Source organism: Lactuca sativa, chromosome 5, assembly GCF_002870075.4.
Source record: "Lactuca sativa cultivar Salinas chromosome 5, Lsat_Salinas_v11, whole genome shotgun sequence".
Taxonomy (NCBI): domain Eukaryota; kingdom Viridiplantae; phylum Streptophyta; class Magnoliopsida; order Asterales; family Asteraceae; genus Lactuca; species Lactuca sativa.
Window position 1 is genome coordinate 236,003,850 of NC_056627.2, and position 72,089 is coordinate 236,075,938.

The 72,089-nt window shown below is 37.6% G+C and overlaps 2 protein-coding genes and 1 long non-coding RNA gene across 4 annotated transcripts; all 3 read right to left on the minus strand.

Annotated features, from left to right (window-relative positions):
* Window positions 1-11,803: 11,803 nt before the first annotated feature.
* Window positions 11,804-14,534, minus strand: LOC111887209 (NADH-cytochrome b5 reductase-like protein). The gene is made up of 12 exons (XM_023883367.3): window positions 14,253-14,534; window positions 13,701-13,743; window positions 13,453-13,528; window positions 13,291-13,350; window positions 13,151-13,201; window positions 13,013-13,067; window positions 12,857-12,927; window positions 12,714-12,765; window positions 12,556-12,633; window positions 12,395-12,484; window positions 12,208-12,321; window positions 11,804-12,124 (listed from the first exon to the last, which is right to left on the minus strand). The coding sequence occupies exons 1-12, from the start codon at window positions 14,418-14,420 to the stop codon at window positions 11,999-12,001; spliced, it is 984 nt and encodes a 327-aa protein (XP_023739135.1). The 5' UTR covers window positions 14,421-14,534; the 3' UTR covers window positions 11,804-11,998.
* A 2,148-nt stretch (window positions 14,535-16,682) lies between these two features.
* LOC122198084 (uncharacterized) lies at window positions 16,683-18,032 on the minus strand. The gene is made up of 2 exons (XR_006191922.1): window positions 17,169-18,032; window positions 16,683-17,072 (listed from the first exon to the last, which is right to left on the minus strand). It is a non-coding gene; the product is annotated as an uncharacterized LOC122198084 (long non-coding RNA).
* Window positions 18,033-31,448: 13,416 nt separating this feature from the next.
* On the minus strand, window positions 31,449-34,577 carry LOC111887246 (pentatricopeptide repeat-containing protein At4g39530). Of its 2 annotated transcripts, XM_042902751.2 has the most exons (2): window positions 33,823-34,036; window positions 31,449-33,733 (listed from the first exon to the last, which is right to left on the minus strand). In XM_042902751.2, the coding sequence occupies exons 1-2, from the start codon at window positions 33,890-33,892 to the stop codon at window positions 31,761-31,763; spliced, it is 2,043 nt and encodes a 680-aa protein (XP_042758685.1). In that variant the 5' UTR covers window positions 33,893-34,036; the 3' UTR covers window positions 31,449-31,760. The 2 variants fall into 2 exon arrangements, with proteins under 2 accessions (XP_042758685.1, XP_023739179.1); XM_023883411.2 differs by having other exon boundaries at window positions 31,449-34,577.
* Between the last annotated feature and the right edge of the window lie 37,512 nt (window positions 34,578-72,089).

Below are 72,089 nucleotides of genomic sequence, written 5' to 3' on the forward strand. Positions count from 1 at the left end.
CCACGTTGTGGCCTCTCGCCGTGAATCACCAACTCTCCCCCACTAGGGGTCCTGATCCGCACTAGCTGCTATGCGTAATCTATCACCGCCCCATTAGGGCTCAACCAATCCATGCCTATAATCACCTTGTTCCCCCGTAACGGGATGGGAACCAAATCCACCAAATAGCACTCCTCAAATAACCTATGGACACAATCCATGAACACTATTGATGCTCGTACCGATCGATCATCGGCAATCTCTACCTCTAAAGGGCAATCCAACATGCCCGAAGACTCAGTAAACCTCTTGCTAAGCGCAAGGGAAACAAATGACCGGGTGGCACCCGAGTCAAACAACACCTAGACAGGAATATCGTTCACATGGAACGATCATAATGCATATATACAGAGCGCATATCAATATCATAACATCATAAAAAAGTAGAGGGAAAGAATCATACCCGTCACCACATCGGGTGCAGCGCGTGCCTCCTCTGCCGTTAGCTGAAACGCCCGGCTCCTCACCATTGGAGCCTCTGCCTTACCCTGTCGGCCATCTATAATCCGCATGGTAGCTGGAGCTGGCGCCTTAACTGGCGCTGATGTTGTTAACTGGGGGCAATTGGCCTTCTTGTGGCCCCTCCGGTTGCAGTGGAAACATAGAAACTCAGACGTCTGCATCATTGGTGCAGGGGCGGTACAATCTCAGCTGAATTGCCCTGACTTGCCGCACTTATAGCAGCTTGACGATCCCATCTTGCACGCTCCCTCGTGCGCCCTGCCGCATTTCTTACAGCAACCCCGCCCCTGTTGGCCTTTCAGCCCCGCATCCAATCCCTTGGGCTTCTTTCCTGAAGCCCCCATAACATGCCCCTCCTCCGCTTTCCTCTTCCGGATGTGCTTTAGATCTATCTCCCTCTCCCTTGCCCTGGCAATCATAGAGTCCAAAGTGGGGCAAGCTGAAAAACTGACATGCTCCCGAATATCAGCTCGGAGCATATCATGGTAGCGGGTCCTCCTCATATCCTCGTCACCCGCGTACTTGGGCACCAGCAACGCCCTCTCCCGGAACTTGGCGGTGATCTCCGCCACAGTCTCCGTCGTCTGCCTCATATCCAAGAACTCCCTGGCCAGCTGCTGAAGCTCGACAGCCGGCGCGAACTCTGCCCTGAACCTGGTCATGAAGTCCGACCAAGTCATAGCCTCGACAGCCGAGGCTCCCAACGAGTCCCCCACGGACTCCCACCAATCCCTAGCTCGATCTCGTAAACACCCTGCTGCGAACCTCACCTTCGACCCCTCAGGGCAGAAGCTAATCATCTATGCAGACTCAATGTCTGCAATCCATCGTCTGGCAGCTATGGGGTCCTTCGCCCCGTGAAAATCCGGCGCACCACTGCCCTGAAAGTCCTTGAAGGATAGCGTGCGAGATCCCGACTGGCCAGATGCCATGTCGCTCCTGAGTGCCCGGAGGCGATCCTCCATCAACTCCAATATCCCTTCCTTGATCGACCCGAAGATAATGGGGGTCGACTCAAGGATGCCTCTGGTGATCTCTGACGCGATGAACTCGCGTAGCCCCTCATCTACTGGCTCGGAACCTGATCCCGAACCCGATCCCTCTCCTGTACTGCCAACTGCTGGCCTCGAGTGTAGTACCACCATTCTGAAATACAAAAGAAATAACAACTGTTAGCGATACTGATACCTCTGGAGGGATCACACCTACTACAAGTTCCTTGGTCTTATCTTGGCCTTCCTCGATTCGGGTACGGATCCTCTGCTTTCAGTAGTACGGGCCCATACTACCTTCCACATCTATCCGTACCTTCTCTAAGGACTGCCTTGACTCCACCAGGCCCCTTTCACTACTGCTGATCTCTGCTACTCTTATCCTAGGCTTACCCTTGGAAACCTCTGACTCCACCTAGCCCAGTCCTCAGCTGCTGAAGGTCTCTTGGTGATGCCAATTATCTATTACCTTAATACAATCACATGTGACGAGGCAAGGATAATCCTTCGAGTAAGGGACTCATCCCTACAACGGTTAGGACTCAAACAAGAGCTACGCAATAGGGTCAAATTCAACACTCTGAGATTATTCAACCCTAATCACATGTGACCTTAACGTATTCACCAAACAACTAACTCCCATCACTCAATTCCCACATAGCACAAAGCAAACAGCATTTGGACAAAAAGGAAACAATCTCAAGCAACTTTATCCTCGTAGAGAAAAACTGAACTAGCATACAATGCTAAACTCGTACTATCAGGCATAACCTAAACAGGCTATCCTACTGCTGTCTACTCAGTTCTAGCATGCAACTTTTTATACACTGAAGCACATAAAGCAGGCACATAAGGCATCACTCCTAGATCCTTAGTCCTATTCTAGCATGTTGTTCTACTGAAACTGATAAACATAACATAAGCTTGTATGGGTACTTTGGGGAATACTTATTTGAGCTCGGCCGGTCGCGCACATCACACACTTTGTTCTTTCTTAAAACCCTTTACTTAGCCTTTTAGAAAACATTTTCTTTTTCCATAATCTTTTAATCCCTCGATTTGAGTTCAAACACCCCTGAAGGTGTGTCCGATTCCCTCAAACCAGGGCTCTGATACCAACTTGTAACGTCCCAAAAATACGAGCCAAAAAATTTCATTTTTTTTAAAACATGTGCTTAGCAAAACATTAGGAATAAAACGTTCAACGACCATATCATTTCACAAAAGATATTGCATGTCTGAACATTTTTATAAAACATAGAAGTGTCAGAGTACAAATCCCCAGGTGATATCATAAAGCGGAATATAAAGCATGTGTGTGATGTACCGCTACCGCGCCAGCTCCTTCCCCTTCGAAGAAGAGGTACCTGAAACCAAAACTGAAAACTGTAAGCACGAAGCTTAGTGAGTTCCCCCACTGTACCACATACCAAGTAATCACATAACAAACATATACTGTCGGGCATATATGGGTGCTCGACCTACCCCTTCGGTCCTCTCGACCGGATACTGACTAGCATATCTGGGTGCTGGTCTCCCCTTCGGTCCTTACGACCGGATACTGCCGGGCATATCTGGGTGCCCGACCTACCCCTTCGGTCCTTACGACCGGATATGCCAGGCATATCTGGGTGCCCGACCTACCCCTTCGGTCCTTACGACCGGACACTGGGGACTATTTCACCCCTACTACTACCATATAACACATAGCACATAATCATATCATACTAACACATAAACATGTTACAGATAGTAGCAACCTTAGATGAGTATCACAGAGACAATCATCTATCATACAACTCCTACCGGTGGGCCGGCATTGTGGCCGTAGACCCACCGCTACTGGAAGGTAACTCACCTCAAAGTAGCTGCTGATCTGCGCGGGAACTGACTGTCTGCTGATGTTGCTACCCCGGGAATCCTCTGGCTATAAATCCCACGAAACACTCAGTCAAATACTGCTAACCGACCCTAGGGTAAAATGACCATTTACCCCTAGTCAACCAAGAGTCAAAGTCCAAGTCAACTGCCAATTGACCTGACTCGCCGAGTTGGCTTGCCAACTCGCCGAGTCCCTGACCCTTAGTCTGACCGTAAGTCTGTCTCTACTCCTCGAGTTAGGCGTTGACTCGACGAGTTTTCCTTCTATACCCAAGGCCAATAATCCTTCATCCTACTTGCCGAGTTGTATGAACAACTCGCCGAGTTCATCTTCATCCGAAGAACACTCTAAGCTGTGACTCGCCGAGTTGTATGAACAACTCGCCGAGTTGTTCTTGAGGCAAGAAGATTGCCTTGAACTCGCCGAGTCATGGCATTGACTCGCCGAGTTACTTCACGAGTGAGACTAGCTTCCGACCCGCTGAGTCCTATCCCACGACTCGCCACTCCACCCCGCAAGCACAAAAAGGGGGAAAACTTGGGGACTCGCGACTCGACTCGTCGAGTCATATGAACGACTCGTCGAGTCGGTCACATGCAAATACTATACACGCGATTCTGCTTGAATCCAGCTCATGCTATTTATAGATCTGGGTTTCTAGGGCATGAATAACACGTAAAGTTTCCAACTTTACGTGTAAATATTCACCAATGAAGGTTTTAGGGCTCAAAATGCACCAAAAGAGTAGATCTAGGGCTTTCATGCAATATGGCTCCATAAAGGTAGTAGATCTAAGCTCCTGGAGCTCAGTCACACCTAGATCTAGAGGCTAACAACTTATTACAAACCATAAGGCACAATCAAGCTTGGGGAAAAACTCAAGAAGGACCTTCATGGAGCTAAAAGGGACTATAAGCATGAAAACAGAGGGAAATCGAGTTATACCTCAAGGAAAACACTGAGATAGCTCAAAGATGCCTGGCTTCCTCCTCTTCTTCTTGATCTACTCTCCTTCCCTCTCCAAATCTTCAAGAAAACACACCAAAATGCTTCAAACTCACAAGGAACAAGGCTTGAACGAAGTATAGAGCTCTGAGGGTGAAGGGGGCGAGCTTGGGGGCGGATAAGAGGGTTTAAATAGGGTGCAAACCCTTGAAATTTAGGGTTTCATCAGACAGCGGGGACTCGCCGAGTCGCCAACTTAAACGTGTTCCGGATCCCGTCTCTACTCGGCGAGTCAGACCTACAACTCGCCGAGTCCAAGGCTAAAAATGAAAAACACTAAGACAAATTTTACGTACCAGGAACCAGGTGCTACAGTTGTTCATGAACTCACCGAGTTGGGAGATGACTCGACGTGTTGGGGTTAACTGGGAGTTGACTTGGACTTTGACTCTGACCAGGATGTTGACTTCGACCACGGGTAAAATGGGCATTTTACCCTGAGAAGGATTATCAAATTTTGACTAAGTATTTTTGTGATTTTAATTGTCGGGAGTCGTTGAAGCAATTATCAGATATTCCTTACCGCGAGTTTTTGCAGACATTTTTGCGAGGTGAGTTTTCTCTTGTAGGAACGGGTCTAAGGCACCAATGTCGGCCTGTTTAAGCTAGTAGTAGTTTCAGATTACGGTCCGATGTCGGGCGTGGCCCGATGTAGATTTATATGTTTTTCCGGATCTCGATCCGATGTCGGGGTGGTGCCGAGGAATGCTTGTATGCTTGATGTCTTTGTGATTCTTGCATATATTTGTTATGTGTTAGGAGTACTGGACTTAGTCTGATGTCGGGGCAAGCACGAGGAATGTCTAGTTAGCATGTAGGATAGCATGTTTCCGGACTCCGGTCCGATGTCGGGGCGGTTCCCGAGGAATGTTAGTATGCTTTCGGATTTCGGTCCGATGTCGGGGTAAGCTTGAGGAATGTCTTGTTAGTAGGATATGATAGTATGTTTCCGGATCTCGGTCCGATGTCGGGTGGGACCCGAGGAAGGTTTTCATGTTAGTATATGTGATATGTTATATGTTAGTTGATATGTTATTATGTATGCCGAGATCTACTCGATGCCGAGCGGGGCTTGATGTCGGGCGGGGTCCTATGCGGAATAGGGTTCGATGCCAGGCGGGGCCCGATGCTGGGCGGGGTTCGATGTCGGGAAAGCCGATGACGAGCTAGACTCGATGTAGCAGGGGCGGGGCCTAAGATATGTTATATATTATGTGTATGGTATGTTGTAGTTTGGGGAGACTCACTAAGCTTCGTGCTTATGGTTTTCAGTTTTGGTTTCAGGTACTTCCACTAACAAGGGGAAGGGCTTGGGATGATTGCATGACACACACCACAGTTTCAGCCTGGGATGTTTAGACTGTGATATTTTCTCATATGATTTTGATATAGTATTTGACACAATGTTCTGAGATACATGATTTATGGTTTTCTTTATGATGATGGATGACTTATGGTTTTATTATGAATGATTTAAAAACGAAAATTTTGGACCGTATTTTTGGGATGTTTCACATTGTCAGATTGATGTGGTTATTCAAACAGAAATTTAATGCCGATGAGACTCTTTCTCGCTACAAGGCTTGTCCTGTAGCAAACGTCTGCATTCAATAACCAATAATTGATTGTGATGAGACTTTTAGTTTGGTTGTCAAACCGGCTACTATTTGCATAGTTCTTAGTCTCGCGGTCTTCAAACACCGACTCATTCACCAACCAGACATGAATAATGCGTTTCTTCACTGCCCTTTATAAATATGTAACAAATTAATTTTTGTAAAGGATAAATAAGGGGGGAAACGTCTAAATTCATAGTTTTAAACAAGGATAAAAATGTCAAAACAATTTTAAATTAAGTGGAAGAATCAACTTAAAAAGTGGAAATATCATGTCCCTAAAATAATACAATATAATACAATAGAATACTAGTCCTACTAATATACTGTTTTTTGTTTTTTATGGGTTTGGTATAAGAATAGAATGATTATATTATAAAACCTTTAAAAAGTTATATGTATTGATTCCAAACCAAATTATTATGCAACATTACAATATTGACCAAACTTAAGAAATAATCTTTGTGAATCTAATTCGGAAAACAAATTGGCATATAACATGGACCAAATCAACATATCGTCTATTATAAATTAAGTCGATTATTTCTGTTTTATAAACATATATTCAAAATATAGTTTGGAATACTTGCCTAAAAGGTAATTTACATTCTATTACACACAAGAATAAATACAACACGAGTATTAGCAAATACAATACATCAACAAATACATGAATATTCCACTGCATTTTGAAGGTGGGATAAAGTCTAGAGGGAAGGCTTTTTGTGAAGATTTCGATATATTGATACAATGATGAACCATGAACAAGGTAAATATCAATCTCAATATTGTTTTTGTTCGCTAATGTTGGACCATATTCTAAGAGAGATAAATAGCACTTATGTGGACACAATATATATAATGGTGGCTTTAAAAATCAAAGAAAGAAGCTCCCAAAGAAGATTTTGAAACTAACATATATGGGCAACAACACAAGTAGAGCTAGGGGTGCAAACGAGTCAAATTACTCGGGATCGGATCGATAAAAGCTCGACTCGAAACCGATTTTAAACGAGCCCGAGCCGAGCTCGAGCTTAATATTAAGCTCGTTTATTAAACGAGCTCGAGCTCGAGCCTATGTCACTAAGCTCGATTAGGCTCGCAAGCCTAAACGAGCCTTTATATAAAATAATTTATTATTATTTTTTTATATTAAAATAAAAACATATTTCGGGATTTGGGATTTAGAGTATTAGTAAACGAGCTTCTTAACGAGCTCGAGCCGAGCTTAAGCTTATTTAGGCGCGTCAGACAAAAAACGAGCCGAGCCCGAGCCTAAATCGAGCTTGTATAATTATTTACGAGCTCGAGCCGAGCTCAGTACAAGAAGCTCGAATCGAGCCGAGCTCGAGCTCGAGTCTCGCATAACTTAAACGAGTCCGAGCCGAGCCTGACCAGGCTCGGGCTCAACTCGGCTCGTTTGCACCCCTAAGTAGAGCAAGGAGCTAATTCGCAAGGTATGGTTAAGTGTGGGTAACATAGGCACCTAAATACATGTAAATGAGAGTATCGATGCTTAAAATTAATGAGACAAGTAAAATGTATGGTAGTTTGAATGGACATGGAGGGTAGGATGTTGAGTAGGTATGGAGATATATAAAGAGCCTCAATCAATATTATGAGGGCATGTGCGAAATAAGATAGTGCAAAAATATCATTAATTGGGTGATTTTCCATTTTGGTGGTGGAGGTATGGGGACATGAAAATTGAAATTGAATGCCATTTTTGTCAAATAGGTCTTGAAAGAGCTTACATCGAATTACCCCATCATCACATTAAAGGTTTTAATATAAAAATTGAACTGTTAGTGTTTGTGAACATATGAGCGGAAATGAAGATTTGGATGAAAAAAAATCTGATTTGTTAATGAGCGGATAAACCCATAAAAATGTGAACGATAATTATGGAAATAAGACATGCTATTTAATGCATGTCACCAAATGATATCAAATGATGCATTAACACTTCAAGTATAAATAGAACATAGAAAGTAGAAACCCAAAACACTTTTCCAATTTAGAACACGACAAATATAGTAGTATTTTTGAGTTTATTACAAGAAAGATAACCACTAGAAATTAGAAAATGTAAATTGTGATCGTGAGGATTTGACTAAAACGCTAATGCCATGCAAGTTGATTAGCATACACGAGAGAAACTTGCGAAGATTTGGTAAGTTGGATATAGATCCTAACAGCAATCACATCGGAGGAGGGTTTTGCAAGTCTAAAAATCATTAAAAAGAAAAACTAAATTCGATAGTACATTTATTATTATTATTATTATTATTATTATTATTATTATTATTATTTTGGAAATTGACAAACAAAGTTGTTTTTAGTAATGTTGGTGTGACAAGAATATTGTAAAGATGAAGCGGTCCATATAGGTTAGGCGGGGAGTCATGAACATAAATAAATAGGATTAACGATACATTACCAACCATGACATATGAAGTAGTATAATTGATAAATAAATAAAAAAAAAAAAACAACAACAACAACAACGCTATCTGGTATTAAGAATATCATAATGTGGATACAGATGAGAGGTCGCTCCGTGTCCATGTACCACTTAGCATCGAATTCCTGAACGGTAGTCGGTAGGGACTAAAAAGCTTGAGGAAGGGTTATGACTTGATCACATCATGTTGAAGGAAACTAAGAGAACGTAGGGTTCTCAAAACACAAAGTCAAGAAGTCTTTGAGGAGATAACATTGACCGAAATTTGATGTTGGCTGGCATAGGGAGTAGCCCATACTATTGGTGTTAGATTAGATCATGATAACCTTGACGGTCTTGCCAAAGTAGACCCATATAACTGATTAGGGTATGGGCTTGGTCTACACGGTGGTGTTATTGCACTCCGGTCGTAGGTGAGCCGCAACTAAGGATTCACTATGGAAGGACATGATTGTCATCCCCTAGAGGGGGATTGTTGTTACGATCATTGTTGTGAGTTTGCCAGTTATTGGAATTATTATTTTGTTGGTTAGAATTATAAGATGAAGGGTTAGATTGAGAGAGAGCACCAACTTAAAGTCAATGAAAAAACATGATGACAAGACCAAAAGAGATATTACTCTTCAAGAAGCGACATTGATCGTGCTTAGAGAAACAAGAGAAGCAGATCTTTGTGACATATTATGACGACAATGTTGTCAAAATAGAAGACCATTTGTCATACACGTCACTATGACCATTTCACTTGCCGCAACATCAAAGTTGGCAAATCAATCATCCGTAGTTTTCATACACAATATCTGGTAATCATGAGATCATCACTAAACATATTACTGAGGTTATCCCAAACATGAGTTGTAGACTAACATATGTTTAAGATAATATGAAGGAGTTGTTTCAAAATGGTACAATAAATCCATAACTTTGAGTGATGATGCCACTTAGGATCATTAACACGCTTAGGTTTTGAGGAACCATCAAGGTGACAGAGAACACCAAATCTCATGGGTCATAATCATCTAGATCTAAGGTCAAGGAGATAGAGAAATCTTGAATTTAGGAAAGGATATGAGAGAGAAGATAGAAGATAGAAGTCTCTGATGCAATGTAATTTAAAATAATTTCCTAAAAGTGATTTACATTCAATTACCCTTGAGAGATAATAAGGCTAATTTGACGCTCAGCTTATTTATTTATTTTAGGTTTTTTAGATTGTCATGTTTGAAAAACAAGTTATAAGTTGTTTTCTAAAAATTTAATCAAACTAGGTTTAAACAGATTAATAAAACTTCTTAAAATTCTTTTAAATATAACATTTAATAAATCTACATATGCACAATTAAATACTCTATTAGTCTATTTATTAAATATTTCTATATTTTTTCAAAAGGAAGGTTGTAGTTAAATTTAGCATATGTTGTATTAGTTTATCTCAAATAATCCCTAATTGAAACATTGTAAGATAAATAAGTGATATGAGAACCAAATCAACGAAAAACACACTTTCAAATGGGGCGCTGATTTTTCCACGTAAGAATTTGATTAATCCACTTAAATTAAGAGTCTAAAAACAATTATACCCCTATTTTGATATTGAGTGAATTTTAATTTGTTTTGGCAGATACTTGGTTCTTCATAACTCATAAGCCTATTATACAAAAATAATATATTGACACTTTATATCCCAATCTTTTTTTATTGTATACTCATGTTTTATTGTTTAAACTCTTAATTTTTTATTTTGGTGCTGCTTCTTTCTTCGTAAGCGGATTATACTCAAATTAATATATTGACATTTTAAATCCTCCATCTTTTTTTTTAATTCTATGATCATCTTTTATTATTTACACCGTCATTTTTCCTTTTCCTTTTTTTAAAATGAACCTGAAAAAAAGTTTCGGAAAATTTCGAGATGCCCCTTAAAACTCTTTTAGTAGTTTAATTTATTTTTTTGGAAAATTTCGTTTTTTGTTGCGGTGATACACAGGGAAAAAAATTTGGGCTACCCTAAAATTTCGTTTTATGTTTTATGTTATTCATTTATTTTGATCATGTGTTCATCACTGTACATTACATATGAGTACGTACTTTAAATATTTGACATATGTTAGTTTGAATTTTTTATTGAACAATATTTTATTGTGATTTAAAATTGTTTTAGTTCGAACTTAAGTAATTTTAAATCACAATAAAATGTTGTGCAATAAAAAAAATTCAAACTAACACATATCAAATATTCAAAGTACTCATATGTAATGTACAGGACAGAGTCAGGATCAAAATAAATGGTTAGCACAAAACATAAAACAAAATTTTTGGGTAGCCCAAATTTTTTTCCGAAGAATCACCGTAACATAAAATGAAATTTTCCAAAAAAATATTAAACCACTGAAAATATTTGAAGGGGCATCTCGAAATTTTCCGAATTTTTTTCCGGGTTTGTTGTAAAAAAATGAAAAGGGAAAATGGCGGTGTAGACAATAAAAGATGATTAAAAAAAAAAAAAAAAAAAAAAGGATGAAGAATCTTAAATGTCAATATACTAATTTGGGTATAATCGCATATGAAGAAAGAGACAACAACAAAAAAAAATAATAAATAAAAGCTTAGATTATAAAAGATGAGTATAGAATAAAAAAAAGATGGGAGAAATAAAGTGTTAATATATTATTTTGGTATTATACGCTTATGAGTTATGAAGAAAGAAGCAGCCGCAGAAACAAATTAAAATCCACTAGATATCAAAAGAAGGGTATAAGTGTCAATAGACTCTTATTTTAAGTGGATTAATCAAATTCTTCTGTGGAAGAATCAGCACCCTTTCAAATGTATCAATAATCCCTTACAAATATTAAGATTCAAAAAAAATGTTGTAGATATCATACATACTTTTACTAACAATTAAATAATTTTATTAGATATGTTTGATGTCACATTTAACCTTGGTTTGAAGTGTTTAAGAATAGGTCGAAAATATCAAACAAAATACCAAACTTTAGTCAGAAAACTTAAGATGATTATGACTATATTTATCCTTCATAATTATATTCTAATATTCAAAGGAATTAGTCGATAATATGATTTTGAATATTGCCCAACAACACAATGATTACATATATACAAAGGAACTAGACAAAAATCATATCTAGATTTAGTTAATAATAGTCACCATGAAATTTGAAAAGTTTGTGATAATATTCCATAACATGATTTATAATACTAAATCATTCTTTAACATCTCTTTTATGTCATTTTACATTTATCAGCTAATTTTTACCAAACAATATTAGCAATATTCTGATTATCTTTGATTATAAGAACATATTCTTTTAAACAAAAACTGTTGAAAGTATATTTCTAAGTAATGTATATAAATAACAAGTTATTTAGTCCATTTCATTGTTGTTGCAACTTTGTTTTGCTATTATCCAATAATTCCCAATCTAACATAAAGGGAATCATTTCCACACAAAAAACAGCTAATTTATTCGTAATAAAAAAAAAAAAAAAAAAACTATAATTTAACTCACCAATGTTTTTAAAACTTGTAAACCATTCCTTCTGTGTATCCAAGTTCTTTGAGTACTCCACTCACCTCACCTTGTGACCAATCTTTGGCTTTGCCACCAGATACATGTTCCATCATTCCAGGTGGCCCACACACCTAAGTATAACAACGGAATGGAATCAGTCAAAGGAATTGGAATTGGAATTGGAATCAGTTAAAAAGAGAAAGATGTTTGTTACAAGTATAAGTGTGTCATCACTTGGAGAAGGTAAGCCTTTTGAGGCCATGTCTTTTGATATGTAACCTGTGCCTCCAACCCAATACTTTGATGGATTATCAACAGTATAAAATACCTACATTTTCAAAAACATTTTATTTTATATCTCAAAATAATAATAAATCATAAATTGTGTTATATTAATTTACCTTCAAATTAGGGTGGCTGGAAGCAAGCATGTCAAGTTTCTTTTTTAGCAGAATGTCATCTGGTGATACATTCGCATAAATCAACGAAACCTGAAAATTGTTTTTTTTTTAATACATTTATCAAATATACACGATAAAAAATAAATAAATAAAAACCTTACTTTGGTGTTATCATCAGGATTCTTAAGAATGGCTTCAATAACCTGAAGCATTGGAGTGATTCCTGATCCACCTGCAATCTGTAAGAAATACGAATTAGAGAAAAATAAAATAAATAAATAAAAAAAGAATATTGTTTCTTTAACTTTCCTTAACTCACCATGCCAATGTGTTTCTTCATATTGGGAGTGTATCTGATCTTCTCAATGGGACTGAAAGAGATACATTTTGTTAGTCATAAGTACATACAAAATTCACCGAGGGTATAATAGTAATTTAACCGACTAATGCTTGATTACCCACCCTTTGACTTCAACCACATCACCCGGATTTAGTTTTGAAAAGTACTGGCTCATTTTCCCTTCAGGATAAATCTGAAGAAAAAAAAAATTGTAAAATAATAAATAAGTATCAAAATATTTTAGTTTTTTCAAGAATCAAAAATTTAGTTTTTCATACCTTAATCATCAAATCAAAGTAACCTTTAGAATCAGGATCTGATATGGGGGTGTATCTGGAAATAAACATTCATGAAAATTGATAACTAAGCATGCATAAAAAGTAAAAACTATCTCTAAATACAACATATTAACTTACGGGCGAACAACATATTTTGTTTTTCCTTCAGCATCTTCTCCTAATGGAGCCCTATTAAAAAAAAAAAAAAGATTATATGAATGAGGTGGCATATAGCTAAAATTAAAAATTTGATTCCATAAGGGTAGTCATAAACTTGCCTTGTAATAAGGCATGATGCAACATCGAGTCCCAAATGGAGATTTGGATCAAAAGAAAACCTGAAATTAATGTGGATAAAAAGTTTACTCCACAAATCTACTTCCAAGAATATATTGATAAAAGAAAATAAAGAATTGGGATTATGAAGAATTGAAGATAACCTGTATAGCTGTGTATTGTGGCTGACTTTAGCTTTCTCTTGCAGTTTAAACTTTATCCATTTGTCAGGATGAAGAGCTGAAATACACAAAACCATCATTATTACTTTCAAGGTGTATTGGAAAGAAACTTATCTGTGTTGACCCAAAGTAAACATTTCTTGATTAATTTCATGGTTTGAATATCATGAATTGTTTCAGAAAGGAAATATCATGACAAGGTGAGAGAAAAGCTGAAACAAGAAACCTACCAGTTTTAGGACCTGTTTCTTCATTGATTTGATCTAGATGGGCCTGTTAATGGAAAAAAAAAAAACATATAATTCATCAGTGATCGTTATATTGGATGACCCAAGCAAACAATCAAATAATCAACTCCTAACTAGCAAACACACAACCCCGATTAACAGAATCCTGTTATCTCAAATCAAACAAAATGCTGAAAATCACAATTTCAGATTCTAATGATTCAGCTTATCAAATGCACAAATCAGAAGTACTTATCATTCAGTTTCCTATTGTATTTAAATCAGAAGTACAAGACAGATGAAGAAAACTACCAAATTGAAGATCTAAGCAAACAATCAAATAATCAGTAGTCACGAACTAGTAGGAACAAAAACCTAATAAACAAAAAATCTTAACGTCTCAACTCACATAAAATGCTGAAAACCAAATTTTCAGATACTAACGCTGCAGCTTGCCGAATGTACATATCACATTCTCCACACAACGACATAGACAGATATAAAACGTTTTGTGTTGTATTTAAACTGGAAGTACAAAAAGATGGAGAAAACTACCAAATTTGGCTCAGAAAAGTAGTAGAAATACGAGATTCCACCAGAGACGGCAGCGATTGCTCCAACTGGAAATCGGAAATGCGTTGAATTTGATTGCGATTGCCCTCGGAAAGCATGTGAAAATGCGATCGGCGTTGCTTTGCTTAATCTCCTGAAGAATGTCGACATCTTGAATCGAAGAGAGGACTGAGATTTTGAGGGTTTTGGTTAACGTTGCACTCCGACTTTCAGGGTATTGGGAAGAATGTTAGAATGATCCTCTGCAATGCGGTACACTGTAAGTTTCATAGATCCACTATACCATCCTCCATTGTATGGAATATATCCTAAAGACAAAATTGCAAGTTTGGTCCCTGTGGTATGTCAAAAATTGGATGTATAGTCCAAAAAGTTTTGGGGTTGCACTGGTGGTCAAAAAGGTTTGATTTGTTGTGAAATTGGTCCAAAGGCTTAACAGACGTTTGTGCTGTCTGTTTGTGTGAGGGTATTTCTGTCCAAAAAGATTGATCTTGTAAAGTATTTGTCAAATAAGGGTAACTTTTGAATAAATTAAATTCAAGTTTGATTCCACTTTGACTTTTGACTGGTCAAAATAGGAACCCGATTAGAAGGGGTCAAGGGATTTTTTTTTGTTCGTCGTTTGATTGATTGTCAAGGGGAATGCAAAGGAAACGAATACAGAACACGAAGGGAAGAAGGCATAATCGATTTGGAGGAAGAGGATATTGGAACGGGAATGAACCGAAGATAGTCAAGAAGAAGGCAATCGATGCTTGTAGAATTCGTCTTGTGAATCGATTTTATTTGGTTTGTACAAACATAAAATCGATTATGATAAAGTTGCCGGTAATTGATTCAATTGTAAAGTCAAAATGAAAGTCAACATTTGTGTTCGTTGAAATTTTGAGTTTGATTAAAGAACCAAAATTGTTTTAAGTCGATTTCGAGTTTGATTGGCTTGAATCGACACTATCTTAATTTGAGTTTGATGTTCGATTTTGATGTGTATTCTCGGTCTCTAATGCTCAATGTTTAATGGATGAATAACTTCATACGAGTTTTTCATATGATTTAGAAATTTGATTTTGAAGGCTAATAATCAGTTGAATTCGAAAGTTGAGTATCGACGGATGCTTGGGTATGTTAATAGAGAAGGCTGATGTTTGAAGTTTGATGACGATTTTGGAATCAATCGATGGTTTGTTTACTGATTATATCAATATCGACGTGTTAATTTTGGTCGATGTTGGTATGTTGATCGATTTGGCTGGGATTAGATGTTGGAATCAATAATTGTGATTTTGATGTCGTTGGTGGATGATTGAAAACGAAATAGGTTTATTGGAGTATCGATGATCGATAGTTGGGTACGACATGAGACTAACGAATCGATGGTTAGTTAGATTGAAGAACTGTTAACGAAGACTTTGATAAAATGGCTAATAGATTGAGAACGAAGTGTGAATGGCTTTACAGTCAATAGTTGAAATCGATTGTAATTAATGTCGATTTTGGGAAGGATGTGTTAGGTTGATCATATTTCAAAGATTGGGTGGAATTATTGAAATTGAAGGCTGAGTTTTAGGGCTTAATAGATAAAGAAGGTTTGGGAAGTCGATTGAGAATTGAAGGTTTGAAGCAAAGTTGAAATCCATGTATAGAAAGCGAAGTCTGTGTAGTTGAAGTCGACTGTGTTGGGATTTGATTTCAATGTTTCGAAGGGAAGAATGATGATTTTGGCAGTCGATTAAGAGTGAAGGAATCGTTGGTGTCAAAAGGCGAAGGTTTGGTTATTTGATTTCGGAGGTTTTGATAACGAATGTTTTAATAACAAAGAGTTTGAAGTAGATGTGTGAATTGACAAAAATACCCTCACACGAACGGAGGGCACAAACGGATGTTAAGCTTTTGGACCAATTCCATAACAAATCAAACCTTTTGGACCACTGGTGCAACCCCAAAACTTTTTGGACCAAACATCCAATTTTTGACATACCACAGGGACCAAACTTGCAATTTTGTCTATCCTAAAACTCAAAAAAAAAAAAAAAAAAAAAAAAAAAAAAAAAAAAAAAAACTATAAGTTCGGTATGAGAAAAAAACAACAATAATGTTTTATGTCATTTAATGAGTTTTTGACACTATCGCCTCGTTCCCAAGTTTATCAAAATTAATCATTTTTTTATTTCCTTCCAAATCCTCCCAAATCGGAAGGAAAGATAAGAGGGAAAGTGATACTTCCATTTCTCTCCACTTCCTTCCTTTAATGAAATTCGGGAACACCAATTTTTTTTCATTTTCTTCTCATTTCCACCCATTTCCTTTCCTTTCTCTCGTTAAGTTCAACTCGGGAACGGGGTGTATAGCACAACAAAATTTGACGAATTTACACATTTAGTCACTCATTAATTTTTTATGCATAATAGATCCTTAAAGTATCAATTGACCTGTTAAATAAGGAAACATCCAAGATAATTCTGGTTTCACCGGTCACACTTAGTCCATGTGGCTTTTTACTATTTTTTACAAAATAAAAAATCCAAACTTTACCTACCACTTTTTTTTCCATTCTCTCTCTCTCTCTCTCTCTCTCTCAACGTAGAAACCTCAAGCATATCTCTTTTTCCCTCAACTGTATTCTACCACCGTTCCATGGCAAAAGTCGCGCCATCGTTACTCACCGCCTCCCATCGACGTGAAACCTCTTTACTATAAAAGCCATAAAAGAAGATGGGAAGACTGTATATGCATTCTTAACTTAGCCGCCTTCTCCGAATCCATCTGACTTCTTGTTAATTAAACCATCATTCATAACTACTCCTACACCCAATTATCGTTTTTTTTTTTTAAATTTAATTTACCTAGACCATCTTGTTGTTGAGCAAATTGAGAAAAACATTATCTAATAAGACGGACCTGTACTCATCTCTGCCTTCGGATACTAGTGGGTCTATTGTCTCTTTTATCTGACCAAGAAGACACTGTTGGGTAGAGCTTAAAATCTGTAAATGCAAAAAAAATCGATACAAACCAAAATACAATTAGAAATCACACGTAAACTCCTGATCCTACTCTACCCGCAGATACACAAGCAAATACACAGAGCAACCCATGATTAACAGTGCTTTGTAATTGTGGCTTCCAAAACCTTCGCTCTATCCGGTCGATTCACTTCTAAACTCTCCCCAACCCTAAAATAGGCATCCACATCTCACCCCACTGTCTCCTTACTCGCTGTTGATACATCTGATCTACCCTCTCTTTATCTGATGGCTTCCAAGCTGAGCTCGTCGTCGATTGCGTTGGCTTTTGTCACCTTTACAGTGAGCTCATAAACGCTGCATGTATTGAATCAGAGTGCGATTACTTTGAGTTTTCAGGTGAGCCGGAGTTCTTGGAGAAGATGAAAGTTGTTTAACATGAGAAGGCGGTGGGGAAAGGTAGTTTAGTGATCTAGACTTGTGGTTTGATTCGATTCAGGCATAACCATAGTTGATGTTCAATTCCAGGCAGTAGGCGAAGGCGGTGGTTCCCATTTAGGTGAAGCCTAACTCTTGAATTGGAAGAACAAAAGCTAAAGGGTATTGAATGCAAAAGGACTTAGTCAATGTTTGTTGTTTGACTAATACCAAATTTACGTGGACTTAAAAGATATAAAGAAATTTAATTTATAGTGCCACATCATAAAATTAACCGGTTCTACCTGTATCAGGTTAAATAATGGTGTAATCGATATGTAAAATTTAACTTTAATGGTCTATTGTGCACAAAAAATACATGAGTGACTAAATGTATAAATTCTTCAAACTTTATTGTGCTACAGTGCTAAAACCTCATTTAATTAACAAAGGAATAAACAATAAAAAATGGTTAATGGTTGATCGGTAGAAACTAAGGATGAACATGAGTCGGTTTGGACCGGTTTTTTGTTAAAACCAAACCAACCCATAGAAATTCGGTTTTCTGGTTTTTAAACTCATATATGTTCGTTTTTTCGGTTTTCCGGGTTGGGTTTACGGGATTTAGGTTTTAAACCGTGGGTTTATAGCTCCTTTTTTTTTTTTTTTTAAATTTAGTTTTTGTGTTCAAACCAGTGAAAGTGCGTTGCAATAAATAATATTGTATCTACTTTAAATATACTAAAATAAAGAGTACGAATTCTAGTATTCTAAAAACAAAAGATTTCAAAAGATCAAAGTTTAACACCGTTAACAGTTTGTTGAAAATAAACATAAAGTAATAAATGGATAAAAGTTAAAGTCTAAAACTAAAAGTTTAAAACAAAATAAATAATATATATGTGGGTCGGTTTGGTTTTTATGGACGGTTTTATACGTCAAAACCGAACCAAACCGTTATTTTTTCGATTTTTGTAAAATTCAAACATAAATCGTCGGTTATTGCTTTGGTTTCGGTTTTTCGATTTCGCTTATGTTGGTTTTTTTCGATTTTTCGGTTCGATTTTTGCTCATCCCTAGTAGAAACTGAGGTGCTGTTTTTTTCTTAAAAAACCACTTATGACAATTTATTGGTGCGTCGTGCAACACTTAGCTCTTCACAACTATTTGTTTTTCAAAAGACTCATGACTTAAAAACTGTTGCACGTGTGTTGCGTGCGCAACACTTAACACTCTGTGTCAAACATCTTCAAACATTACTTTAACTTATTGCAGCAACTTGTAGAGGTAAAAAAACAAACAAACTTTTTATTACATGTTATAGCCGTCTTCTGCTACAGAGGGTTGCAGAAGTGGTTTGCAGACTTCATGCATTTTCGCTTCGATAAAACAAACGACACCTGAATGATTAGTGCTCGCATGAATGATTCATATGCCTAAATATTCAATGATGTTTGGTAAGGTTGTTAAATTGATCCGTGAGAATTTTTTTTTTTACTATTTTTTTAATACTAATAAGAACAACTTCAAAAAACAAAAGATCTAACATATCTAATAAAAACTCCACACACATTACAAAATACATTGAAATTCAAAGTTACAAAGCATATTATCACTTTTGATACACCAAAAGAATTAACAAGTTCGATTATAATTTATTTCCCCAAAATTATTTTGATGATGAACTAGAAAAGGAAAACAACACTTAGAAACCGAAAATAAATAAATGAGCAACAAATATACAAAAGAACTACATTCAAAGTGAAAATGCTAATTACCCATCAACATACATATATTACATAAAATAATAAAATAAATAAAGATAAAGAAACTCTAATGGTCCATCAACTAACATACCTCTATAGTCTCCATCATTTTGACCTTTACCAACATGAATCCTAATAACCCAACGAGAGATGGAAGGATTTTAGAGGGTTGAAGGGTTACAATGAGAATAAATGATATGTGGTTTATTTTGTATCTAATTGTTTTTGGACAAAAAAAATGGGTTTATTGTTGGTTTGAACTTTTGTGGCAAAATTAAGACTATCTTAGTAATGAAAGATTTTGGTTTTATGTTGGATGGATTTGGAAGGTCACCATAGGAATAAAGCTTTTGAAGTTGGGTTGGGTTTATCTAATGCTGCTAATGGGCTGAAGTTATTGGACGATGTGTTTTTGATGATGGGTCGTGAATTAAGGAAAGTTTTGAGGGGCTTGATTGCTGTTGATGGAATGAAGACTAGAGACGAAGGGTTAAAATTTATTGTTAAGATTTACCACATATATCAGCAACACACATTTTCTAATTAAGCCGGCCGAATGTGTGACAAAGTGGATAGGGATTTGATTGTTGTGAAAATCAAAATGCAATGTATTTATTTTGAGAGTAGCATTCAAGTGGACAAAAAAGACTTCAAAGTTGGTTCTATTTGATTTCACTCCAAGTCTTGGACTTGGGTTTGGATCCAGCAAGTGGATAGAAGAGGCTTCAAAGTTGGTTACATTTGGTTTCACTCAAAGGCTTGAAGCTCGCGGTTGGGAAAAGACTAAGAGGGGGTGTTTGGAACAGGAAAATAGAATTGTAGCGGAAAATGGAAATATAGAAAAATAGAATTAAGTTGGGGAAAAAGAATTGATTTCACTGCTTGATAGAACAAAAAGTGCACTAGATAAATACTTTTTGAGAATTATTTTTCTTGTTTGGTTGTATTAAAAATGGAATAGAAGTAAGTTTTTACCATGTTTATTTACTTTCAAACAACAATTTTTTTACAACAATGTATTATATGAACACCTTAATTTTGGTAATTTATATTTTTTATTTTAACATTACTTGTTACTAAATAGTTTATCTACAATCCATTGTTGTAAATGTGATCGTACCATCTACATATACACAAAATCACATTGAAATTTTAATTGTTGTTGCATTTCTAGAGATATAATTCAATTTGGCAGCCTCTTACTAAAATCTTGTTTTATCAAAAGAGATAATGACTTAAAAGGGTAATATATTTTTCGATTTGTACACATTTAGTCACTGAGTTTTTTTTCGTCCACATGTACCCCCTTCAACTTGTTAAACTGTACACATTTAGTCCTTATGACCGGATACCCCAGGTTAGCCGGTAAAAATGACTTAATAGGGTAATATATTTCTCACTTTGTACACATTTAGTCCTTAATATTTTTTTTTGTTGCAAAATAAGTCATTTTTGTTTTTGTATTAATTTAGTACTTATGGATGATTTCTTAAGGTTTTTCTCACGACATCTTATGTGGGATAACCATATGGTGGTGGGATAGGTTGAGGTGATCCTGATATATGTTGTAGGCCAAGATACCCGGTGTGGGTCGGCTATACGTTATAGGCATGGAGACTCGAGAATAGCGGTTGGGTTAAGGCGACATGCCAACAAACCCTAGGTATTCTGGCCTAATGACTGATTGGACATGTTGTATGTTGGCGTTCCAGTCCGATGACTGATTAAGCCAAGGTATTCCAATCTGATGAATGTGGGTCCGTTATGCATGATAATACGTTTGTTGTATCGTGTATTTTGGGGGAAACTTACTAAACTTTGTGTTTACCCAGTTGTTTATGTTTGCAGGTTCTATCGTTGGTCATGGGAAGGAGAATGCATGACTGTACACACTCATCAATAATATTGAGGATTTCATATTTCTTATATTATTCGGATTTTCGATAAATGTATTTTGGAATAAACTTTTTTCTTAATAATGGATTTATAATTAGAGAGTTTTGCCTTATTTAAAAATGAAAATTTTTTGTTGTGAAAACGAGACATTACACATAAACATCCACAGCCCCACACACTTTATCAATAATTGTCTCACGTAAGATGTCATGAGAAAAACCTAAAGAAAGCATTTATAAGTATTGAATGTGTACAAAAACAAAAATGACTTATTTTAAAACCAAAAAATATTAAGGACTAAATGTGTACAAAAATATTAAGGACTAAATGTGTACAAAATGAGAAATATATTACCCTATTAAGTCATTTTCCCGGCTAACCTAGAGTAACCGGTCATAAGGATTGAATGTGTACGGTTTAACAAGTTGAAGGAGTAAATGTGGACGAAAAAAAAAAACTCAGTGACCAAATGTTTACAAATCGAAAAATATATTACCCTTTTAAGTCATTATCCCTTATCAAAATCTATATCTCCCTATCCTAATTCTTAATAAAAGAATAGGTTTATTCTTTATTTGTCATATGTCGCCCTATTAAACCTCATAATTAATGGCATGTCGTTTGTCAACCTATTGATTTCCATTTCAAATTTCAAATTTTAAATATCCCATTCTAATTACATTAAATTAATAACATTAAAATTAAAATTAAAATAAAATTAATACAAATTATAAGTTAATATAGTTTCATGTATTTATTTAAATCAATGATTATAATTTTATATAACTAAAAAATATCTCTTAATTTATAGTTTATTTAAAAGATTTGATTAATAATTGTGAGTTTTTACTATAAAAGTTTAGTAATTGTGGTTCCCACATGTTATAAACTAGTATGTATATATTGTAATAAATACACAAAATCAAAAGATGTATTAAGAAAAAAATAATGATCCATAAGATTTCTCCGCTTAAGCCACATGTTAAAGATTGGCTTAGTCATTTACATTGACCATCCTATATGTTGATAAATCATCTTTGAAGTATGGATGCAAATTTGGTCCAGAAAACTGAACCAAACCGAAACCTGAACCGAACCGAAGCAAATTAGGCCCGGATAAGCAATTCGATTCGGGTTTCGAGGATCTATAGTATGCTTATTCAGTTCTCGGGTTATTCGGTTCAGGTTACCCAAATAAGAGCTTATTCGATTCTAAATACTCGATTCGAATAAGATTACTCATCCCCTTTCTCTTATCAACATAAATCAAAATCAAGATTCACACTTTTGTCTTTGTCGTTCATAACAGAAATAAAACCCTACGCTCGTTCTCGTCGTTTCAGAATCGACCAATCATCTCAACTATTTCCAAACTCGAAATCACTTCTATCGATCCTTCCTCTTGTTTCAGACTTTCAAAAATTGACCCTTCCTATTGTCTCTAAAGATTCACGAATTCCTACTTTGTTTGGTAATGGAAAATTAGGCTCCAAATCAAGAAACTCAAGTAAAAAAATTAATTCTCATTATGTTAATCTAATATGTAAATGTTATTCTTTCAATATGTTATTGTGTTATATTAGCATTTGAATGTTTTACGTTGTATAAAAGTACATTGTTATTCTATTATTTGCATTATCTCCCTATTCTAATAAAATAATAGGTTTATCCTCTATTTGTCATGTGTCACCCTATTAGACCTCCTAATTAACATGTCACTTATCAACCTATTGATTTTCATTTCTAATTTCAAATTTTAAATATCCTACTCTAATTACATTAAATTAATAACATTATAATAAAAATTAAAATAAAACTAATACAAATTATAAGTTGATATAATTTCACGTATTTATTTAAATCAACGATTATAATTTTATATAACTAAAAAATATCTTTATTAATAGTTTATTTAAAACAATTGATTATTAATTGTGAGTTTTTACTATAAAAGTTTAATTATTTTTTATAATTGTGGTTCCCACGGGTTATAAACTAGTATGTATATATTGTAATAAATACACAAAATCAAAAGATGTATTAAGAAAAAATGATGATCCATAAGGTTTCTCCACTTAAGCTAAGTGTTAGAGATTGGCTTAGTTATTTACTATGACCATCCTATATGTTGATAAATCATCTTTGAAGTAGGGATGAGAATTTGTCCCGGAAAACCGAAACAAATCGAAATCCGAACCGAACCGAACCAAATTAGGCCCGAATAAGCCATTCGATTCGGGTTTCAGGTATATATATTATGCTTATTTGGTTCTCGGGTTACCCAAATAAGAGCTTATTCGATTCTAAATACTAGACCTGAATAAGATTCCCCGTCCCCTTTCTCTTATCGATAGAAATCAAAATCACGATTCACACTTTTGTCACCGTCGTTCATAACATAAAAAAACCCTACACTCGTTCTCTTTGTTTCAAAAGCGACAAATCTTCTCAACTATTTCCAAATAAATGACTAAACCAATCTTTAACACGTGGCTTAAGTGGAGAAATCTTATGAATCATCATTTTTTTCTCGATACATCTTTTGATTTTGTGTATTTGTTACTATATATACATACTAGTTTATAACCTATGGGAACAACGATTACAAAATTAATTAAACTTTTATAGTAAAAACTCACAATTATTAATCAGTTGTTTTCAGTCTCACCGTGAGACTCTTCATCGTTGACAAATGAAGAAGGAGAAGAGAAGGCAGCAGCAGCAAGCTTCGTCGACGGATGCTCAGCAATGGCGGCGACTCAGCGTCTTCGATGGTGACAATGGGTTGTCATGGTTTGCATCCTCAAGTTCGTCGGTGATGGATGAAACAGTGGCGGTCCTCAACAATGCGGCTTCCAGCTTCGTCGGCGGCGGCAGCAGTCGTTCGGTGGTTCACTGGAGTGCTACGGAAGCGACGCCAGAGGTGGGTGAGGGAAGGGTGACGACTGGAGGGAGGTTGGAGGGATAGTGGTGGCCGATACATGATATTAGGGTTAGGGTTAGGCTGCATGAGGGTTAGGAAGAATTTATATGAAGGCCAAATAGGGTGACGGGTTCACCCGTATCCATCCTCCAGCATATATACATATATTACACATTTAGTCCCCCTCCAAGAAAGCCTTTTCGTTTAAGTCCCAAAACTTACTCCTTTAGTCCCTGCCTTTTAAAATCTTTTCACAATAAGAACACAAAGTTACCAATCATACCCTGGCTTCTGAAAATCTTCACAATTAGGTCCGAATTTACCAAACAACCCCTCCCTCTACAAATTCTTTTCAATTTAAATCCAGATGATACCAAATAGTCCATGACTACTAAAATCCTTTGCTAAATAAATTCAGAAATTATACTTTAATCCTCGGAGATTCAAATCTTGTCATTTGGCTCCTCGAAACCAACAACCCACTAATTATTATTCGATCTTGGGCTATACTAGTACAAAATAATCATAATAATTACTTCCCTGGATTCCTGATTTATTATTTAATTACTCCATTCAAACGGGATGTTACATCTTCACAATGAATATACATGGATCATAACATAAACTTCACCATGCATCAATACATTACAACTGACATTGTTCACATCAAGTACATTGTTTAATCATTACATATCCATAATATAAATTGTTTGATAGTTTTTCCAAAAGCATAATACCCTAACATACTCGATGTTACTCCTCGACTTACCTATTACCTAAGAATACAAGTTATTTTGAAAAACGTCAACATATGAAATGTTGGTGAGTTCATAAGCATGGTTGTTTTGAAAATGTTTGTATAGTTTATAAAACCCAGAAAATCCGATATTTTCTGAAAAAGACAAATTGTTCATACCAAAGTGTGAAGATCCATCAGTTTACGCATGAATGATTTCAAAGCGTGTATAAATGAAAAGTTTTGCATTATAGTTATTGAAAAATACAAATGAATGACGTTGATTTCCTCGAAAAACTCGATGTTTTCCGATAAAGAAAAGTATAATTGTTTCAAATTGTTAAACCGTCACGACGAATGATTATGATTTTTCATTGATTACTCAGATAGTGTTAGATTTGTTTAATTGTGAGTCGTTATAACCATACATGATAATGACTAGTTCGTCTGTCTTGACATTCTAACGAACGTCGGAATTGATCTTAAGATTTTGTCACCCTAGACTGGTCGAGTCTAACTGTAGCGAACAACTGATGTGTGGGGGAGTCCCCCCCGTATAGATCTATACACAAACTCTCGCTCTCCTTCCAGGAGACTTTGATTATAACTACAGACTACAAACGACCCATAGAGGTGCCGTCCGCTATTACTCACTAAATCTAACATGGATTTGATTACCATTGATTAACGACTTGTATATGTTTACTGAATTGAAGGTAGGCCTAATAAACGAGGAGAAGAGGATTACAAGTTCCTACTAATCTCACGTATTATTTATGGCTATTGGGTATACGAAGGGCACGTTGGCCCATTTCGCATTTGATTTACTTGGACCTTACTAGCAATACTAATGGGCCACTAAGGCCCAATAGAACTTAAAAGCCATTGAGGGTCCCTTAAATATGGATTTGGGTCATAGAAGGCCCAAAAACATTTATTATTATCCTTTGGGCCCAAAAATCATGTAAATGGGTCACAAAGGCCCAACAAGCATGATTGGAACTTTCAAGCCCAAAGATTTGGATGTTTACTTGTTATAGGTATAGTATAATTGTTGGAAAAGTTTGATTGGGTAATTGTTAATTTCGCACCAGAACGAGGCCGGTCGGTTATTTATAATGATGTTAGAAATTATACGTATTTCCATCTTTCCATTTTCATGAATTGTAGTTTGGTAGTTTTATTTTAACTCAAATATCTTAAAAATAAAATAATTGACTAAAAAATATAGGTTTGAACCCTTTCATCCATTCTTTAGTAAAATTGACAATTTTAGTCCTTTATACAAAAAAAAAGACATTTTAAGCTCTTAAACCATTTTCTTGACACTTTTGACCCATAGACTTGTTCAAGTGATATTTTTAGCTCAAAACTTATTCTTTGGCAGTTTCAGCCCTTCCAGAAAAGCGTGCTTCGGTTAAAGCCCAAACTTTTTGCAACTTTTATAATTTTGGCCCAAAATCCAAAAAGTTTACAATTTTGGTCCTTGTTTGGAAAATACATCGTTTTAACCCCTGAATTTGTTTTATTCACCCATTTTACCCCCTGTTTTGAGAATTTTATCATTTCAACCCCTTGAAAGTTGTAATTTTCGCAAGTTTTGGCTCATTGGGCCGAAAAACCCAAAATTTGGCCCATTAAGCCATAAATTTCATTTCTATCATTTAAAAGAGTATGATATTCATAAAACACTTATTTTTACTGTTTGACTCTTTTAATCCTTGAGAAAACCATGAATAGCAATTTTCAACCAAACTTTTGTTTGTTTGACAATTTTAGCCCAAAAGTGAGTTTTATGTTGCAATATGTATACATTAATATTAGAGGGTAATTTTTCTTGACTTGTTTTAGTGCAATACATCTTAGATCATGTTTATCTTCCTATTAGAGCCATAGATCTCGAATTTCTATTCTTTTTGTTACATATTTACCACATAAACACATGAAATCACACATAACATACACATACACATAGATCTACACATTTTACTTGTATTCTCCCCCATAAAACATATGAAAACCAAAAATAAAGGGGTATGAACTCACCTTTTCTTGTGGATCTCGGTTTTAAAGAAGAAATGAAAGAAATTTGATGCTATTTTCGGCCCTAGCAAGCTTTCTTGGGTTGATTTCGAACTTAAGAAGCTTCTAAGGAGTAGATCATGAAAAACTTACTTAGAATGAGTGATCTAACATGAAAATGAAGTTATACAACTTAAGTGTGGTAGGACTTACCAAGAATTGATGATTTTTGATGATGAAACTCTTCTTGAAGATGTGCAAATTCTCGAAAATTAGAGAGGAAATGTAGAGTGTTCTTGTGAGTGTTTGAGAGAATTTGGAAGAGTGTGGGTGTGTGTGTGTGTGATGGTCTCAACCGAAATAAGAGGAGAGAGGGGAAGAGAGAGATGAGTGAATGGGAACATGAGATTGGTCTTGGATATATGTTGGACCATGCATGTTTATTTGGTGTATAATAGGAAGGTGGCACATAAAAGTCAACCCTTATTCTTTTTTTTTTCCTCTTGGTTCGAGAAAGAGAGAGAAGAGAGATGGAGTAGGTCTTTAATGCTTGGTTCCAATAATAGGAGGTCCATTTTGATGGTTTTTGGCCCATTGGTCCCTTAGAGGTGTTTACGGCCCAAATCTAGCATAAAGGAATGGATTTGAGTCCATTAAAGCTAATTGGATTTGTTGTGGCCCAATAAGGCCCATTAAAGATAAACTAGTCCATTTTAGGCTTATAAGGCCTAAAAGGTTAAGTTTCATGGACGTGGGTCCAATTAGAGCCCATATAAGAGTTCTAAGCCCAAATTAGTCAAATTGGGAGCTTATTGGTTCATTAGGCCCAATAAGAAAATCCTAGTCCATAATGGACTTAAACTGGGATTTCTAGGGTTTCCAATTCTTTGTTGACTATTTGAAGTGCTTGTATAGAGTGTTTGATGGAGATTTTGTTGTTATTGAATAAGCATCATACATGCTTCCACATTTTTGGTTCACAATTGTTATCATTATTGTTGTTTCAAAGCATCAAAATTCATAGTTGTGACAAAGCACTTAATAGCTTAAGTCCAAACGTCCAAATCACATATCTTGCTTAAGGAAAACATCTTAAATGATAAAGTCATCAACTTGATGCCTTTGCATGGCTCAACAAGGCCCAACACCCGCTTCTAACACTCTAACCTCATAATATGACCATCAACTCTTGCATGGTTGAGTTAAATCCATCAAGAAGCCATTTTTTATGAACAAGGGACCTCAACAACATCAAAATCTACTATCCTAAGCTTTTTGAATAACTTATATTCACATGAGTCAACCCAAGGGTCCAAAATTTGCCAAAAACTCTAATTAGCTTAGATCTAAACAAAGAATGATCAAGATTGAGACTTTATACCTTCTGGAAAATGATGAAGGTGAATAGATTCTGCATCCACAAGCTTCAAATCAACAAGGGATTCTCTAAAGGGTTCTTCTTTCTTCAAGATGCGGCAACACACGCACACACGACTCAATATTCTCTAAAAAATGATTATGGTTTCGTGGAAACTGCTTTGGGATGAAGGAGGATGATGATAGTAGAGGCCTTGAGGTTATAAAGTGCTTAAATAGGGTCCAAACCCTAAATTTTAGGGTTTGCCTCTGGCTCAAGTACGCCCAACATACCATAGGGAAAACCCCGTGTCCAAGATTCGCCAAGGTACGCCCAATGTACCTTGATTATGCCTAGCGTACCAGACCAATATGCAAAATAAATAAACACTTTAGAATTTAAGAAATTTACGTGAAAATTGGGCGTTACACTTACACATATACATATTTGCACATACATACACATATAAGTGCATATACATACATATATACGTGCATATACATACACATAAATACTACTACTACTACTACTACAAATCATAATAATAATAATAATAATAATAATAATAATAATAATAATAAGTTAATGTTTTATAGATAATAATAAAAGTAATTTTCTAAACTGATATTAAATAATACTAGTTTTTTTACTAAATAATACTAAATTGATACTAATAAAATTAATTTTATATTTTCTAAATTGATAGTAAATAACACTAGTTAAAGTAGTAATAAAATGATGTTTTTCACGGATTGCCAATGGGAAATTCTATACGTACCCTAAATTGTTTTGTGTACCCCCATGTAGGTGTAATAGTGTTTGTGTACCTCTTGATGTGACGATTTATGTGAGTGAAAGGAAGGGGATACATATAGTAGAAACCATTGCCAATATGTTAGGTAAATTAAAAAAAACAAATCCAATCATTAACGCGTTTGCATTTCACCTACCAATTTCCATCACAAATAGTTAATAATTTCCATCGGATTACAGAATAATATTCTTTTAGTTGCAAAATTATGTTTTTTTTTTTGGTTTTTTGTTTTTTTAATGGTTTTTGACATGAAAGTTCTTATGTTTGTCAAATGTTGTTGGTTTTGTCTATGTGACGATTTTTTATTCATTAATGCCCAAAGTTTGCCAATGTGTTTTTTCATTTTTCTGTTACGTGCAGTAATAACATGTTTCCAAGTTATCATCAAACTAATTTTGCAAAAAAAAAACCTTAGTTTACAAATATTTTATGATTTTATCTTAAATATTTTTTTCTTCATGTTAAACGTATTCATACATAAAAAACATATTTGTACATGAAAAAGAGTTTAACGAGACATCGTGTGAGTGTGTCTATATATATACATATATATATATATATATATATATATATATATATATATATATATATATATATATATATATATATATATATATATATATATATATATACACACACACACGTTATTTTAGGTATATAAATATACATTTGATGTTTTTTAAGACATATAAAGATATTTTCTTGAAATATTAATATATTTTTTAGAAGTATAGATACGTATTTTATGTAGATATAAGTATATTAATAAAAAACGTGAATTGTTTTTTTGGAAATATTAATATATGTTTTAGAGGTATAGATACGTATTTTTACGTAGGTAGAAGTATAGTATATCGGTTAAAAGTGTGTTTATATGAAAAAAATATAGTTATATCTCTAAAAGTCTAAGATAAACATATTTATAGTTCTATACATCTAAAAACATACAAATACATATTTATATTTCTATATAAGTATAAATACATATTTATGCTTCTAAAAAACATAAAAATACGTATCTATGCTTCTAAAACTATATCTATACTTCTAAAAACATAAAAAATACATATTTATACTTCTAAATAGGTACAAATACGTAATTATATTTCTAAGAAACATAAATACGTATTTTGAAGCATAAATATGTACTTTTATGTTTTCAAAAAACATAATTATATTTTTTTAGATGTATAAATACGTATTTATACTTCTTTAGAAAAATAAATATATTTTATTACGTTTTTAGAATATAGAAGTATATAAATATGTATTTTTACGTTTTTAGAAGTATATATATATATATATATATATATATATATATATATATATATATATATATATATATATATATATATGTAAAAATACATATTTATACTTCTAAAAAACGTAAGTATGTGATATTTATTAAACATTTTTTTCATGTATAAATAAGTTTTTATGTATGAACATGTATGCTATTAAAGCATACTTAGGGAAATAACATAAAATATTTGTGAATTTAAGGTTTTTTGCAAATTTGATTTTATGGTAACATGAAAACCTACTATTATAATTATAGATAACAAAAATAAAAATAAAAAAAACATTACAAATCTTAGACATTAACAAACAAGAAATTGTCAAATGGATAAAACCAACAATAATTTACAAATTTATGGACTTTCATGTCAAAAACCTATTTTTTATTGGTATTCGGTGGGTGATTTAAACAAAATTTTCTTGTGTTTCGTTAGGTATTTCCATTAATTTCTTTCTTGTAGTGTAAAGAATGTTTTTTTTGAAAGAGGTAGTGAAAAGAATGTTTTGCAAGATAAGTTGTCATTTTGTATAGAACGAGTCTTTATGTTAATTCAGAGCTTAAATATCATTTATATTAGACATTGTTCGAAATTCTTTACTTTAGTTGGTATAAACATGACTATTAGAGTTTGAGTCTTCTTTTCATGTAGAATCCCATATATATTGTTTGACAAAACCTTTTTATTATTTTGTATATAATTTATAGAGGTACGATTGTATCCGTAATAAGCTTTTGAAGTTTTGGCTATTTTCCACATTAGTTGATTTCAAGTTCATAACATTTCATACTTCGTTTTTGGACATTACAACATTTTACTAATTATAAGTCCAATCAACATTTTCAGGAAATTTGGTCCTATAAAATATGTTGCTACTCATTATTGTGGGAATGTGTTTCATAGATTTCGGCATTGTTATAAAATATGTTATTATTTTGGTTAAAGAAAATACCTACACGTGTATTATATGTTGTATATAATGAAAATTAACCCGAAGAAAGTTGCATTTGATACATTTTGACAGATTGACAATACATGGATGTAAATCAAATATACAACTATACAATTGTGCCCACATGGGGTCCAATCCTAGAATTCAAACTCCCAAACTGCAACTACTGAGACTTAAAATCTCGTTTGTTTCTCAAAAATGCCAACCCAAAACCAAATGGCTATACGATAGGGGCAAAAGGGTAAAACACCACCTCCAGGTGTCCCCACCAATACGACCCACGACCCACACGAGGTTATAAAACAAAATTCATGTCACTAGCTATTACTTCAATCAATTATAAAAATCATACAAGGGTTTGATGCGTTCTAACATGATCAATCAAACTATTAATCACCGAATAAATCAAATCCGCCTCACGATGCGATTTATCTCTCGCGATAAAAACACGAACTTCATTATTTATTTCAATCCAACTACATCCAACTTCTTTCACCACCCCATTTCCTTCCATTTTCTCTCTCACCTTCTTCACCTCACTCCACATACCCTTACTTGCAAGAATATTAGAAAGCAAAACATACGATCCACTCTCTTTCGGATCATTCAAAATCGCCATGTCACCCGCATATTTACCTAATTCGACATTTCCAACAACTCCACACGCGCTTAACAAACTCCTCCAAATCACCGCCGGAGGGCGTATCGGTAATTTCTCAATAAACTCTTTCGCTTCATACACCCTCCCGGCTCTCCCCAATAGCGACACCATACACGCGTAATGCTCCACCCCGGGTGAAATACCGAATTTACCCATTGTTGAGAAGTGATCGAACCCTTCTTTTACAAGGCCCATATGATCACAAGCCGAGAGAACAGCTATAAACGTGACATAATTCGGTTGGATTTTTTCATTTATCATTTTTTTAAATAATTTTAAAGATTCTTTCGCGTCCCCATGTTGTGCGTATGTTGATATCATTGAATTCCAACAAACAATGTCTTTGAAAAACGTGGAGTTGAAAAGATTTTGAGCGTCTTTTTTGCTTCCACATTTCGCATACATGTCCAACAATGCGTTTGTGACAAATGGGTCGAGGTTTAAACCCGTTTTCAAGATCTGGGTATGAAATTGGTGTCCATGGGAAAGGCTAACAAGGTTACTAGATGCTGTAATTAGTGCTACATATGTGAATTCATTTGGTTTTTGATATGTAAGTTGTAGTTCTTGATAAAGTTTTATTGCGTTTTCACTTTCTGATACATGGGTATACCCTGAAATCATAGCGTTCCATATTACAATATCTCTTTCAGGCATTCCATCAAACAGTTTGCGTGCATCAGATGTGAATGAACATTTTGAGTAAACATCTATCAGAGCACTACAAGCAAATACATCTAATGAGATACCGAATTTGATGATGAAGGAGTGAATTTGTTTACTAAGTTCTAAAGTGGTCAAAGAAGCTGAAACTCCAAGAAGACTAACAAAAGTCAACAAACTCGGGTCAATTGATTTGACTCTCATTTCATGGAAAAGATCCAACGCTTCATCAAGATTTTCATGTCTACAATACCCTTCAATCATCGCATTGTAACCAATCACTTTGTGGTGTTGGATCCCATTAAAGACTCTTCTCGCATCAATTAGACAATTGCATTTGGAATACATGTCGATTAAACTATTGTTCACAAATTCATCTTTTTCAAGATTTGTTTTGATAGTATAACAATGTATTTGTCTACCTGGATTTAGCGCTTCAAGTGAAGCACATGAAGTTAGAACACTAGTACATGCGAATCCATCTGGTTTCCAACCATTTTTAGTCATTTCAATGAACAAATTCATAGCTTCTTTATCAAATAAGTTCTGCATGTAGCCAGATATCATAGTGGTCCATGATATAACATTCTTGAACTCCATGTGATCAAAAATCTTTCTTCCTGTTTTCACTTCACCACATTTCACATAAAAATCAACAAGAGCATTGCTAACTGAAATATCCATGGATGCTTCTCTTCTCAACACAAAACCATGAATTTGTTTCCCTCCTTTGAAAAACCCAATAATGGAACATGCAGTTAAAGCACTAGAAAGAACATATCTATCTGGAACAACATTATTTTCCTTCATTTGGGTTAGTAATTGTAAAGAAACTTCACTCTTTCCTACTTTTGAATAACCAGCTATTATTGTAGTCCATGTTCTTGCGTTCTTAATTGGTAAATTATCAAATATCAATCTTGCATCTTCTATTTTGTTGATTTTGGAATAGAAATCAACAAGTGAAGTACCCACATAAACATCTTGATCAAGACCTGTTTTAACAACCAAACTATGCAGCTGAGAACCCTTAACCACATTTCCTAACTGAGTTGTAGCACTAATAACACTAGCTAATACGTACTCATTTGGGGTTTTGTTAGAGGATCTTTGGAACATGAGAAATATCGTCCAAGCTTCTTCACTGTATCCATGCTGTGTGTAAGAAGAAATCATCGAAGACCAGCTGCTTATGTCTCTCTCAGGCATTTCATCGAACAATGTCCGTGCATAGGTTAAGTTATTGCACTTTGAGTAGCTTTTGATCAATATGTTTGCAAGAAGCGTATCAGATTGAGACCCGGATACTATGATCTGTCCATGAAGTGATTTAAAGTAGGAATTTGGGTTATCAGTGGCGGAAGGTGACTGTAAAAGCTTAGCAAGTTCATGCTTTCGGCTTCTGCGGTTGATTATTTGAGATGTGAAGTTGGAGAATTTGTAAATTTTAGAAAATTGGGGATTCATAGTGGTATTATTGCATGATGGTGCATCGAAAAATAGCTACATATAAACTCTTACATGCTTTGATTGCTTTCTCATTCAATTCGAATGTGCATCTTCATCAGCTTTTTTACCATCTCCAACCCGCCCATTTTCTATCTCAATAAAAATCGACGTAAATAGTGATTTGTACATAATTTATTACTTACTTTTTATAAAAATAAATATATTTGAGAAAATAATAAGGGGACGTTTGATTTGTTTTTAACTGTGGCCAAAGTCCAATCTTCAATCCCCAATGCGCTTGTTTGTTTTGCCTTCTGTATCCTTGGACTCGGTCCAAATTAGAGACTCGGTCCTCAATTTTGTGTTGATTCGGTCCTCCAACAAAACCAAGCTGACTCAGTCTTTCTTTAACTTTCACTTATTTACCCTTCTGTAACGACCGAAAAATTCCAACTAATTTAAACTTTTCAAAAACAACCCGATTTCATTAAATTATTACAAAAATGTTTTCAATACAATTTATTTAGAGTATTCCCAGAATCACATCACAACATAAACATGAGGAGCGGTACGATCACGCCTTCGCCTTGCCACGGTCTCCTGAAGAACCTGAAAAACATTAAACCACAACTGTAAGCCCGAAAGCTTAGTGAGATATCCCTAAAATACCAACCACATATACCATACACGCATACCATGCCATATCATATCTGATCACAGAACAGCCATGCACTTCGGGTCTACTGTGTGACAGGTCCGCCGCACTGGCCAACAGTCCATCTGGTCCACCCTCTGAGTCTAGCCATATACATCGAGTCTGCAGTGTGATTGGTCCGCCCGCACCGGGCCTTCAATCCACCTGGTCAACACTCTGAGTCTACAGTATGACTGGTCCGCCCGCACCGGGCCTTCAGTCGGCCTGGTCCACTCTCCGAGCCTCGGTACGTCTGGTCCGCCCTCTGGGGCCTACAGCCTATCCGGACCGCTCGTTGGGCCTTCGGGACAACCGGTCCGCCCTGGATATCTTGGCCTACAGCACAAAGTAGGACCCGCCTCAACCCAACTCCAGTTCAAACAACCATGTGCACATAAACATACAATCATATAACAATTCATAGTCAACAAGCCGATCAAACGGAGCCTGCCTTAGCTCACGCAACTGCAACTCAATCTCTAACTCACGCCGCCTGGCGGCTTTCTGCAACTCCAACAAGGTATCACATGTTTGCGTAGACACAAACTGTCTAATGTCCCTCTTGAGCATGCTCAGATATCGAGACATTTGAGCCTGCTCCGAAGCGAACTCAGGGCAAAACATCGCCCTCTCAGTGAACATCCTGATGATCTCAGTCACCGACTCCGAATCCTGCTTCAGCTCAAGGAACTCCTGAGCCAATCGCTCCCTCTCCACTTACGGAACATAGCGAGTGCTGAACATCTCTCTGAACTGATCCCATGAAACCGCAGCCCTCTGCGCATCCGAATATGACCCCGTGGTCAATCTCCACCAATCCTTCGCCCCGAGCCTCAACAGGTTCAGAGCACACCTCACCCTCTGATCAGCAGGGCATGAACACGTGAAGAAACACCCCTCCACGTCCGATAACCATCTCATAGCAACAATCGGGTCTTGAACTCCATCAAAGGTGGGAGGCTTCGTATTATCGAAGTCCCGATACTGAAAACCCCGACCAGTTCCTCCCCCTGCCGCTGTAGCCGCTGCGGCAGCCGTCTCTGTGAGATCTGCATAGCGCTCATCAAAATACTCAACCATGGCGGTCTTGATCGACCCAAACAGTTCCGTCAACTCAGCCTGGAACAACGCAGCAATCTCATCACACAGGATCTCACGAATCCTCGCATCCAGCTCGCACGTGCTTATCTGACCAATAACCTCGGGCGATACTGACCCGCCCGGAACTCCCTCTCCTGCTCCCGATCCTGACCCGGATCCACTCCCAGCATGCCTCGAAATCTCTATACTGAAAAACACCACAAAATCTCATATTCTTCCCACCATCCCGGGAACCAACTCTCAATCCAACCCTAGAGGTCATGGTTTCCCTGATACGCGTATGGGTCCTGTGCTTTCAGTAGTACGGGCCCATACTACCTTCCACACCAACCCATATTTGTATGAAGTACTACCACAACACCCTAGTGAAAACATACATAACAAACGCTCAACCCTCACTACTAGAGGAACACTGGAAATCTCCCACAAGGAAACTCTAGGCAAACAGGCATCATAAATCAGGGAACATTATCATGAAATCCTGAAGATCCCTAGCCTAGCACTAGCATGCTGTTCTATCAAAGCTCAAAAACAAATATCATGTATGGTATTTTGGGGTTACTTACTGGCTCCGGCTGATCGTACCTCCGCGTCCTCATTTACTCATTTTGAAAACCATTTTAAATTCTCTTTTGAAAACCCTCCTCTATTTGAGACTGGAGTCACACAAGTGTTCGTCCAATTCACTCAAACCAAGGCTCTGATACCAACTTGTAACAACCGAAAAATTCCAACCAATTTAAACTTTTCAAAAACAACCCGATTTCATTAAATTATTACAAAAAGGTTTTCAATACAATTTATTTAGAGTATTCCCAGAATCACATCACAACATAAACATGAGGAGCGGTACGATCACGCCTTCGCCTTGCCACGGTCTCCTTAAGAACCTGAAAAACATTAAACCACAACTGTAAGCCCGAAAGCTTAGTGAGATATCCCTAAAATACCAACCACATATACCATACACGCATACCATGCCATATCATATCTGATCACAGAACAACCATGCACTTCGGGTCTACTGTGTGATAGGTCCGCCGCATCGGCCAACAGTCCACCTGGTCCACCCTCTGAGTCTAGCCATATACATCGAGTCTGCAGTGTGATTGGTCCGCCCGCACCGGGCCTTCAATCCACCTGGTCAACACTCTGAGTCTACAGTATGACTGGTCCGCCCGCACCGGGCCTTCAGTCGCCCTGGTCCACTCTCCGAGCCTCGGTACGTCTGGTCCGCCCTCTGGGGCCTACAACTTATCTGGACCGCTCGTTGGGCCTTCGGGACAACCGGTCTGCCCTGGGTATCTTGGCCTACAGCACAAAGTAGGACCCGCCTCAACCCAACTCCAGTTCAAACAACCATGTGCACATAACAATCATATAACAATTCACAGTCAACAAGCCGATCAAACAGATCACACAGCATATCATCATCCTAACTGGGATACCGACCTAACCGGTCACTAGCATAGCATCACCCTACATATCAGGACACCGACCTCAACCAGGTCTCTAACATATACCATCCTAGCTACCAGGATGCAAACATATCAAAGCAATAACATAACAACAAATACCCGGATCTCAATCCGATAAAGGGCCGACCTTGGTGCCTTAGACCCTGTTGATATAGTGAGGATAACTCACCTCGCACTGCCGAAACTCTGAACTGAAGAAACAGATTCTCGAATCACCGACTCACCGAAAATCCCGAACTAGCCAACATAGCACAAATAAACATTAGGCCAAGCACAATACTCTTCTAAGGGTAAATTGACCATTTTACCCCTAACTCAATCCAGCCCAACACTAGGTAAGCTCCCAAGCCCACCAATGGCCCAAGGTCCAGAAGTCCAAAACAAAGCTCATTATTGGCCCAATTTACTAAATTGGGCCCACCTCACCAAATGGGCCTACACTCATGGTCCATAACAACCAATAGGCCCACACTACTCTAACCATAATGTCCAGTCACGGCCCAAAATCCAGCAGCCCAAATAACAGCCCAAACCCTAAGGCCCAAAATGAAAACCCAACAGAGGGAGTACGCTGAGCGTACCCTCCTTGGTACGCTGGGCGTACACGCTGATTCGCAATAGATGATTGGGGCACTGACTCGCTACGCGGGGCGTACTCACATGCTACGCGGGGCGTAACTTCGCTACTCATTAAGTCCTTATAACTTCTTAATGGCTTAAGATATTAAGCCCAAACTTCAGATCCCTAGGCCAAATATGCCTAAGATTCATAAAGTCTCAAACTTTATCATTTGGGACGTCCATAAAGCTCTTAATCCAAGGTCTTAATCCATTAAGACCCACTTATCTCACACATAGAGCAACCTCAGCCCTTGGGACCTGATTTTTCTCACTCAAGACCTCTCCTAAGGTCTGAAAGGACAGATAATCTTGACCAACTCGAAACATGCAACAAGATGAGGATTTTTGGGACAAGAATGGTGTCAAAGCTTCACAACACATAGATCTACACCATATGAAAGTCAAGCAAGAAGATTTATACCTCAAATAGGCTCCAAAGGATGATGTCTTCCCAGATCTATAAGCTCCAGCCGTTCCTCTCTTTCTTTGACAACTTCTCCTTTCTTCCTTTATGCTCTCCTTTGCTACTCCAAGCTTTTCAAGACCAAACACACCCAATCAAGGAGGTGGGACGGCTATCTTAGGGTTTCTGAGGTTAAGGGAGAGCTTATGGAGGCTAGGGTATGAACCAACATGTTCCTTATATAGTGGCTGACCCTAATTTTAGGGTTTTAGAACTCTAAGAGTACGCTGGGCGTACTCAGCCTTGCACCTGCGTCCATATACGCCTTACGCTGGGCGTACTCGGCGAGTCCACAAATTTCATATTTGTCCCTCATTTTCCACTTTTCCCACAGATGACCAAAATATCATTTCTCTTAAATCCTGGGGACTCACAATTAGGTACTCTTAGGAACGGGGCGTTACACCTTCACCTCTATTCACACATTTTTCAATTGCCCACCAATCCACCCTCGCCCTCGCATCGCCTCCGTATCAGACTTCTGCAATCACCGACCAAACTCCTTAAACACATTGCAATTGCTTACGCATCTCTGAAACTCCCACTTTGTCTCAATTTCTTAGGTAAACAACATCAAATGCAATCATCTCTTCCTCTCTGTCTGATTTCTCTTCATGAACTTGCCCATCCCTTTTCTATGATATATACATGTTATATAACAATGTTTTAGTTTGTGGATTTTCCCCAATTTGTTTGGAGATTTTTAGTTCATGGATTTTGCCCCAGCGTAACATCCCGAGTTCAGGAGTGCAAGTTCAGGGTTCAAAGTGAAAATGTGAATGGGCAACTCGGCGATTCCATGGGTGGACTCGACGAGTCGGGTCGCGATTCTGGTCGCGTGTTAAGTGGCCAACTCGGTGAGTCGGCGGCTGGACTCGGCGAGTTGGTGCTGTGTGGAGAAAACCCTAATTTCGGAGGATGAGCCCTTTATAAAGGACATTATACCCTCTCCCCAGCCTCTTTACCCTCTCTTGAAGTCCAGAAAACCCTAAGGCGCGTTTGTGAGTGTTTTGAGAGCATTTGAACCTTGGAGAAGAGATTTTGGAAGAGATCTTGGAGAGTTAGAGACTTGGAGCAAGGGGCTTTGCAAGGATTTGGATTTCCCTTCTGTTGGAGCTTTCATTTAAGGTATTATTTCGTTGCTTGGGATGATATTCATCTAGATTCATCATTTTGGAGTAATTGGAAAGAATAGCTTGTGATATTTTGAGTTTGGAGGTTAGATCTGAGGTTGCTACCTCAGATCTGGAATGGAGAAGGTCTAGAGTGCATTAAAGTCCCTGTTCTTGAGTGGTTGGTGAAGCCATCTTGTCCCAAAACCTAACCCTAGAGTGTTATATGCTTAGATCTCTTTGGATTCACGTAAAGTTTGCCACTTTATGTGATGGATGGGTTGTAAAAGGGTAGATCTATGGTTTGGATCATCTGCATGGCTTGGAAAGCTTCTGTATGGATTAAGATATAGGGGTACTCGGCGAGTCACAAGGGTGTACTCGGCGAGTTGCTTGAAGATGGGCAGGAACTCGACGAGTTGGAAAAACAACTCGGCGAGTTGATTGAAGATAGCCTTGGACTCGGCGAGTCTGTTCTTGGACTTGGCGAGTCTGGTCGTGAGGTCCTAACCTTCTTCTGGTTGAGCCGTGAATTGGTGAGTCAAGGGAGGACTCGGTGAGTTGAGTGCGAGGGGACTCAGAGTTGTGGGACTCGGCGAGTCTCGGGGTGACTCGGCGAGTTGAGTCACAGATTGGTGAGGTTCTAAGCATGGGGACTCAACGAGTCATCGGGTTGACTCGGCGAGTAGAGTCAGTCAGGAGGTTGACTTTGACTTTGACTTTGACAAAGGGTTGACCAGTTGACTTCCAGGGGCATTTTGGTAATTGTTGGCATTTGTTTTGAGTTCAGTGTTGGTGTTGGCTAGTAGTGGAGATCTTGTTAGTGGTCGGAGCAGCTCGGTCTTATCTTTTCAGTCGGCAGTTGCGAGGTGAGTTATCCTCACTATATCGACAGGGTCTACGGCACCAAGGCCGGCCCTTTATTGGATTGTGATTTGGGTATCGTTGTTATGTTATTGCTTTGCTATGTTTGCATCCTGGTAGTTAGGATGGTATATGCTAGTGACCGGTTAGGTCAGTATCCTGGTTAGGATGATGTTATGCTATGTGATCTGCTAGATTGGTTTGATTGGATGTGAATTGTTATATAATTGAATGTTTATGTGCACATGGTTGTTGGACTGGGGTTGGGTTGAGGCGGATCCTGCTTTGTGCTGTAGGCCAACATACCAAGGGCGGACCGGTTATCCTGAAGGCCCAGCGAGCGGTCCGGATAGGCTGTAGGCCCCAAGAGGGCGGACCAGACGTGCCGAGGCTCGGAGAGTGAACCAGGCCGACTGAAGGCCCAGTGCGGGCGGACCAGTCATACTGTAGACTTAGAGAGTGGAACGGGTGGATTGAAGGCCCGGTGCGGGCGGACCAATCACACTGTAGACTCGATGTATATGGCTAGACTCGGAAGGTGGACCAGGTGGACTGAAGGCCGGTGCGGCGGACCAGTCACACAGTAGACCCGAAGTGCATGGATGTTCTATGTTCTGTTATGATATGGCATGTTGTGTGTGTATGGTATATGTGTGGTTGGTATTTTGGGGGTATATTACTAAGCTTTCAGGCTTACAGTTGTGATTTAATGTTTTTCAGGTTCTTCAGGAGACCGTGGCAAGGCAAAGGCGTGATGGTACCGCTCCTCATGATTTTGTTTTTGATGTGTTTCTGGGAAGACTCTGATAATAATTGTATTGAAAACCTTTTTGTAATAACTTAATGAAACTGGGTTGTTTTTGAAAAGTTTAAATTGGTTGAATTTTTTTTAGAGTGTTACAAGTTGGTATCAGAGCCTTGGTTTGAGTGAATTGGAGGAACATTCGTGTGAATCCAGTCTCAAATCGAGGAGAGTTTTCAAAAGAGAATTTAAAATAGTTTTCAAAATGAGTAAAGGAGGACGCGGAGGTACGATCAGCCGAAGCCAGTAAGTAACCCCAAAATACCATACATGATATTTGTTTTTGAGCTATGATAGAACAGCATGCTAGTACTAGGCTTGGGATCTTCAGGATTTCATGATAATGTTGCCTGATTTATGATGCTTGTTAGCCTAAGGTTTCTTCTGTAGGAGATTTCTAGTGTTCCTCTAGGAGTGAGGGTTGAGTGCTTGTTATGTATGTTCTTCACTAGGGTGTTGTGGGATACTTGATATAAATATGGGTAGGTGTGGAAGGTAGTATGGGCCTGTACTACTGAAAGCACAAGACCCATACGCGTATCAGAGAAGCCACAACCTCTAGGGTTGGGTTAAGGGTTGGTTCCCGGGTTAGTGGGAAGTATCTGAGATCTTGCGATGTTTTTCAGTATGGTGGTTACGAGGCATGCTGGGAGCGGATCCGGGTCAGGATCGGGAGCAGGAGAGGGCGGTCAGGGTGGGTCAGCACCGCCTGAGTTTATTGGTCAGATGAGCACAAATGAGTTGGATGCTAGGATTCGTGAGATCCTGCATGATGAGGTTGCTGCGTTGTTCCAGAATGAGTTGCCGAACTGTTTGGGTCGATCAAGACCGCCATGGTTGAGTATTTTGATAAGCGCTATGCGACTCTCACAGAAACGGCTGCCGCGGCGGCTACATCGGCTGTAGCAGCGGCAGGGGGAGGAGCCGTTAGAGGTTTTCAGTATCGGGACTTCGATAATACAAAGCCCCCTACCTTCGATGGAGTTCAGGACCCAATTGTTGCTTTGAGATGGTTGTCGGACGTGGAGGGGTGTTTCTTCACGTGTTCATGTCTTGCTGATCAGAGGGTGATGTGTGCTCTGAACCTGTTAAGGCTCAGGGCGAAGGATTGGTGGAGATTGACCACGGGGTCATTTTCGGATGTGCAGAGGGCTGCGGTTTCTTGGGATCAGTTCCGGGAGATGTTTAGCACTCGTTATGTTCCGCGGGTTGAGAGAGAGAGGTTGGCTCAGGAGTTCCTGGAGCTGAAGCCGGATTCGGAGTCGGTGACGGAGATCACCAGGATGTTCACTGAGAGGGCGATGTTTTGTCTCGAGTTCGCTTCGGAGCAGGCTTAGATGTATCGATATCTGAGTATGCTCAAGAGGGATATCAGGCAGTTTGTGTCTACGCAGAGGTGCGAGACCTTGTTAGAGTTGCAGGAGGCCGCCAGGCGGCGTGAGTTCGAGATTGAGTTGCAGTTGAGAGAGCAGAGGCAGGCTCCGGCACAGTCGCAACCAGCGCCGAAACGGTCCAAGACCGTTGATTATGGATTGGGAGATCAGAGCCGCCGCACTTGTGGAAAGTGTGGGAAGGGTCACATAGGAGTTTGTAGGTCCGGTGATGCATGCCGCAAGTGCGGAAAGGAGGGGCACTATGCGAGGGATTGTCTGCAGACAGCCCTGGTTCGGGATTTGAGGATTTGTATCATTGCCACCAGGTTGGACACTTGAGGTTCAACTGTCCACAGCTTGCTGTATGACCGGTGCAGGCTCCAACACCGGCCACTTTGAGGATTACGGGTGGAGGTCAGGATGGAGCGGAGTCCCCAAGGGCTTAGGGTCGTGCTTTTCAGCTTTCAGTAGAGGAGGTCAGAGTAGTGCAGGATGCATCCGCGGGTATGTTTCTTTCTTGATATCTTGTTATCTTGCGATTATTATGGGGTATTGTATATCTGCTAGTCTCGTTGTGTGATTTTTGGTATTGTATTCGTTGATTCCTTAAGGGTTATGGTATGGTTATGGGTTTGGTGTTGGGAATTTCGTTGGTTATCATTCATGAGGATTTTTAGTGGGAAATCCGTCTTTTGGTCTGATGTCGGGTAATATCTGCAGTCTGAGTAGTAGTTTGCTGAGTGTCGGGTTTCTTTCGATGTCCGAGATGATCTGTGTTGATATGTAATTTTGTGAAGGTTGCTCGTTCTAGTGGGAATCAGTTCGTGTGTAAAGGATTGTGTTGTGTAGGGTTGTCGGTAATGGCGACCGGTGGTTGGTGGTCAGTGCTTTAAGTGGGGGAGAATTGGAAATTCTCCGGAAGATCGATAAGAATGAGTAGTCGATTAGCTATTGGGGATTCAACAGCGGTTCGGTCAGCCAAGAGCATAGGCTGGTATGAGCAAGTGACAGACAGACGGGGCGGGATACAGACCAAGGATTTTGTGAGAAAGGGGTGATTGATTGTGGAAGGCCTGGGATCAGGCTGGGTTTGAGTATGTAGGATGGAGTCAGAGTTCGGAGCCCCTATAGGGCTAGAACAGTATGCATTGGAGAGTTTTCCTGGAGAGATAATTCAGGATGTTGGATGCTAGTTGAGCGGTCCGGATAGACTGAAGGCCGGTGGACGTACCAGTCAGGCCGAAGGCTCGGAGAACGGTCCAGACAGGCTGAAGGCCCTGGAGGGCGGTCCAGACCTGCTGAAGGTCCTGAGAGTGGTCCAGATTGGCTGAAGGCCTGGTAAGGCGGTCCAGTCATGCTGAAGACTCTGCATGTGTTGATAGATCTGTATGAGGATTTGGAATAAGTATGTCGCGATGCGATAGGATCAGAAGGTCTGGCCCTGGGTATTGATCGTGATTAGCGGAAGGTGGTGCATGGACTTGAGAGTCCTTGCGAGCGGATTCAGAGCGTGTGTGGTGCATGAGATAGCGATTATGCTATAAGGGATGGTATAGTATTGGGTGAGCACCGTGGCACTTGTGGTAGTGTCAAGGCAGCCAAGTGGATTTTCTTGGTAAGGAAAGGGAAAGGAATATAGCTCCGAGCGGGTGTGTAAGTTCACGGAAGTGAAAGCAGTAGTGCGGAGTTATGATTGGGGTGTTCCAATTATGGTTTGAGCAGTGTGTTGCGGCGGTGGTATGAAACCACATCCGGGTTGGATGTCGACTGAGGTCTCGGAAGGAATTCCAAGGGTGTAGAGCCAAGAGGCTCGGAAGGGATGCAAGGATGGCGTCTTGGATTCCCAGTTTGTTTCTGAACAGGGAATTATGTATGTAGTGGTAATTCATCATAGGGGATGTTTGGAGGTGTAGTCAGTGTATCGGGTTTTCCCAACCCAAGGATGCTAGAGCCAGATCAGCATGGGTATGAGATTGCGGAGGAGAACTCATGGGAGTTGCTCTGAGGCTGAAGGATGTGTCATCCTGTCAGCATGGAGTGGATAAAGTTGGACTCAGATCAGGATCCTGGTGGTTCAGGGTTATTTCTAGCTCGTATGAGTCAAGTGATTGTTGTGATCTGGAACGAGTGAAGTATTATGGAGTGGTACATGGTTGTTAAGTGTGGTTATCTGAAGATGAGGCCTGTGGCCGGCTTGAAGTGGTGGTCAGGACGCCGCAAGGGGAAAGTTGGGTTTTGGGTTTCGGTGGTTGTGTTTTGAGGAACCTGGTCTGGTTTATGCCAGGTGGTGCATTGCGAGAGTAGTTCTGGAGTTGTGTTGCCGCAGGCTTCGAGGACGAAGCCTAATATAAGTGGGGGAGAATTGTAACATCCCGAGTTCAGGAGTGCAAGTTCAGGGTTCAAAGTGAAAATGTGAATGGGCAACTCGACGAGTCCATGGGTGGACTCGGCGAGTAGGGTCGCGATTCTGGTCGCATGTTAAGTGGCCAACTCGGTGAGTCGGCGGCTGGACTCGGCGAGTTGGTGCTGTGTGGAGAAAACCCTAATTTCGGAGGATGAGCCCTTTATAAAGGACATTATACCCTCTCCCCAGCCTCTTTACCCTCTCTTGAAGTCCAGAAAACCCTAAGGCGCGTTTGTGAGTGTTTTGAGAGCATTTGAACCTTGGAGAAGAGATTTTGGAAGAGATCTTGGAGAGTTAGAGACTTGGAGCAAGGGGCTTTGCAAGGATTTGGATTTCCCTTCTGTTGGAGCTTTCATTTGAGGTATTATTTCGTTGCTTGGGATGATATTCATCTAGATTCATCATTTTGGAGTAATTGGAAAGAATAGCTTGTGATATTTTGAGTTTGGAGGTTAGATCTGAGGTTGCTACCTCAGATCTAGAATGGAGAAGGTCTAGAGTGCATTAAAGTCCCTGTTCTTGAGTGGTTGGTGAAGCCATCTTGTCCCAAAACCTAACCCTAGAGTGTTATATGCTTAGATCTCTTTGGATTCACGTAAAGTTTGCCACTTTACGTGATGGATGGGTTGTAGAAGGGTAGATCTATGGTTTGGATCATCTGCATGGCCTGGAAAGCTTCTGTATGGATTAAGATATAGGGGTACTCGGCGAGTCACAAGGGTGTACTCGGCGAGTTGCTTGAAGATGGGCAGGAACTCGACGAGTTGGAAAAACAACTCGGCGAGTTGATTGAAGATAGCCTTGGACTCGGCGAGTCTGTTCTTGGACTTGGCGAGTCTGGTCGTGAGGTCCTAACCTTCTTCTGGTTGAGCCGTGAATTGGTGAGTCAAGGGAGGACTCGGTGAGTTGAGTGCGAGGGGACTCAGAGTTGTGGGACTCGGCGAGTCTCGGGGTGACTCGGCGAGTTGAGTCATAGATTGGTGAGGTTCTAAGCATGGGGACTCGACGAGTCATCGGGTTGACTCGGCGAGTAGAGTCAGTCAGGAGGTTGACTTTGACTTTGACTTTGACAAAGGGTTGACCAGTTGACTTCCAGGGGCATTTTGGTAATTGTTGGCATTTGTTTTGAGTTCAGTGTTGGTGTTGGCTAGTAGTGGAGATCTTGTCAGTGGTCGGAGCAGCTCGGTCTTATCTTTTCAATCGGCAGTTGCGAGGTGAGTTATCCTCACTATATCGATAGGGTCTACAGCACCAAGGCCGGCCCTTTATCGGATTGTGATTCGGGTATCGTTGTTATGTTATTGCTTTGCTATGTTTGCATCCTGGTAGTTAGGATGGTATATGCTAGTGACCGGTTAGGTCAGTATCCTGGTTAGGATGATGTTATGCTATGTGATCTGCTAGATCGGTTTGATTGGATGTGAATTGTTATATAATTGAATGTTTATGTGCACATGGTTGTTGGACTGGGGTTGGGTTGAGGCGGATCCTGCTTTGTGCTATAGGCCAACATACCAAGGGCGGACCGGTTATCCCGAAGGCCCAGCGAGCGGTCCGGTTAGGCTGTAGGCCCCAAGAGGGCGGAACAAACGTGCCGAGGCTCGGAGAGTGAACCAGGCCGACTGAAGGCCCAGTTCAGGCGGACCAGTCATACTGTAGACTTAGAGAGTGGAACAGGTGGATTGAAGGCCCGGTGCGGGCGGACCAATCACATTGTAGACTCAATGTATATGGCTAGACTCGGAAGGTGGACCAGGTGGACTGAAGGCTGGTGTGGCGGACCAGTCACACAGTAGACCCGAAGTGCATGGTTGTTCTGTGTTCTGTTATGATATGGCATGTTGTGTGTGTATGGTATATGTGTGGTTGGTATTTTGGGGGTATCTTACTAAGCTTTCAGGCTTACAGTTGTGATTTAATGTTTTTCAGGTTCTTCAGGAGACCGTGGCAAGGCAAAGGCGTGATGGTACCGCTCCTCATGATTTTGTTTTTGATGTGTTTCTGGGAAGACTCTGACAATAATTGTATTGAAAACCTTTTTGTAATAACTTAATGAAATTGGGTTGTTTTTGAAAAGTTTAAATTGGTTGAATTTTTTTAGAGCGTTACACCCAGTTCGAAATCACTCTTGATTTCTTCAGAAATTTCTTGTTATTGAATCTGTTTTTTCTTCGCTTATAAGTTTTACTTGACTACATTGTCGAAGCCGATCAAATAAGTATCAATTGGTAGTTGAGTTTGTAGCTAATTGTGTACTACTTTTCGATCATTGGGGACAGAGAATGATAATTGGAATGAGATTGGAAAGGGAGGAATGGACAAAAAAAAAAATAATAATAAAACTCCTCTCCTAGGTGAATGTTGTTAGAGCAAGAGTGGGTTTTATGAAGGTAATATAAACTCTAATTTATCTTTAAAACAATGTCTTAAATAATCTTTTAATAAATATGTATATATTAGGCATGGGAGAAATGGAGAGCACAAATTACAAAATTGGATTGCAATGCATATTGGCTTCAATCCAGATTTTTACATAATTGGGCTTTTAAGTTTTTACATATTAGGCTTCAGTAGTAGTTCAAGGTTAGAATTACTTTGTTATGGGAACTTCACATATGCTGAGAACTCTGTATTCATGAGAAACATTTATAATGTGCAATCATTTATTTTTTTACCCTCTATCTTGATTTTACATAATTGTGTTGCGTATAGCATGATCATTTATAAATTAAATGATACATTATAAAATAATTATTATAAAAAATATTGTTTGAAGGTAATATAGTCATTTTGCACAACCAGACACATGCAAAAAAAAAACAACAAGTTTCAATCAGAAGTTAACTCAATTAGAACTTCTAACTCAGTCAACTTCTAATTCAGTCAGCTCTAACCTAGTTAGCAACTATCAAACGACCCCTAATTAACTATTGAATTTGTTTGTATTTGGTTCATTTCCTTTTTTTTTGTACCTAATACACCATCAAACTTGTTGTTTGTGTTCACAAAAAGGTTATAGTGAACACAAACAACAAGTTTGATGATATATTGGAAAAAAAAAAAGAAAATGGACCAAATATGAACAAAATCAATAGTTATTTACCCTTCTTAGTCATTTTCCCAATATGTTCCTGTTATATTTCATGGGTTAATGAGAAGTCTTTAAGTTTGTATGGATTTATCTTTTTGCGTATTGTAGGTTCGTTAAGATATGATGTATGCATTTTTTTTTTCAAATTATGCTTTTTTGTGTATTTCTAGTACATTAAAGTTCTTACGTTTGCTAGAAGTGTTCGGTTTTACCTGTTTTTCTTGTTCATAAAAACCCTTAAGTTTGGTTTTCATGGGGTAATGATATAAAAACCCTTAAGTTTGACGTAAATATATGAATTTATCATTTTGCGTAATGTAGCTTCACTAAAGTAGGATGTATGCAATTTTTTTTTCAATTGTACCATTTTGTGTGTTTCTAGTTCAGTAAAGCTCTTACGTTTGGCAAAAGTGTTCGTTTTTACCTGTTTTTCTTGTTCATAGAAACCCTTAAGTTTGGTTTTCTGGTTCATTAAAGTCTTTAACTTTGCTAGAAATATTCGATTTTACCGCTAAATATAAAAAAAATTGTAAAATCGAAAAGAAGTTGTAAACAACCGGTTTTAATGAGCCTAAAATCCGTAAAAAAAGTAAATCTGTATATTTTACCAAATTTAAGGATTTTCATGTCATTATTCCTATATTTCATGATGTAACTTAGATAGATGGTCTAACAAATCCTTTTTTTTAATTGGATTTTAACATATATATATATATATATATATATATATATATATATATATATATATATATATATAACAATAATATTATAAATTATGTTATCATAAAATATAACAAAATAAGTTGTTTGTATATATTGAATTAGAATTAATTATGAATTTTAAGAAAAATATATATTAAATAAATAAGACTATATTAATAACACATTTTTAAATAATTATTATACATTCAATTATAGAAATATTAAACATACTTTAACGTCTCGAAAATTACAAAGAGAATTTTCAATTTTAATATACGATAAACAATTAAAACCTTTGTTTCAAAAACCATCAAGTAATATTCATCGGGTTAAAACCATACTATATCAGACTTAAGTTTAAAAAAACTGCAAAAACGAACATCCTCGATATATAGTCCTGCCGAGCTCTTCTCACAAACGACCTGCAAAATATTTAATTCACAACTGTAAGCTTAAAACTTAGTAAGTTCCTAGTATACCACATATTCCATCATATATACAATGCATCCACACAAGATCTTGACTCTAGCGTCGAGCAATCAAATCTCCTATCCATATACATTTATCATGCGTAACGGGCCTAAGCCTAGGGAGTATACGGGCCCAAACCTAACTCCATAGCCAGGGACCGAACCATGGTCTTACATACGATTGTTGTGATCTAACCACAGTCTTTCCTATCAACACTATCCAACCACAGTCTTCCCTATAAACGTTGCAATCCAACGCCAATCATCATTATCAATGTTGTGATCCAACCACAGTCTTTCCTACTGGTGTTGTGATCCAACCATAATCTTTCCTACCATTTCGTAAAATCATACGTAGGAAGGGATCATATAAACAGTTGAATAGATGACCCACCCGAGAGCAAACAATCAGACAAGAACATCACAATCACATATTAGACGAAGAGTTCTCAGACTATCCAACTTAAACTACATAGAACCTAAGATACCACTATCAAATATACATGCAACATAAGCACATAGCAAGTACTATCATTTCCATACCATTAACAACTAGCCTTCCCTAGTTACCCTGTTGATGCGCCTCTGGGTTCGCCTTCCATAGACTATAAGAATATTTGCTTCCTTGTTGATATGGATAACCTAGAGACAAAAAACAAACTAGTAAGTTGATTAACAGGGAGGGGATCCCGAGCCAACGCTCCGATGGTAAAGTAAGAAAAGGGTTTATTTATAATAATGGCGATCTATTGAATAGTAAGGGAACAAAAGTATTTAGGATATAATCGATTGAGAATGATCAGATCAATGTGTGTACCTTGTAGAATGCTCTTAGTTCCTTATTTATAGTCGATATTGAGAGGCCATAACCTCTTCCTATACCGATCAGGTTTGCCATCATGCCGCATTAATGGCCGTTCCGTCGAAGGTACACTCGTATGTACTTGTTAGCCGTTTAATAGTTGTGCTTCATTGGTTTACGGACCCATCAGTCAAACATCCTTGTATAGGCTGTTTTGTTTGAGTTCCTACGTAATGTTACACTGTTGTGACATAGTCTGATACTTTGTTTGTTATTCCATATGGTTTGTTGTATACTTGGTCCGGTATATACTTGGTTCGGTATATACCTGGTCTGGTATATAATTGGTCTGATATATACCTGGTTCGAGATAAGAAGGATATAAATAGCTTCGAGATAGGTTAAATCCTATTAAGTCCCCCACCCCTAAGTTTGGATTATTACTTTTAAGGTAACTGTTAGGGCCGGATAAGAACAAACATTTGGACTGAACGTTGACGTGACAGTTTGGCGACCTATAGAGTTTCATTATTGCCGACATTTAAAGACCACTTTTGACCGTTCGTATGAGCGATTTTCATTTGATCTCCTTAAAAATAACTTCCCTTGCCTAGCTATTTTTATCACCTTATGTAACTTTACCCTTCCAATTTCTTTTTTATTCTCTCTTCTTCGTCTTGATTCATCATGGCTAACAAAGAAGTGTTGAACATTCGCACCATAAAGTCTAGGCTTTCTTAGAAACTCTTGTTGATATTGTGGAGAAATATCATATCGACCCTGAGTTTTGTCCTTATCTTCCAGAACCAGGGAACACCATCGTTGATGCTCCAGAAGGTTTTTTGTGGGGTATATCGAGTATTCTTTTGTTGTGCCTTCTATCACTTTTTTCCATTATTTTTACGTCCCTATGTTGAATGGCTATTGGGTGTCATTTTCTCTTTGCCATGGCTTAGTAGAGATCTGTGATGACCTTCCTACTTCCATAAAATAATGGAAGGAGGAATTCCTTTTTGTTTCTTCTACTGCTTTTTATGGGCCTATGGCGTTTAGCATTACTACTGGTAGAGTTGCAGACCCTTCTCCTGATCTGACTCCCGAGGAACAGAGCACTACAAATCTTCTATTGGAGAATTATGTGAAATGGAATGATGCCGACAAAGTAACATTGGGGATGGTGGGTATGAGTTCCTACTGGAACAAATTGGGAAGGAAACCTGTAGAAACCCTAGCTAGCATGTTGTGAAGTTGTAACATCCTTAAAATACTAAGTAAAAGTTTTTGTTTAAATTCAACCAAACCATCAACCATATATTTCAAAAACCATCAAGTATGTCATAATAGAAAAAATAGTTATCAGAGTACAATCCCAAAATCATAAAATGCCAAACACAAGTGGATACAATGCGATCATGTCAGATCCTTCCCTTTTGAACCAGAAGTACTTGAAAACATTTAAACATAAACCGTAATCACCAAACTTAGTGAGTTCCCCAAAATACTACATACAATACATACATATCATACATATATATCATATGTGCATATCATACATACATATCATATTAAAGATGTAATGGGTCTATTTCTCCCCTGAGTCCCTTCCAACTCCCTGAGTCCTTCTAACTCTCCGAGTCCCTTCCAACTCTTTGAGTCCATTCCGACTCCTTTGGTATCTTTTAACCGATAGTGTTCTATTTCACCCCTACAACTAAGCTTACAGTGATACTAGCAAGATTCATAAAGACAACAATCACATACAGGTATATCGGTAAGTGTCACGAAGACAACTATTCTCCTATAACATAATCCAAAGGGCCGACATTAGTACCTTCGAACCACAAGTATAGTGAGGGTACTCACCTCATAAACAAATCACACACTCAAGTTGCTGCTACCACGACTCCTCACACTGAACATATCTAAAATCAACCCTAATTAATAATCAGGGTTATAACCAATAATAAATGGTCCATATCATATTCTATCATGTTAAGGGTAAAAGACCCTTTTACCCCTTCCCTTACTTGACCCATCTAACCATGGCCCAAAACCATAATGACCCAAGCCCCAAATGGCCTTCTGGTGAGCGTGCCATTCGTACCACCCAATTACGCCCAACGTACTGGGCTTCAACAGAAAAATCAATCGGGCTATATCCGTTACGCCATGCATACCTAGAGGGTATACCCAACGTACTCCACTGATAACCAAAACTTATCATTTAGCTCTTAATGCTCAAAGTCCAAATGTCCAATTCACATATCTAACTCTTGGGAAGGTCTTAACTGATAAAGTTGGTAACTTTAACCTTTTGCATGTCTTAATAGGACCCAAAACTAAAGCCTAGGTCCATAACTTCATAAAAAGACCAACAACTCTTGCATGGGTGGCTACAACCCTCAAGATCCGATTTTTATGACTTATCAAACTCAGAAATGGCTAGAAATAATGCTTACAGGTTTTGGAGTAACTTCTACTAAGAAGATCCCGACCATGGGACCAAAACATGCCTAAAACATAACCCAAAACTAGATCTACACTAAATATCCATAAAGTATGGAGCTTTATACCTCTAGAAGATGCTAGATGAAAAACCAAGTCTAGATCCACAAAAGCTCCAAGCTCGCAACACCTCACCAATGGACTTCTTTTTCTTCAATATGCACCAAAACACATAAAGTTTACTCTAAGATCTCAATAACCTCACAAGGTGTCTAGGGTTTCAAAATAATAGAAAGAGGGAGTGTGGAGGCTAGTTATGAAGGGGCCTTGAGGTCTTAAGGTGTTTGAATAAGATACAAACCCTAAAAATTAGGGTTTGGACCTGCATGAGTATGTCCTACGTACCTAGCATGTACGCCCTACATACTCGAAGGAACCAACGATCCACATTAATGACCTACGCCCGACGTACCTATCACCTACGCCCTGTGTAAGGACCAATTTTTCAAAAAAATTATAAATTGAACCTTTATGACAAATACATGGAACATGAGTGTTACAAAAGTCACTTTGTTAGAACCATTGCATCACAAATGCTTGGCGAGATCTACTTTAGTTATCGAAGAAATCACCATTCCTAATTCTCCTTCTCAATCGGAGTTTAGTATGGACTCTACGTTGAATATTGCTGGTCAGGATATGAACTTACCTGTTATTCTTCCCCCCCTTTAAGAATGTTGTGAAAACAAAAACAAACGGTAGGAAACTCCCTCCTTCATCTATTAGAGCCGCATTAAGATCTAAGAGGAAGGTGGTTGGGTAGAAACCTGTTTCCCTTGAATGAGTTATGAATAATCCTGATAAAGTGATCGACTTGTCTTTGCCAAAGTGCTAGAGGACCACTCATGGGGGTGAATCAAAATCTCATGGGCTTCTATCATCTAGTGGTCATTCTTCTTCTGAGGAACCTGCATCCGAACCAACTAGGACAACAGCTCTTTATGAGTTCCTGGTGGTTACCGATCCCGGTCTGAAGCATGCTGAGAAGAATGCTACCTCTTCTGAGGTTGAAATGTTGAGTCCTGATGCTTCTACATTTCCGACCTCAGAAATCCAAAAAGTTATGGAATCCGTTATTGTGTCATCTAAGTATCAAACCTCACCTGCTCCGAGTTCTGCAAATATTTTTTCAACAAAAGCTTTTTGGTACTGGTGTTAGCCTATTTTAAGTGTCTGGTGTGGAATCATCACTCATCACTGTGTTCCCCCCTTGGTTGGTTTGGGCCTTCATTCAAGTTCATATTTGATTTATGTGGAAACGTCTGACATGACTCCCAATTTTGGGAATAATGCTTTGCTGGAAGTCACTGCTACAACTCCTCCAAACATTTCATAGCAAATTGGCATGTTTCCCGGTTTTCCGATTTCGTATGCATCTTATTTGGTACTCCTTTATGGCGATATTTATTGTATTTGTTTTAGTGTTGCCATCTTCCCAAAAGGACCTTTCTATGCCTACCCTTGTATCACTTGCTACATCGATTCCCTTATTCCAATGTCCGTTTGCTAAGACTTTCGTACCTACATGTCCTGACATTTCGAATGCATCAGATGAGGAGAGCCTTGATAGAGCTCATACATGCCTGATGGAAAGGATGCATTTGTTCAATGAAGTTTCTGACTGCACTCGGACTCATGCGCAAATTCTTGCCTCGAAACAACTAAAGTTTGATGAATGCTTTCAGGCTATGAAAAAGTTGTGACAGATTCACAAGCAAGTTGAAGGAAAAGCTCAGAGGTTGCGGACAGAAGTGACAGGGTTGTCAGATAGAAACCAGTAGTTGGTGACGGATTTGAGCAAGAATCTTCGTGTTTAAGAGGAGTTGTGGAACTTGAACCAGGATCTTCAACTTCGATCATATGATGCAATTAGTCAACGTTCAAAATTGAGCAAGGAACTTGAGGAACAATCTCAACAGTTCGATTCTTTGAAGCTTCAATATACCTAGAAAGTTTCTCAACTAGAGATTGCTTTTTCGGGTAAAGATTTTCACATCAAATTACTTGAAGATGAGTTATCTGGCCTTAAAACTGTGGTTGCTGAGAAGGATGTCCAGCTTGCATCTTTGAGTGAGTTTAGTGCTTCGGTTAAAGAGAAGGAACTATAAGATCGAACATCGTTCAATCATGAGGCTTCTAATCTTCAATGGGTGATAAAAGAGGGCATTCCTTCATTTGTTCGGGTGCTCATAAATTCTGCTAATTTTGGGGATGTCAACGCTACTCTTCAAATTGCCTCCATCCACTTAGGGCTCCATCAGGCGTGTTCAAAGATGAAAAAAAAATGTTGAGGCACTGGATGGAAAAAATGTCATCTACTCACAAATATTTGCTATTCGGTCTTTTGGAAGGGGACAAGATTCATGTTGGCAAGTTAAAGAAAGAGTTGTCAGATTTGGACACAATCTTGAAGCATGATGGTGCAAGTTCTAGTGTCTGGCTTGTATTATAACTTTCTATCTTCGGACCTTTTTGATTGTATTTTGACAAATGTATTGGCTACTAGTATTTTTATCTCCTTGCTTGTTTTGTAAGAACAAACGTGTTTGATATAATATGATGCCTCGTTTGCCTATGTGTGTTTTGGCTTTTGTCGTGAATTTAAAATTGTAATCCATTTGATCCTTATGATGATTATGATTTTCTTTATGTAAGTGGAACATGGATCAAACCATTATATGGAGAATCATGGTGGCCAAACCATAAACTATTAAGGCTTTATGGTTCCTTTAATGAAAGAAAAGGTCGCACCATGATTTGACGGATCATGGTGATCGAACCATAAGTTATTATGGCCTTATGACTCTTTTACAAAAGAAAGGGTCAAAGCATGACGAACCATGATAACCCAACCATGAAATATTAAGGCTTTATGATTATGTTATGAAATAACATGCCGAACCATAGTTTGGAGAACCATGGTAACCGAACCATAAGTTGCTAAGGATTTATAATTCTTTTATGAAAGGAAAAGTCGAACCATGATTTGACGGATCATGGTGACCAACCCATAAGCTATTTAAGGATTTATGGTTTTGTTATGAAAGAAAGGGTCTAACCATGGTTTTGTTGAATTAGGTGTCTAAGTCCATAACTATAATTTGTATGTACTTGACCCGAAAGTAGCATGGTTCATTTGGGTTGCATTCACCAAAACAATATGATAGGATGGATATTTGAGAAAGAGGTTATTTATGATTTACTAATATATTATAAGTATAATATATTAATTAAGAAATCATATTATTTAATTAGTATTTATCAAGAATTAATTTGGAATTAATTTAGGGATCAAAAGAGACTAATTAAATTAACGGGGACTGATTATGTAAATTAGTGATACATATGGTTTGAGCTATTAATCCATGATGAGCTAAGTTTATGTGAGAGTCCATGAAGAGTTAGTCAATATGAGTTATGGATCATAAGCCTAAGTGTAAGAATTAGGGTTACATATGACTCTTGGAATTCTAACACTATATATGTAACCCCTTAGACCCCAAAATCGTATGCACAAGTAATATAACAAAAGTATAGCCGATTTTAGGGTGCTCCTAACCTCTCTCTCAAGTCCTCTAATTGTTGGTGGTGTTTTGTGAAACATTTGAGGCATCATACTTGAGGTGCTAAGCTCTTCAAAGGCCAAATTCTACAAGCTACAACAAGAGGTAATTATCTAACTAGTTTTTTTTTATTTATTTTTATTTTTTTTATTTTTTTTATATTTTTTTTTATCTTTCAAATATCTATGTTGTATGCTAGTTATAAGTTTCATGTTTTGGATAATTTTTATTGCATATATAACTAGAGAAAACTTAGATCCAAAGCATTAGGGTTGCATGTGCACCATAGGGATGTTGTAGTACATAAAACCCAAGAGGTTTGATGAACCATGATGACCGAACCATAAGCTACTAAGGATTTATGATTATGTTATGAAATAAGGATCGAACCATAGTTTGGCGAACCATGGTGACCGAACCATAAGCTACTTAAGGCTTTATGGTTCTTTTATGAAAGGAAAGATCGAACCATGATTTAACGGATCATGGTGACCAAACCGTACGCTATTTAAGGCTTTATGGTTCTTTTATGAAAGAAAGGTTCGGACCATGTTTGACATACCATGGTGACCGAACCATAAGCTACTAAGGCTTTATGGTTCTTTTTTTATATTTAAAGGAAGAACATAATACTTATAGGTTTACTGACTGAAGATTAAAATATTGTATTTAAAGTCATAATCAATTATCATGCAAAAGATGATTATATCATTAATACTATTGGTACATTTCTTTGATCGAATATCGAAAGTGATGTAGACTATTGCTGATTAAAAATGGAATTTTTGGAGGTTTCGCATGTTCCATGTTCTTGGTAACCGAACTCCCTCTATGTTTTCCAGTATGTATGAGCCATTGCTCCTAGCTTCCACCACTCGCTATGATCCTTCCCACTTTGTACTTAACTTCCCGATGTGCTCTTCTCTGCTTGCTTCGTTCTTCCTGAGGACCAAATCCCCCACTTTGCATGTCGTACCTTTGACTCTAGTGTTACAATATCTCTTCATCATTGTTTTGTAAGCATCTTATCTTATGGCAAAATTGGCTCATCTTTCCTCCAATAGATCTAGATTTGCATGTAGGTTTGCACTATTCGCGCTTTCTTGTGGAGCTCTGGTTCTGGTACTCCACACAGTTGTTTCTATGGGAATGACCGTTTCTGTTCCATACACCAAATCAAATGGTGTTTCCTTGGTTGGTGTTCGCACTGTCGTTCAGTAGGTCCATAACACGCTTTGTAACTCATCGTCCCAATTTCCCTAGGCTTTCCTTAATTGTTTCTTTATTCCTTTGACCAGAGTTCTGTTGGTGACTTCCACTTGGCCATTCGCCTGTAGGTGTGCTATAGAGGTGAAACTCTGTTTGATTCCTTTTTCTGAACACCAGTTCTTGAAGGGGTTTTCAGTAAAATTTTTCCCATTATCACTGATAATCATGTGTAGTAGAACAAAACCACAAACTATTTGTTTCCACACGAACTTCGCCACGTTATTTCTAGATATTACCACCAATGCTTCCGCCTTAACCCATTTAGTAAAATAATCTGCGACTACTATTAAGAAATTTACTCTCCTGGTGCTTCGAGGAAAGGTCCCATGATGTAAATTCCCCATTGAAAAAGGGTTATGGACTAGTAATACCTGTCAAGGCCATTGGTGGGAGTGTTGGAATGTTCGAGTGTATCTAACAGTCTTGGAATTTTTGGATGAAAGTGTTTTTATTAATGATCATCGATGTCTATAAGTATCATGTTCAAAGTATCTTTTAAGTGATTGATCTTGACCTCGAGCGTGCTTCACATATACCTGCATGTATTTCTACTATAACGAGTCCTTCTTCTCTATTTACGATGCACTTTAACCATGGGGTAGAGTACCCTTTTCGACACAACCGGTCTTCATACATGGTATTCCGTGCTGCATTGATTCGTACCTTTCGAGATTCTCCATCATCTGTAGGCAAAGTTCCTTTTGTAAGGAAAAGGATTATGGTGTCATCCAAAAGTCTTTTTCTTCGGTGATTGCCAAAGTTTCTATGATTAGATCTTCGATGCTTCTCTTTGGCAGTAGCTCAATTAGCACTTTTTTGTGAGATGACTAAAAACCACCATTGCTAGCTTGCTTAAAGTGTCTGCATCTTTTGTTTTTTGCTCGCGGTGCTTGAGTGATCTCGAACTTTTGAAATTTCTTGCTTTTCTTAAGTAATTTTGCATGTGTGTTTCTTTCGCTTCGAGCTCCCTATAAATTTGAGTGCCTAACAACATAGAATCGAAAAATACCTTTATTTTTGGGATGTTCATACTTTGTGCCAATCGAAAGCCTACACGCAAAGCCATATTGGTATGTAGTATCAAACCTTAGTGCATAAGTCAATTTATCTCCATGTGGGATGACAAGGATGATTCCAGCTCCAGACGCGTCTTTACTCAAGGCTCTGTTGGTATGTAGTATCCATTCCTTTTCCTCTTCATCTATTATAAAGGTTCGGTCGGGTGCTAACATTTGGGTCTCTTTCATATGTGTCACCGTTTGAGCTTGATCTTCGGGTATTTCTATTAGAAAATTTGCCAAATCTTGTCCTTTGATACCAAACCTTCGTTTGTAGTCGATGTCATGCTCTCCCAGATCAATTGCCCATTTAGTCATTCATCTTGACCTTTCTAGTTGTGTTAGGATTTTCCAGATCGGCTGGTCCATCAGTACCCGAATCGAATGGGCTTTAAAATATCGAAATAGTTGTCTAGCTGCAAAGATTAAACACAAGACTAGCTTTTTGATTATAGAGTAATTTCGTTCAGCCCCTTGCAATATCCTACTTATGAAATATACCGACATCCGTTTCTTATCTCTTTCGGCTTCTAGAACTGCATTGATTGCTTCATTACTTGCCGATAAGTATATGATCAGTGTTTCATTGGCTACCAGGCTTGCCAACGTTGGTAAAATTAAGAGATGTTTCTTTAACTTCTGGAGTTCTTCCTCGGCTTCTCCCGACCATTCCATATTGTTCTTCCCTGTATGCATCTTGAATGCTTGGAAAAAAGGCAAGGTCTATTCTGCTGACTTTGCCAAGAACCTTCCTAGCGCCGCTAGCTTTCCATTCACGCTTTGTATGTATTTCACCGTTCTTGGCACCTGCGCCTCTAGTAATGCTTCTACCTTCTCCATATTTGCTTCTATTCCATCCGTTGTTATGACATGACCAATGAACTTCCCCTTTTGCATCCCGGACACACATTTCCTAGGGTTGAGTTTCATATTGGTTCGTATTAGTTGTTTTAGAGTCTCCTCTATCTTTCATGAAATCATCATCACTTTTGCTTTTTATCACCATGTCATCAAAATACAACTCGATGTTCCTTCCTATCTGTTGTTCGAATATTTTATCTACCAATATGTGGTACGTAGCCCCTGTGTTTCTTAGTCCGAACGACATCTTTGTATAGTAGAAAGTTTACATCTTCGTGTGGAAAGTTGTTTTATCTTCGTCTTTTATTGCCATTTTCACATGGTGGTACCCTTTATAAGTGTCTAAAACAGATTTTCACCTAAATCCGCCCTACGGTTCAATCTTCTGCTCTATCTCTGGGAGAGGATAACTATCGTTTGAGATGCCTTATTGAGGTCTGTGAAGTTGAAACACACTCACATGGTGCCGTCATGCTTTTTCACTAACACCGGGTTTGCTATCCACTTGGGGAACTACGTAGCCATCATAACTCTTATTGCTACTAAGTATTTTACCTCCTTATTCACTATCTCATTTCTTTATTTTCCCATTATGCATTTCTTTTGTATAATGGGCACATGATTAGGGTTGATGTTGAGTCGATGCTTTACTAATGATCGACGGATCCCCACCATGTCTTCAGGTTTCCATGCTAACGTATCTTAGTATTTTTATAACAAAGCGATTAAACCTTCTTGCAAGCCCTTAGGTAGTTCTATGCCTATTTTAATATTCTGATCTTCGTACTTCTCGTTGATGACCACTCCTTCGATATTCACAGATGCACTCCCTACTTCTATGATTGGTTCGACTATATTGGGTTGCACAACATGGTTACATTTCGGAGGTCCCATTCTTGTAGTTTGGACTATCATGATTCCTTTATCAGAAGGAAATTTGAGTAGATCGTGCACTGTTGAAGGTACTGCCTACAATTTCCATAGAGTTGTCCTTCCTAACAACATGTTATAAGGGGACGATGCCCTTATTACAATGAATTCCGTCAGAATTGTCTTATGCATTGATCCCATATAATCCTTCAGCGTGAATGGTAATGATACTCTTCCCACTGGCCATATAGACTGGCCTGCTAAACCTACTACAACCGATGTGGCAGGTTGCACGTAGTTATGGGCGTCGCTTGGAAGGTATTTTAAACAGTGCTCGTAGATGATGTTGACTGAGCTTCCGTTATCTACATAGATTCTGCGTATTAATGTTCTTCCTACCGCTCCCATAATTACCAATGCTTCGGTACCATGGTGGTCGATGGGTATAGGGTCATGGATGTTAAACTCGATGTTAAGTGCCTTGTGCTTCTTGATTAGGTTATTATTGGCTTTTCCTCCTTGTATCATGGTGATCTCAATGTCATACATCTGTGCTTCTTCCTTCATGGAGCTCACTCTTCTTCTCTCTTAGATGTTTGACCTTTTCCTTTCTCTTTTTTTAGGATGTCGCAATCTTCGGTCCCATGGCCTATCTTTTTATGAGAATCGCAAAACTTGTTAGGATCCCGGACGTACTTTATACTTTTATCATTGCTGTCTTCTTTTTTTGACCCCCTATAGATGTATGCTTCGTATGTTTCTTGTTTATATGGCTAGTATTGATTGTATTGCTTGCTTCTTCCTCTCTGCTTGTACTTTTGATTTTAATTGAGACAAGTTTTGTTATTAATGAACGACACGTGGCGTTCTTTGTTATGCTCTTCTCGTCTACCTCCCCTCGTGGCTGCTTTTTCCTCTATCCTTGCTTTTTTGACACTTTCTGCTTCTTACCTTAGGAAAAGATTGACTTTACATATCATTTCTTCCGCGTTCACCCAATCTCGACCTACCAATTTTTGAAAAATATCTCCCTCCAGAATCCCGTAGGTGAAAGCAGCTACGATCATCGAATCATCTCTCGTTGGAATTTTTCGACTGATTTAGTTGAACTGTTTAAAGTAAGCTCTGTTGGACTCCTCTTCACTTTGTCAACAAGAGAATATTGCATGCACTTGCTGCTAGAATCTTCTTTGCTATATGAAATTGTTGTAGAATTTCTGACATAAATCTTCGAAGCTTCCTATGATTTTAGGGGGTAACTCCCCAGTCAGTATGGAACAGCTCCATCTAAAGTTCCTGCGAAGTATAAACTCCATAACTTTGATTCCATCGGAATCATTTTAATAGCCCACTAGAAATTAGAGACATGATCATCCGGATATCCAGTTCCATCATACATCGGTACTCTAGGCCCCTCCAGTCCTTTTGGGATGGGTATTTTGTTATTATCGTCCGTAAAAGGTGCTCGAAAGTTCAAGTCATTAAAGGCTTGATTGTATCGTTTTGCTTCCGCTACTTTTGGTGACACTTCTCGCTCTTTTGAGTGGCTCTTTTTCGTTTTCTTATGTTGGGAAGGATATGAGTTTTCTCCTTTTTTCTTATTTTCTTTCTTACTGCTATTTTCTACGCTAATTTTGATCCTTGTTTCTGTCTCGTCCGGGTATTTTGTTTGACTGGTGTGTATTGAGACTAAGGTGCTGTTTATTTGTTTTTTTTTAAAACCTCTTCAAACCACTTTTTGCTGCACGGCGTAGCAAATGCGCAACACTTTCTCTCTCGCAGCAGTTTGTTTTTTGGAAGGCTTCAGACTACAAAACCTCTGCGCGTGTGTTGCATGGCGCAACACCTGACTTGCCTCTTCAAACCTCTTCAACTTTCATTTTTTTTTTGTTTTGTTTTGTTTTTTTTTGTTTTTTTTGTTTTATTTTTTTTTACGATTTTGGTATAACTTATTTTTTTTTTTTTAACTTTTACTTTTTTTTAAAACTTTGATTTTTTTTAAATTTTTATTTACGGATTTGATACAATTTCTTTTTATAGTTTTCATAATTTTGATTTCAAAAAAAACTCTGATTTTTTTATTATTTTTTTAACGTTTCTGTTAATAATATTTTCAGTTTCAGTTGCATCTTTTATAACGTGTGTAATTTTTAACGAATTTTGTAGACATCGTTTGCAATACTTTCCTATTTTTTTATTATTATTATTTTTTTTATGTTTTTTAAAGTTAGATTTTTTTTCTAGAATAAAACTGTTAACTTCTTTTATATTTTTAAGTTTTTTATTTTATTTTTTTACATGTTATTTTTACTATTATTTCAATGTTTTAAGAGTAGAATTATTAAAATTTCGGTGTTGAGTACTATTTTCAGTTTATAAAATTAGTTTATTTAAATTTCAGTTTAGTACAACAGTTTGCAGATGTTAAAAAACAAACATATTTCTTATTATAGGCTGCAGCCTTTTGTTCCACCTCTTCTGCTACAAAAGATTGCAGAGGTAGTCCGCAGACTTCATGAATTTTCTCTTCGAAAAAACAAACAACACCGAAATCCCATTCTTTTTTCCTTCTGAGTTTTTTGACTGTTTCTTTCTTGTAGTGATTTATGAGCATTTGATTTGCATGCAGAATTAAAAGAACAAAAAGAACTCGGTGATTTGGGTGCTAAAAGATGCATTCGATCATAGGAATGTGTACAAAAAGGAACTAGATCTAGAACTCCATAAATATATCACTCACTAGTCACTATGAACTACATCTCTCAAGCACACTCTACAAATGGTATGCAACCAACTATATATAGAGGTGCTAACATCTCTCCCTCCCCCTCCCTCCCTCCCTCCCTCTCTCTCTCTCTCTCTCTCTATCACTCATGTCACAAGGCATCAATACCACATGCAAATGAGTCTTCTCAAGCCATGCCTTCACTAGTCATCTAATGGAGAACTTTATACCCAAAATTCTCCCCTTCAAAATTAGGAATAGATAACTCGGCTTCAATCTTCCAAAAATGAGCAACTTCACGAACTAAGCCTCAAGCATGACAAATGTAGAAATGAACTTCAAATCTTCAAATCATCAATGACCTTCCAATCTGGGTTCTAGAGTGTGAGACCTTACAAACCGAGCATCAAAAAGGTAATTAGGTGTATCCAAACCTCCAAAAGATTACCCAAATTTAAGCATAAAAGCATACCCCAAAAATCTTCATTATATCCATACCCATTATGAACCGGGGAAATGTAAATCACTTCCGAATCTCAAATCGAATCACTTCATAAACTTCAATAGCTCAAGGTCACTTCGGTCTTCAAGTCCTCGTAATATGAAAAATTTATAACTTTCGAATTCTCATATTTAATTCTCTCCCCCTTTTATAATCGAAAAATGATTATAAAACCGAAAAGGAATAAGAAAGCGGTCAATTCAGAATTTTCCATACAAAACTCTCCCTTAAGACATGTCATAAACGTTTTGCATAAATCCAGAAAATCCAAAAATATCATAATTTTCAAATTCGATTCTTCTCAGACCACCTTTGACGAAATATTAAAAAAAATTGAGTAGAAACTGTCAATTTCGAAATTACACAGTGACCCGTTGCCCCTAAACAACCTCAAATGCGAAACTTTACCCCAATTGCGAAACTGGGCATAAAGTGTCAATTCACATCAACTACAGGGATCTGTTTCGAAAATTCTCGCATTTCACATAATTTTTGGTCCAATGTCGAAACTAGGTAAATTCTGCCAACTTGTATAAACTGCAAGTATTCGAAATAGAAATTCAACATTTCTTCACAGTTTTGGACCCATGTGGGTGAACATTGTCATTTTGTTGAAAGTTTAGGGATTCAAATCGACACATTCTGTTTCTTCGCCACTGCACTTCGCTTTCCATTAACGCATGGTGACTTTCGAAATCACACAATGCTCGACCATAGCAAAGCCTTCATACCAATTAAGCCAAATAGCGAAGCCTTCAATCTACTCATAACGAAGTTGTTTCAATCTAACCATAACAAAGTCAATTTTCTCATGTCGAACTCGTCAATTGCATATCGAACGACTCTAACAAATCTAACGATAGCAAAGGTCATTCGACATCCAAACCAAAACATCAATAGTGAACTAGTAAGCCACATATCGAACTGCTTTAACTTTAAATCCATAGCGAAGTCATTTCAATCTACCCATTCACTATCAAACCAAAATCAACTTCCCATTCACAATACCCTTCGTTATCATCCTTCCCAGTCGATCCTCAATGTCGAACTCAGTTTTGACCTACAAACCAAAACACAATTAAGACCCCAAAAAGCGAAGTCCCATTGTTATACATCAAGCTGATCTGTTCGACATCAAACTGATACATTTCGATTCCAAACCTTTTCATTCAACCTCAAGTCAATCGACCTTCGTTCTCAACACAAAAATTGGTCAAAATAAGTTTGACTCCAAGAAATCACCTCAAATCGAAATCAGTTAATTCACACATTGAACTAGTCTGAAGCATTCGACATCAATGACTCAAAAACTTCCTGTTAACCACGAATTTCAGTCCTTCATTCTCAAGCCAACATCAGTCCAATTACGTTCGTTACCATGATCCAATTCCAAACCAAAATTGATACTACATGTCGAAATTAACTCCTCTCAACACCAAGTCTCCATATTTCGAAATCAACATTGACCATAAGACTATCAATTTCCAAATCAGTTTCAAGATGCGAACGATCCCATTCACTGTGTCCGACATCAAGTCCATGGACCCAACCAATTTTGAAATTGAACTCCAATTAACCACTATTTCGATATCAAGCAACCCAAGTTCAACTTGTATCAACCAATTTCAGCCTTCAATTCATAGAATCAACACTTGAAAAATCTGATGTTGACTTTTTTTGAGTTTGATTTTTTGAAATCAATGGTCAAAAAACACAAAATTGATGATTCTAACAATGAATTTCAGATCAAAAGTGATTATTCAACTGTTCTTCATCTCCTTCGACTGTTCTTGGTCAATTTATTCAAAATCAAAGAATCAATTTGACAGATTCTCAAGTTCAACTTGATCATCATCGACTTGTAATATAACAACTCATAAAATCGATTCACAAGTTCTGATTAACAAATACTTCTAATCGATTATTAGGAATGATGAGACGAAAACGAAAAGCAAGAACATCATGATCAATAATTGAGTCAAAAGCATTTGCGTACAACTGAATATGCATAAGACGAAGACGAATCAGCAGCTAATAAGTATCGACTGGATTTAATGAATCATTGGGGTCAAACACTGAAATCGGATCAAAAGTATTATGGGCCAAAACATTTGTGAATAGTAACAAATATGTAATATTGGATCATAGAAGAAATGATTTTTGGACTTAAAACCAATTATGATTTATGAATAGTAATGGATCTAAAATGATTTTGGCCGAATCTTGATTCAAATGAACAGTTGTAATTAAGAATCTAATTAAACAAAATAATATTTGATTGGATTGGGCTTGATCAATGAAAAAAATGATTGGATCATAACAAATGAGTTTTTCAAAAAAAATTGATCCAATGAGTCAAAATGATCAAAAATTCAAAAACCCAAACACGAATCAAAGAGATTTTGAGAGATCATTGAGAGACTCACCATAAATGTTTCAATTGTGTTGAATGTGGCCAAACAGAGAACCGTTTCTTAAAAAATCGCTTTGATCTTTGAAGACCCGCTCTGATACCAAATGTAGTGATTTATGAGCACTTGATTTGGCATGTGGAATTAAAAGAACACAGATAACACAATGATTTGGATGCTAAAAAATGCATTCGATCATAGAGGTGCTAACATCTCTCTCTCTCTCTCTCTCTCTCTCTCTCTCCCCCTCTATCTCTCATGTCACAAGGCATCAATACCACATGTAAGTGAATCTTCTCAAGCCAAGCCTTCACTAGTCATCTAATGGAGAACTTCGTACCCAATATTTATGCTTATCATTTTTTCATGATTTTGAAGATTTTGAAAGCCTCAAATTCCTCCATTTCTTCTTCTTCTTCTTCTTCTTCTTCTTCTTCTTCTACTACTACTACTACTATCTTTGGCTTGTTTCCTCTCCTTCTTCTTCCAGATCTTCAAACATTGCATTCTAGTTTTTTACTACCATCTTGATTTGTGGCATTTTTTTTGTTTCCCTCGAAAGTCTAAATTCTTGTGATAGGACTCACATCAATAACCTTATTTTCGTCATCAACTATTTGTTGCATAGTCCCATAGATGGCGCCACTTGATGCGCCTCCGGGTTCACCTTCCATAGACTATAATGATTACTGATTCCTCGTTGATATAGATAACGTAAAGATAGCAAACAAAATCGTAAGATGATTGACCAGGAGGGGATCCCAGGCCAACGCTTCGATGGTAAAGTGAGAAAAAGGTTTATTTATGATAATTGAAACTCATTGAATAGTGAGGGAACAAAAGTATTTGGGATATAATCGATTGAGAATGATCAGATCAATGTGCTTACCTTCTAGAATGCTCTTCATTCCTTATTTATAGTCGCTGTTGAGAGACCATAACCTCTTCCTATACCAAGCAGGTCTGCCATCATGTCGCATTAATGGTCGTACCCCAGAAGGTACACTCGTATGTATTTGTTAGCCGTTTAACAACTATGCTTCATTGGTTTCAGGACTTATCAGTCAAACAACCTTGTACAAGTTATTTTATGTGAGTTTCTATGCGTTACATTTGTGTGATGTATTCTTGTACTTTGTTCGCTATTCCATATGGTTCAGTAGATAACCTATTCGGTATATACATGGTTCGGTATATATACCTAGTTCGGTATAAGGCTTGTCCGGTATATACCTGGTTCGAGATAATAAGGATATATATATATATATATATATATATATATATATATATATATATATATATATATATATATATATATATATATATATATATATATAACTTCGAGCTAGGTTATATCCTATTACCTGCCATTGGCCACTTCTCAATTAAGTCCTCCGTTGGCCAATCATACATAATCCTGATAACTAGTGTACCCCAGTTATGCTAACCTAACATAACCCTTAACTGTACCGTACAACATACAAGCAAGACCCTACCAATCTAACATACAATGACATTAAGTATCTCATACATCACATATATACAAAGGAGTTACTTCAGCTACTAACATACTTTTTCTCTAACAACACCTATGTCTTAACATGCAAAGGATATACAATGGGATACGTGGCATAGTGAGAAACTCACCTGAACTGAGGAACCATATAAGCACAACAATACTCTCACACTTTGCACTGCTCAATCCCGTGAACCAGCTAAACACGAAAACTAGATAATCCTTAACCAACAACCCAAATTCTCCAAGTTTGAGCCTAAGTGAAACTTATCAAAAGTCAACGGTCAACCAAGTCAAAGTTAACACCACGACGTGGGCCTTCCTTGGCAAAATTGTAACACCCGTTTTCTAGGATGGATTGATTTAGGGTTTCAAAGAGTAAAAAGGTTGATTTTTAAGGGAAATCGAGTGTCACGACATGACCATTAGGTGGTCACGATGTGACAAGCAAAGTATGAGAAAGCATGTTTTTTACCATTCTTACATGAGAAAGCATGTTTTTTACCATTCTCACGACGTGAGACATAAGGGCTCATGATGTGAGAGATGCAACAGCCTAATCCCATGATCTTTTTGGGGGTTGCTTTGTATTTAAGCACCTTAAACTCGATTTTAGTGTTCATTTCTCAACCTCTATCTCTCTAAATCTCAGAAATGACAACCTAGTTTGTATTGGGTGCATCCTTTTGGAAATCAAGCTCCTACCTCATCACCTTGCGGTGCTTTTGGACCCTTGTATGTCATAAAGGTTCTACCTTTATCTCTAATGCATGCTAGATCTAAGGTTTATGCTTTCCTTTTTCTGGATGAGTTTGATAGCATGCATGAGATACATAAAGTTAGCAAGTTTATGGGTCATTGAGACATTTCCTTTTAGTATGAGTTCAGATTTGAGTTTTGGTATTGATTTAGACTCTAAGCATGAGTCTTGATCTCATTTTCCCTCTTATTTACCTAATTAGTGTTCAAGTCATGCATTGGACATGCATGACCGTAAAGCTTCGATTTTAATAGTCCTTAGGGTTGGGGGAGACCCTCCAGAAAGTCTTAATGAATGGCTTAAGGGATTAAGAGCTTAATGATTTAAGCTGGCCACAACAGATATCATGACGTAAGCAATAGACTGTCACATCATGAGATGTGGTGTTCACTACTACTTTGTCCTTTTCCAGTCACAGCATGACCTATGTGTGGTTACGACGTGATCATTGGCTGATGTTGAATTTTTTTTACCATGGTTGACTTTTGATCAAACTAAGGGTTTTGGATTTCAGACTGAGAGGGTACTCTTTATTGTTGTTAGGTGCCATATAGGACCGGTCTTTGGTGAGTGAGAGATATGGAATTTAGCTTCTACTTACGAAGTGAGTCCTCTCACTATACTTGCCTATATGGTAGTATATGTTGACCAACTGGGTCTTATCTGTTGATTATTGTTGTATGTGAATTGGGTGCCGATAACTCCTGGATTGCTGTAAGTCCATGGGACTGCTGATAGCCCACAGGGTTGCTGATAATCTGTGAGGTGTGCTATTAATCCACAAGGTGTGCTATAAGCCACTGGGACTGCTGATAGTCCCCAGAGTTGCTGAAGACCCATAGTTGTTATATTGCCTGCTGTATGTGTAATTCAGAATTTCTAATAGTTCCAAGGCTGTTGTTATGTATTGTGATGTATGAGATATTGGGGAACTCACTAAACTTTGTACTTACAGTTGTGGATTAAATATTTTTGCAGGTACTCATTTGGTTTATGATAATGGGACTGTACACACACATTAGCAGCTTTATGATTTCAGATTCTGCGTTGTCTTCATTATAACTCTGATTTATGAATAATGGTTTTTCAACAAATGATTTATTTGAATGTATCATTATTAAAAATGAAAATTTTGGCCTGGGTTTTTTGGATGTTACACACGTCGTGGGAACGCAAGGTTAAAAGTCAATGATATGTGTTACACCAACTAGTTTTAATCCTACTAACTTAAACACAAAGACAAACACACGAAAGGTAGTGTACCTATCGATTAGCAGTTTAGTTCAGGTAAGTAGGGTATCGAACATAGAGAACGGTAAACAATTAAAATAAATACTAATATTCTCTAAATAAAACAAGTAGTAAAAGAGGGGGGTTTGTCTAGTTTTGAAAGACTAGAAACTTAAATAATCAATTTAACACTCAAACAAGGACAATTAACAACTAAGAAGAACAAGAAAGGACAACTAGATTCAATGATAAAAGAGACTTCTGTTCAGAGTCGATTCACTTATTCCTATGGTTAATTTCGTGGCAAGTGCAATGGATCAATATGTCAATGGTTACCGATTCCAAATGTGATTGGGTTCATGTTCACTATTACCAATCCTTTAGTAGACAAGTTAATTCAAACAATGGCCAGTTGATTAAACTAACAAGTTTCCTAGTGTTCAGTTCATATCAAGTAAGACTTGTAATAATAGCTAATCAAATTTGTTCAATTCAATCAACTCATATGTGGTTGTTCATCACACATGCTCACACATTGATTTACATATTTTCTAGTTAACCCTAGTTTCATGTTCATTATTCCTAGGCATACAATCTTGTATTCACAAAACTATATGAATTAAGTAATCAAGAAGACGTTCATGCAACTCAATAACTTACTTAATAACAGAAAACATTTATCATCAATACATGAGGTTCTTTAACAAGCTTAACAGGATGAATAACCAAATTAATATTAATCCAACCACTCAATCAAACCATGTTCATAAGATTATCTCATCCAAACAGAAGTAAAAAGCTTTTAGCTCATATCTACAACAAGTAATAATCTAAAATCAAAATCTAATGATTCAAACATGGTTCAAAACAAAGATTAAGAAAAGAAGAATGATTATTTTCCTTTGATTCTCTTCTAAATTGTCTCTTATGTTGCAATCTCGAAAATAGTAGCTCCAAGAACCCTTCTCGTCTTCAAAAGTCGCATCTAGCCTCCACAAAAAGTTAGGGTTCGAATGAGAAAAGTTTCTATATATAAATTCTGAAAACAGCGTCAACTCGACGAGTTTTTAAGAATAAATCGTCGAGTTTTTTCGATAATCCGCGTATACAGCGTGTACGGCAAGGCATCTTCGAATCTGGAACATTCTAACAAAACTAGTCGAGTTTAGGCCCAACTCGTCGAGTTTTTCCGGGATCAACATTTTCTCAAAACACGAAAGTCGTCCAAAATTGTGTCTAGTTTTCAGAACATTTTGAATCTCGTCAATCGGAGTTACGGTTCATGAGGTATGGCCAAAACACTGACGAGGGGTCAAGCTGTCCAGCAACATCCTTCTTTCTTCAGTCTTCAATCTCCAAGCTTCCAATCACTCAATCCTCTTCCTTTTTCACCCGAGCATGTCTTTTATTGATGAAATTGAAATATTAAGCTAATTAAGTACCTTTTGTCCATAAAATGATATAAAATCAACAATAATTAATAAGATAATGAATGATTTCTATGACTAAATAAGCCCATATGAAAATACCCCACACTTGACTTTTGCTTGCCCCCAAGCAAAACCGAATTTTAGCACACTAATACCACATAAGACAATCCTAATCGAACCCAACCATTATTCCAAGACCGCAACGCATGCATTTGTGTCTAAAATTTTTCCTAAGGACCCCCCTTAATTCTAAATACTTACAATCCTCATAAACACTCGCCCACTTCTTTTGAACAACGCTCATTTTGTGCATCCCTCCGAATCCATCCCCATAAAACTTTCTTAACCTCAAGTCATTTTTGGTTAAATCCCGAAGCATACATATGATAAAATAACCTAGAAAAGAAAATTACAATAAATACTACTTTTGATTGAATCTTTTATACTTTGTAGCTTTTCTTCAATGTGTTCTTCTTTGTCTTCATAACTTTGTAGATTCTTTATTCAAACAATTCATCACTTTTTTTTCAACTTTTTTTTCTTTTTTTTTTTTCTCTTTTTTTTTTCTTTTTTTTTCAACGCACTTTTTCCACTCAAAACTAAAAACCTAGAAAAACATATGCTTATGCAAGGGAATTTAACTTCATCCTTTATTGGTTAAAGGCATTAGTCTAGTGTGCAATGACTACTTAAGTTTTCTTGGATACATTTCAAGTACACGATGCTAAACATATTGCGATCCTCAAACTAAGCGAGGTTGTGTTTTTGTCCCATGATTTCACTAGAATAAAGGAGGCCACAAATGCACTATAACGTATATTGGCTCAACTAAACATTTGGGTCCTCTTGCAATCATCAAACATAATATTAACATGGAATCCTAATTGCTTTACCAAAATTTTCTAAATTAGGCCCTAGCAATTTTTTTATGCAAATTTTTTTCAAAAATTAAACCTAGGATTCTAACATAACTAATGTAATCAACCCCCTACCCCACACTTAATTTATGCAATGTCCCCATTGCATGTTATGCATGAAAAAGAACATAAAAGTAGAGAGAATTAGAACAAACTCCCCTGGGATAGTAGTTGCGAGGTTGATATTCTTCTTTTGATCTCCTTCTTCAGCTGACTTTGGACATGGGAACAGCTCATCCATGCCTTGGGTGTCAAATCTCGTATGGTTATGCTCCAAAATATAGAGGAAAAAGATCTTGGAAATGCTT

Excerpts from the sequence above, each read along its gene's own strand:
- LOC111887209 (XM_023883367.3), bottom strand. The coding sequence starts at position 14,420 with ATGTCGACATTCTTCAGGAGATTAAGCAAAGCAACGCCGATCGCATTT. Across the intron at positions 12,928-13,012 it reads ACTTTGATTTGATGATTAAG|ATTTATCCTGAAGGGAAAAT; the intron begins GTATGAAAAACT and ends TTTTTTCTTCAG. Across the intron at positions 12,322-12,394 it reads CCAGCCACCCTAATTTGAAG|GTATTTTATACTGTTGATAA; the intron begins GTAAATTAATAT and ends TTGAAAATGTAG.
- LOC111887246 (XM_023883411.2), bottom strand. The coding sequence starts at position 34,205 with ATGAATCCCCAATTTTCTAAAATTTACAAATTCTCCAACTTCACATCT.